General features: G+C 48.8%; 3 protein-coding genes and 1 long non-coding RNA gene across 5 annotated transcripts in view; 3 read left to right on the top strand and 1 right to left on the bottom strand.

Annotated features, from left to right (window-relative positions):
• The first annotated feature begins 40,428 nt into the window (after positions 1–40,428).
• On the top strand, positions 40,429–43,635 carry Slamf9 (SLAM family member 9). The gene is made up of 4 exons (XM_059280825.1): positions 40,429–40,554; positions 41,114–41,455; positions 42,220–42,492; positions 43,077–43,635. Exons 1-4 carry the CDS (start codon positions 40,512–40,514, stop codon positions 43,274–43,276), a joined length of 858 nt encoding a protein of 285 aa, XP_059136808.1. The 5' UTR covers positions 40,429–40,511; the 3' UTR covers positions 43,277–43,635.
• A 3,421-nt stretch (positions 43,636–47,056) lies between these two features.
• Igsf9 (immunoglobulin superfamily member 9) lies at positions 47,057–64,763 on the top strand. Of its 2 annotated transcripts, XM_059280469.1 has the most exons (21): positions 47,057–47,158; positions 49,551–49,819; positions 50,058–50,246; positions 54,955–55,107; positions 55,768–55,922; positions 56,124–56,241; positions 57,626–57,767; positions 57,879–58,024; positions 58,134–58,276; positions 59,393–59,533; positions 60,069–60,185; positions 60,408–60,558; positions 60,765–60,888; positions 61,122–61,297; positions 61,512–61,762; positions 61,979–62,063; positions 62,155–62,331; positions 62,612–62,654; positions 62,892–63,743; positions 63,989–64,116; positions 64,350–64,763. In XM_059280469.1, the coding sequence occupies exons 2-21, from the start codon at positions 49,762–49,764 to the stop codon at positions 64,529–64,531; spliced, it is 3,531 nt and encodes a 1,176-aa protein (XP_059136452.1). In that variant the 5' UTR covers positions 47,057–47,158; positions 49,551–49,761; the 3' UTR covers positions 64,532–64,763. The 2 variants fall into 2 exon arrangements, with proteins under 2 accessions (XP_059136452.1, XP_059136453.1); XM_059280470.1 differs by lacking the exons at positions 47,057–47,158; positions 49,551–49,819; positions 50,058–50,246; ... (1 more) ...; positions 55,768–55,922; positions 56,124–56,241 and adding an exon at positions 56,309–57,028.
• On the bottom strand, positions 55,457–56,892 carry LOC131925186 (uncharacterized). Its single transcript, XR_009383170.1, has 3 exons — positions 56,510–56,892; positions 56,120–56,297; positions 55,457–55,802 (listed from the first exon to the last, which is right to left on the bottom strand). It is a non-coding gene; the product is annotated as an uncharacterized LOC131925186 (long non-coding RNA).
• Positions 64,764–66,207: 1,444 nt separating the features above from the next.
• Positions 66,208–69,628, top strand: part of Tagln2 (transgelin 2) — a 7,538-nt gene continuing 4,117 nt past the window's right edge. Inside the window, exon 1 of the mRNA XM_059280966.1 lies at positions 66,208–66,340. The gene's annotated coding sequence lies outside the window, so the exon portion shown is untranslated. The remainder of the gene's footprint in view (positions 66,341–69,628) is intronic.

Raw genomic sequence — 69,628 nt, 5'->3', positions numbered from 1 at the left:
TGCTAACATATCTAAAACTTTTCTCTCTTTTTGTAAACTTAAAAACATTTATGTAAGCTTCAGGGAGTCAACTTTGATCCACCTCTCGCAGGTCAAATGGACTCCAGATAAGTACTCCTAAGTTTCCCCACCAGCCTATTCCTGAGGATGGGATCTCTCTCTCTCCCCTGGTCTTGTGACTCCCTCCCCCAAAGACCAGGACTGTGGGCCTGGAAGTTTCAAGTGTACACCCAAGATAAAAAATTTACCCTAAATTCCTTAACTTTACCTTTTGTCCCTAGTCTATTTGTCCCAGTAGATTTCAGATTAACTGCAGACTGCTCCAGGAATTCACCAGGCCCAGGTGTTCCCTTGGAATCTGCATCCCAGACAGCTCTGGAGTGGCTAGCACCGATAGCGCAGCCTCACAAACTGTTCCAACTTGGCCTGCACTTCCCTAGCCCCAGGTCATCCCATAGAGCCTGGACAGCTATGGAGACAGCCTTTTCTTCTCTCTCTCTTCCTGGCCCTGGCCAGCATTCCAGCTTTCTTGAGTCTCCAATGATGATGCCTTAATGTCAACAAGAAGTAGTCATAGAAAAGATTATGTTGTCCCTTATCATATTATTATCAACAAAAAGGTTAGAATGTTAGGTATCAAACCCGGGACAAACTGCCAGCTGATGTGCTATTAACACATCAAAGCAGACCTGGTAGCCAGGTTCTGCCAGCATCCCTCAGTGCCTACCTGTTACAGGGTTCTCCTGGCTGGCATACCTCTCACCCTTACCTTTAACTTCTTCAGACCAGAAACTGGGCTGCCCTTCCCCCAGCTGCCCTTCCCTATATAACCCAGACATTTTGGCTGTGCTGGTTCTTTCTTTGGCCCCCCCTGGCCTCTTGGTCTCCTGGTCTCCTGACTTTCCCCTCCCTCCTCTTCTCACCATGGCCCAGCTCAGGGTCTTGTTCACTCTGGACTCTTCCAGATGTCTCTGCCTCTGGATAAGCTCTCCCTCATATCTACAATAAACCTTCTCCACCATACCTAGGAGCAGCCATGTCCTTCCTTTTTTCTTTTTTCTTATTCATTATGGATATTCATGGACGGACCTTTTTGGTCAAGAATGGTGAGGCCTCATATTTGGCCTGACAAGACCTGAAGAGGGCTGGATGACTGTTAGAAAGTGAAAGTGAACACTACTTTTAAGTGTCTGAAGGCAGGAGTGGAGTGAGGGACCAAGAATGGGTAGGTAAGAGGAATGTCATGGGGCCAGGGAGATGGCTCAGTGGGTAAACACGTTTGCTCCCAAGCCTAATGAGCTGAATTTGATCTCCAGAACCCACACAGTAGGAGGAGAGAACCAGTTCTCTGAGTTGTCCTCTAGTTTCCACATATGTGCTGTTGTGTGTGCATTCAAATAAATAAATGTAGTAACACTTCCATTAAAAAGAGGAGTGTCAAGAATATGTCCAGAAGAAGAAAGACAGAGGGAGAGGCAGAGATACCAGGGTACCCTGACATTTAAGAAGGGTGGGGAGAGTGAGAAAGTCCCTGTGCTGAGAAACGGAAAATACATTTTATGACTGGGGTGTCTTATCCTCGGTGTTGCTGCCTGTTTCTGCAATAAATGTATTTCTTTATTTTCCCAGGTGTCCTGAGGACAGCAGTCCTCCCTATCAGTGGTTCTTTCCCCCATGGTTTCAGTTATTTGAGATCAACTGTAATTTTTAAATGTTCAATGGGAAAAATCCCAGAAATAAATAATTCCTACATTTTAAATCACGCCCTTTGCAGAGCACGAAGTCACATGCAGCCCTGCTTCATCCTATCCAGACAGACTCATGTCTTTGTCCAAGGTATCCATGCAGTACGCACAGCTTGCCCATCAGCCACTTATCCATCGTGGTTATAAGGTCAAGTGGAGGTGTCACAGTGCCCTGTTGAAGTGACCTTGGTCTTACTTAACAGTGGCCCCAAAGCACAAGAGTAGTGATGTGACAGAGCAGCAGCACAGGGCTTCCTCTGTGAGACAGGGTACATGCACAGTAAGATGTTTTCAAGGGACCCCATTCACATAATTTGTATGGCAGTATATTAATTGTTCTATTTCAGTATTAATTGCCAATCTCTTACTGTGCCTAATTTAGAAATTAAATCTAATCATAGGCATAGGACAAAACATGGAGTATACAGTGCAATCTATGGCTTCAGACTTCTATCTCCTGGGAGTAGTTTTGGAACACGGTCTACCAATGAAATGACTAGGGGGAGACCGCTGCATAACACTCTTGGCTATTGGCGCTTTGGTAAGTGAAGTTACAGGCCCAGCATCCACTGCATAGAGAGGATAAAGGTGTTATGAGAGGCTGTTGAAACACTGGGAATTCAGTGACAGAAGTTACAGCAAGAAGTAAGCAGAGGAAATACAAAGTCCCCAGAGAAACATGCATAATGGGAAGGGTGCCAAGTGTGCTGCGCAGGCTGGGGGAGCTAGGCATTCTCTGAGTTTAAGAGATCAGTAATCAAAGAAGGCTGAAGGAGCTGGGCATGATGTGGAAGGCATGCCTGTAACTCATCAGTCAGGAGGCTGAGGGGGAACAGCTGGGAGTTCAAAGCCAGCCTGAGCTATATAGTGACACCCTGTCTCAAAAAACAAAAACAAAAACAAAAAACAAAAACAAAAACAAAAACCAAGAAAACAAAACAGAAGGCTGAATAACTCAAAGTACAAAAAAATCTAGGTTGTAACTGCATGCTTTATTTTCTGATTGCTATTAAGGAACAGAGCATGCAAACAGGCCAGGGCTGGACCATGTATGATGACAGAACGGTGACCTACGACCTTTGCTGCAAGAGTAGGAGAGCCAAACCTGCTTTGCTGCATTAACGGGCACAGGAAAACCAGGACTCAGCTAAAAATAGCTTTCCTCCAAGGTTTTAACTCTATTTCCAAGTCAGGACCAACCAGGGAAAGTGAAATATGTTCCCCGAGACAATCTCATAGATGCTGCTTCCAGTTAGCCCGCCTCCAGGTTCCCAGACCGGCAATTTATCAGCCTTGGTTCACGTTACTCTGACCAGCCCCACTCTGTGTGGTTTAAAAGTGATAGACAATTATTTTCCACAGTTCTAGAAGTAGGAAGCCTGGGGTCAGAGTGACCTCACTGGGCTCCGGTGAGGACCTTCTTCTGGGCTGCAGACATGGGCATGCTCAGAACCTCACTTGGGAGAATGGAAGGGGAAGAGCTTGCCCTCTCTCCCACCACCCCCCTCCGCTGTCACCCCCAGCTTGTTGAAAAGTTTCTAATTCCATTTATGAGGGCTCTGTTATCAAGATGACTGCCTCCTACAGGCTCCACCTTTAATAAACACCACCACATCAGGATTAGGGCTTCAACATACGAGGTTGGGGGCAGCTGGCTGAGGGAGATGGAAGGACAAACATTTAGTATCTGTCAGGGAATGCAGAAACACTCCCCCCAACTGTAAAGCTCCCCTCTTTTCCACCTGCCTCAGAATCTTCCAAATGCAAGTGATAACAGCTCACCTTCCTGCTAATAGCAAGCTCAGACTAGATGGTTTCTGTTTTTATTTGGATGACCTTTGTTTATTTTTACAGCATCTTTGGCTTTTAAGGTAGACAGCTATGTTAACTATAGTTAAGACCTTTCTTTCAGAAAGCTGTGCACTGTCATGTTTCTGATATGATGGCTGTACACATCTTTTTTTTTTTTGGTAGTAAGACATTCTGTCTTATGGTTGTGCACTGAAATGCTCACAGCCATGTGACATGTCAGTGGCAATAACAACCATTTGGATCTTATTACTAACTTTACTGAGAAGTTCCCCAAGATTGAGGTAGATATTCCTGTCCTATTAAATAAATGTATTTCCATCTCCAGATTATTTAGTTTTTCTTCTTTTTCTAATAGCAAAAAAAAAAAAAGCTTTTAATGTCTATTGAGTTAATCTTTTTATTCATATGGGTAATATCATATTAATAGAAATTCTAATTTTGGTCCTTACTTGTATTCTTATAAAAATAAACTTTCTTGATCATGATACATTATTCTTTTATGATGCTGCCGCATTTAATTGGCTAATATTTTATTCAGGATTTTTGCATCTATATTCATAAGTCAGGTTGGTCTGTAATTTTCTCTTTCTGGTGCTATTTTAGTCACATTTATGACTGGGAAATCTATTCTGTCTGCTATTAGTACTACAGACTCTCCTTTTTGTTAGTATTAACCACGGGCTGTGTGTTTGAAATATACACGCATTTGGGTCATGTTAGGAACTCTCTATCCAGACCGGTCGGTCGTCTTCCGAGGATACAACTGTCTGCCCACATTTTTCCAGTTTGTCCCGTGTGGATTCGTTTTTCAGACCTTTTGCATTCTCCTAACGCAATTTTGATGACTGATATTTCCCCACTCCTCTACCATTTTATCAAGGTTTTTCAAGTAAGCGGACATAAAATTTTACATGGACGCATTGGAAAAGATTAGCCTGTGTGTGCGTGCGTGTGTGCCGATGACCTCTCATTTCAGTCTGTGGTTAAGCGGTGTCGTGGCTGACTTGGTTCATCCTGTTTTCATTTCTCCCTCTCTATAGGTGTAGACCGTTTCCATTATTTATTCTGTGTATGTGAGCGCGGGAGCCCACGCCCGTGTGGAGGTCAGAGGACACTTTGGGGGTGTTGATTTTCTCTTTCCACCAGCGGGTCCTAAGGATAGAGCATAGGTCATCAGGCTTGGCAGCAAATAGCTTTCCTCGCGGAGATATCTTGCAGTTTTGGTACAGACTTTTAAAAAATTCAATGTACAGCTTGGGTTTTCCTATGAGATAAGAATTTGATTTTGATGCTGTAGTTGGTTTGTGCTTGAAGACACTGAAGGGGAACAAGGAGGTGCTATGGGTGTGGGAAGGCAGCCACCACTATGGGCCCTGGGACCAGATCCTGGGATTAGCTGAGGAGCAGATGCCTGCCTTAGGGGCTTCTCCCACAGGGAACGACAGTGAAGTTATTTCTACACACTCCCTAGGGTTACTGGTTGAGGGTAGCTCAGTGTGAAGGTGGAGTGGGTGGCGTGTGAGGGAGTTCATTCCTACCTTAGGTGCAGGCAGAGGGGCCTCCCACAGCCTCAGCAAAGCTGTTGGCACAAGATTGCAGCTCCTGACAAGAAACTAGAGAGAGAGGGGAGAGAGAGAGAGGGGAAAGAGAGAGAGGGGAGAGAGAGGGAGAGACAGAGAGAGAGAGAGAGAGGGAGGAGAGGGAGAGAGGGAAGAGGCAGAGAGAGAGGAGAGAGAGAGAGAGAGAGAGAGAGAGAGAGAGAGAGAGAGAGAGAGAGAGAGAGAGAGAGAGAGGGAGGAGAGGGAGAGAGGGAAGAGACAGAGAGAGAGAGAGAGAGAGAGAGAGAGAGAGAGAGAGAGAGAGAGAGAGAGAGAGAGGAGAGGAGAGGGAGAGAGGAGAGAGAGGAGAGGAATTCTATGGAAGGAGGAGCCTGGCAGAGCTCTGATTTCTAAGCATTTCTGGCTGCTGTGGATGCTCCAGTTGTTGACATGAGGACCATTCCTTCTGAGAGCACTGATGTATATTTTGGACAGAGACCAGCCTCCCGGTAGAATGACCAGAACAGCCAGCCCACAGGAAGGGCAGTTCTTCTCCCTCCTGCCTTCTCGTCTCTAGCATCTACCCCTCTTGGTAGAAACTAACCGTGAAGAAGCTACAGTGGAGGGACGCACATAGCTGAGTCCTGGACCCAGCACTATGAAACCATCGGAAGCTAGGGAGCTATGACCAGCATTTCATAGTTGCCTTAGATAAGGCTCTGAAACATGGCTCCCTCGAAAGCCCTGGTGTGGTCATCTAGTCTGATAATAGAGCTGGGATCGAACCAACTTCCTTTCCGGTTTCAGTTCTGAACTACCAACTGAGAATTTCTGTAGTTAGAAACTGGTAGTCAAAATATCAGTTTATAAAGTCAGGTGTGACGGCACATGCTTTTAATCCCAGCACTCAGGAGGCAGAGACAGGTGAATCTCTGAGTTAGAGGCCATCCTGTTCTAAAGACTGCATTCCAAGGTTGGGGATTTAGCTCAGTGGTAGAGCACTTGCCTAGCAAGCACAAGGCCCTGGGTTCGATCCTCAGCTCCCAAAACCCCCCCCCCCAAAACAAAAAGACTGCATTCCAAGACAGCCATGGCTACACAGAGAAGCCCTATCTCAAAAACAAAACAAAACAAAACAAACAAACAAAAAGCCAAAACAAACAAACAAAAACAAGCAACGACAACAAAATCAGCTTGTTTACAAAGTCTCTGATGTCAAGTGTGTAGCTGATCACCCTTGCTGACCTGCCCTGATTGAAACTTCTTGTGACAAGGCCTACAGACTCATGGAGAATCCATTTCTCAGGTGGCCACCAGGCTCCAAGGAGAGACAAAGAAACCATCTAAATGAAGCCAACCATGAAGGAACCTGGTCCAGAGGAGCTGGGAGAGGCCTGGAGGGTTTCCCCAGCGGAGGTGAGCAGTGAGAAATATGGTTTTTTCAAACTGGGAACACATTTGGCCACACACTGGCTCTGCTTATAGGTGCTGCAAAGGTACAGAGTTTATGCCGGAGCTGAGCTTAGTTGGCAAACTGCTTGTGTGGGATGCACAAAACCCAGGTTCAATCAGTGCACCCCATAAACAGGGTGTGGCCGTGCACACCTGTAATTCCAGAACTTGGGGAGTGGAGGCAGGAGGATCTGAAGTTCAAGGCCATCCCTGGATACAAGTTTGGGGTCATCCAGGGATACATGAGAACCTGTTTCAAAAAAGAAAGAAAGAAATTAAAACGTTCCAGGAGCATATTATTAATGGTAAAAGGGAATGGATGAAATCAATAATATATTTTATTTAATCTGTTCTGCCCAAATATCATTTTAGCATATAATACATATTAAAACTATAGAGCTATTTAACATACTTCTCTAGTTTTCAATAAGTACACTAGTTGGGGTCCCCAGAAGAACAGAATCAATAAGATATGTATGAAATTATGAGGACATTTATAAATTAGCTTTAATTTTAAAAAAAAAATAATTACATAATTTTCTGCTTATCTTTCCTCCCTCCAATCCTTCCTGTGCATTGCTTTGCTCTTTCTCAGATTTGTGGCCTCTATTTCTATAATTGTTGTTACATACATATTGTTATAATATACATATGGACATAACAACAATTAAAGAATATGCTCCTAGTATATATTCCTAAATATATAAATACAACCTTTTCAGTTCTTATAATGTATTTCAGTGCTGACCATTGGAGAACCAACAGGGGGCTCTTCCCTGGGAAGGACTATTTCTTGTCCTCTCCTTAGTTGTCTGTCCATCTTTGTCTAGGGTTTGAGGCCTTGTGAGATTTTCCCTTTTCATCTTAGTACGTCTGTCATTGTCCTTGTTTAGGTAGCCATGTTGTTGAGATTTCATGGGTATAGCTTCTCTGACAGTTCCATGAAATGAACTCTAGGAGGAAGCTTCCTGTTCCTCTGGCTCCTCCAATCCCCAATTAGCTCTCCTGGTCAGAGACTAAATGGCCCCACAAAATCTATCTGTTGGTTGGAAAGCTTGGATAAACCAATAACTGCTCAGCCCAAGAACCTGGAATCCTCAGAACAAAGGGACATACGCGACAGCTCCAGTCTGAGGCTGAAGGCCTGGGAACCGTCTGCTGAGTTACTGACCAAGCATACCTTCAGTAGCTGAAAAGCCCAAGTCAGTGCTTCATGGGCAGTGCAAGAGCAAAAAGGCACCCTGCCCAACACAAGTTGAGCATTTGGGGATGCGGTTGTCAGTCTTGTTAACTTGGCAGGATTTAGAATAACCATGAACACAAACCTCTAGGAGTGTCTGTGAAGAATTTTCTAGATTTGGTTAACTGAGGTGGGATGACTCACCCAAATGATGGATGGCACCAGTGCATGGGTCCTGGGCTACATCAAAAAAAGGAGGGAGCTAGCTGAGCAAGACTTCTTCTCTCTATTTCTATGTGACTAGCAGCTTCCAGATTCTGCTGCTATACTTTCTCCTCTGTGATAGACTGTATCCCTTAAAACCGCAAGCCAAAATAAACTCTCCCTTCCTTTGGATGCCTCTGCCTGTTATTTACTACAACAGTGAGAAGAACAGCTAATACAGTGAGCATGCTCGTGCTAGGGTTTGACTGTGATGTGCCCCCTACAGGGTCACACGTCTGAATACTTGGTTCCCAGCTGTTGGTCCTGTTTTGTGAGGTTGTGGGACCTTTGGGAGCTGGAAGAAGCCGATGGCTTGGAGATGGACCTTCAGAGGTGTAGCTGGGCCCCACTTCCAATTGACTCCTCTTTTTCCTGGTATGCAGAGATGTGAGCAGATACCCTCAGGTTTTTACCTCTGCCACTGACGGGAGCTGCCTCTGCCATCATGCCTTCCCCTGCCATGATGGACTGTACCCTTTCAAACTGTGGGCCAATGGGAACCCTTCCTCTTATAAGTTGCTTTTTGCAGACATTTTATCCATGATGAGAAAAGAGAAAGATCCTCCCTTCCTCCACTTTTTGATCTTCCCATCTCTCGGCCTATTGGATGGTACCACTCACATTTAAAGAGAGTGTTAATCTCTTGTATCTCTCTCTGACCCTAAGGTCAATCTTCTCTGGAAACACTCTCATAGATGCATCCAGAATTATATCAAATTGCTGACTAAGATTAACCACTATAAAAAAAAAATCTGAAACTTTGTGTTTATTTTATATTTACAGCACACTTTAATTCAGGAAAAAAACACATTTCAGGGATTTAATAGTCATCAATGGCTTGTAGTCACCACATTGGAGAATCAACTTTAAGAGATCCAGAAATAGGTCTGGGGATGTAGCTCATTAGTAGAGTGCTTGTCTAGCACATACCATGCCCTGAGTTCAGTCTTCAGAATTTAAGGAGCTGGGGGTAGGGATAACTATAATAGTGAACATTTATTTTTCCCACTGTATTTAATCATTCATTTATTTGTGTGTGTGTGTGTATGCATGTATGCATGATGTGGAGGGAGGCCACACACACCACAGCATGCATGTGGAGGTCAGAGGACAGCTTCATGGAGTCAGTTTTCTTCTTCCATCTTTATCAATAGTGAATGATTATTGACTATATCAAGTAGTTCTATTTTCACAGGAACACTGAAGGCAGATGCTATCTACCAAAGAGTATGAGGGTATTTCATGATCTGTCACGCCTTCCTTTCCCTCATGTTCGGGAAGCATCTTTCATCTCTGGGTGCTTCCTCCTACTCCAGCCTCTCCTGGTTATCAGTTCTTTCCCTCTCCCAGCACTCTTACAAGTACATCAGCCTTGTGTGGGTGTCCAGGATAATCTCCCTGTTTCAAGGTCTTTGGTTTAGTTACATATGCAATGTCTTCCTTACCCTTTAATGTAACATTTACATGTTCTGGGAATTAGGATGTGGACGTCTTTGGGGACCATTATTCAACTTCTGTAGAAGTGACTTTTTCACAACTATATAAGGAAAGCTGTGAGCTGAGCCTGCAGTTTTTGTGCTTCCTCATCCAAATTTGGTGAACTCAACTCACCTTGCTCCTCTGGGAAAGGCTTTCCTTCATCCCAGCTTGTCTGTAACTGCTGGTTGTTGCAGAGGCACAGACTTCCTTCTCCTTGGCCCACTCATCCTTCCATCCTAGGTCCCTTATTGCCAGGTGTGTTTGTTCTGGGAACCAAATGCCACCTTTCCCCCTCAGACCTAGAGATTCTCAAGAAGCATTTTGTCTTGCTCTCTGCATTTCACTTTGGGTAAGAAGATGGAGGTGAACGGCCAGAGCCACTGACCAGAAGAGGTATCTATGTTCTTGTAGAGGGACCTAAGAGTTATCTAGACTCAACAATCTGTCTTTGCCTGGCTTTCCATATTAACTATGTTCTACAGTGTCCTGGCCAATGTTGACCTTCAACCCAAGCTTTCTTTCTCAATGAAGTCAGTTCGTTCTTTATAATGATCTTTCAAGTTAGCTCATTAAAGTCTTCTGATTGTTAATAATAGAAATTAACTTGGATTAACTTAACAACAAAAAATACTGGACAGAGAACCTTTCCTTAGGAGACCCAATTTCTTGCTTTCCAGGATTCCTTTTCTAAGCTCTAGGATCTCTTCTTTAGGAAAGGAGAACTCTCCTTGTTCCCTTCAGACTACTGGAACATGTTGATTATGAAGCTCAAGGCCAGGCTTCCTAAGACACTCACAAGTCCTTTGTGTCTTTCTCCACCACAGGGATGAAGAATCATAGATCCTGATGGGACCAGGGAAAAGGAGGCTGGGCATGGGCTGATGTACTACAAAAGGAGGTAGGCAGGGCACTAATGGCTGAGCAGAGTATTGTGATATAAGCTAGGAACTTGAATGTTTCACAAAGACATGTGTGTGCACAAAAGAACACATATAGGTACACCTACTCTCCCTCAGAGTTTGAACATCTACTATGTATGTGTATTGTACTAAAGTTAAGAATACAGAAATGATTTTATTTCTACCCTAAAAGTTTTCCTAAGAGAAAAAGAATTGCTGGGAAGTTTGATGAATGTCTTAGGTGTTAGTGTTGAGTACAAAAATAACACAACATGGACATGGCTTTGTTTGGGTGGGTGAGTTCTTTGGGTGCGAGTGTCTGCCTGGGACTCAGAATGTGAACACATTTATATATCAGGTCTCTTAAGGGCACTGAAGGTAGATCATTAATCTAATATTATATGTCTTTGTGAGAAGAGGAAATTGGGAGACTTTAGGGATACACAGGGACAGAGGAAAAATCAGCTGAACTCATGGGAAGAAGACAGCCAAATACAAGCCAAGAAGCAAGGACTCAGAAGGAACCAACCCTGAAACCCCTTCGTCTCAGCCTTCCAGCCTTCAGAACCATGAGGGGGAAACGTCGTCCAGGCTCCTAGTCTCCGTTATCTTTTGGGAGGCTGTGATGTGGTCAAGGATGAAGGCCTTTTGCTCTTGGGAACTTTTTTTTTTTTTTTTGGTTTTTCGAGACAGGGTTTCTCTGTGAAGCTTTGCAACTTTCCTGGAACTCGCTTTGGAGACCAGGCTGGCCTCGAACTCACAGAGATCCACCTGCCTCTGCCTCCCGAGTGCTGGGATTAAAGGCGTGCGCCGTTGCTCTTGGGAACCTTTTATGGAGGAGACATTTGAAGTGGGTCATAGTGAGAATCCAAAGATCGATAGAAGTGTGTGTGTGTGTGTGTGTGTGTGTGTGTGTGTGTGTGTGTGTGTGTAGAAAGGTTGGGAAGTAGGAAAAGATGTTCCATAAAGGAATTTTCAGCCAAATGCCTTGATATAAAATAGCACTCGGGTTTATAAGAGTACAGAACATTCCATCTGGCTGACAGAATGGGGTAGGGATGGGAGATAGATGGGAGAGCAGACAGTTGAACACAGGCAGAATCCAAAGAGACTTATGTCTTTCAATTTTGTCTTGTAAATGTCCAGGTATCTTGAAAGCAGAATGCAACAAGACCAGATTTGAATTTTAGCATGACTTTAGTGGTGTGGAAAGGGATTAAGGAGGCAGACTGGGGCAGCCCGATCAGTCAAAAGGAACGTGAGTAAAACAAAACTAGCCCGTGGAGTGTTTCTCTGGGGGAAAACACTGCCCTCTATGAAGCCTAGAGGCTGGTATAGGGCTGGGCAATGAGAGGCTTTGGGTATCAGTGTAGATAAGACACCTATAGAGAGATTGGGTAGGGATAGAGGGTTGTTGGGAGGAGCAGGTCTAAGAAAGTCTAAGCTGGCTCAGGGTGGGGGTGTCCCAGAACAGGAACTGTGTCCTAGCAAAGTTCCTGGTCAGACGGAAAATAGTCTTTCTCTAGTACCTAGCTGTACTCAGTCATTGACTAGAAACAGCTGGGGGCACCGTAGATTCTGGGTTAGCATTAGATATATCCAAAGGTGCAGTGGCTGGAGGCTGTCACTCAACTGAGCTCTTCAGATCAGAGTTTCCGGCAGGAGACCTGAGCGCGCCAGTGTAGCACAGATGACCACAATAGCCCAGTCTGAGTTATGGCAGTATTGATGAGTAGAGCAGAATGAAAGGGGGTTTCCTTGATCTGCTGTCCTGGGGCACCCTGTTCAGACACCGAAGCTGCTTTCTGCTAGCCTCTCCTAGGGACTTCAGCTGTTTCTCTGGTTCGTGTGATTGCTGCCCCCTTCCCCTTTTCAGTTGGATCAGGATGCCCCTTCCATTTTGGAATACCACAGGTTCAGCAGATTCACAAACAGTTCAGGCTTCCATATCAAATAGCTCAGACTGGAGCTTGAATAACAGACTTATCTCCTCATAGTTCTGGAGAGTTGAGGGGTCAGTAGGATTGGCGTCTTCTGAGTTCTCTCCCCTTGGCTTGCAGATGGCCACCTTCCCCCTGTGTGCTCACCTGGCCTTTGCATGCATATCCCTGGGGTCTCTCTGTGTGGCCAGATTTCCTTTACTTATAAGGACATCCATCCGAATGGATTATGTCCTGTGTAGTGACCTTATATCTAATTAATTACTTCTTTACAGGCCCTGTATGTAAACACAGTTACTTTTTGGGATTCTGAGGGTCAGGATATCAGCATATAGACTTGTAGGGGTGTACAGGGCAGCCCCTGTGATCTATTCATTTGTGTTGAGACTAGTGTTATTCTATCAGCGTCTTTTATCTCAGCTTCTTATTACCCAGGACTTTCCTGCTGTCCAGATTCTGGGTTTTGTTTTGTTTTGTTTGATGATGATGATGAGTGTGTGTGTGTGTGTGTGTGTGTGTGTGTGTGTGTCTGCATGTGTGTGAACATCAGAGGACAACTTTGAGGAGTCAACTCTCTCTCAACTTTACATGGTTGAGAGCAATCAAATTTACTCTTTTCTCCTTCCCGAGGGCCAATTATTGGTCACCTTCCATTCCCCTACTTAGTTCCAGGACTCATTTGTAAGAAACTTTATTTCAAATTTACTATTTTCAACTTTCTCCTTCATTACCTTATATGAAATGCTTAGTCTTTTTTTTTTTTTGACAGGTTGTCACTATGTATATGTACCCCAGGATAGTTTCATTGTGATCCCTCTCCCTCTGCCTCCCAAATGCTGGCATTACGGGTGTGCACCACAACATTCAGCTTATCCACTTCTTGGAGTCCAAACTCAGGGCTTCATGCATACTGGACAAGTACTCTGAGCTACATTGAGCTATACCCCAACCCTCTCCTCTGTTTTCTTATCATCTGTATGTGTATTTTATTTTATATACATACGCAAAATATGTAGATTTGTTCTTAATCATAAATATTTTCATGTTGAATGGATAGATATATACCTTGCTCCCTTTGAGACAAGTTCTTTCGATATTGGTGTACACAGACCTGTTGTGCTGATTAGCTCCTGATAGGTTGCAGATAGATGGAGATATCAGTATCATTCTCTGGAAGATTATTAAATACTACTCCTGAAGGGCAGCCTGGCTGGTGTGGCAGGATGACAACACAGAAGGGCAGCTTATTGTTTTAGTTCAGTTCTTTCAGATTGCTAAAAGAGATGTAGGCTCAGGCTTAGGAGAGCTCAAGCAAACACTAACAAGGAAATTCTCCTATGTTAACAGCTTCCTGGTCTGGCCTCATGAAAGAGTGGGGACCCCTCCACGACCACTGGAAAATGGCAGCCACTAGGGCTGTCCAGGCAGCCTGCTGTCACTGCAGAAGGGGCTTTAGTTATAGTGTGTCTCCATCCTCAACTTTGCTCTCTGGCTTCCTAGCTGGTGTTCAAAGTTCTCTAAGAGAACTTGGCTCTGTACTAAACAGAGCTCTCCTCTGCAACGACTGGGTTAGCCAGGCCTTTGACCTTTGGTCTAATCAGTGATATTCAAGGTAGTCTGATCATAAAACGTTGAGTCTGGCCAGTTTTGCAGGTATCAGCACAAAACAGGTTTCTTCAGAGGAGGCCCATGGATTTGGCAGGCACTGAGAATATTACAAATGTCTCTGCAGTCTGTCTACTCCAGCGTGGTTTTAGGAGGCTGAGTCAGTTTGCTGAGATCACTGTAACAAAATGTCACAGACACAGGTGCTTAAGAACCACACACTGGAGGACTGGGGATGTAGCTCAATTGATAGAGTGTTTGCTGTCTCATATGAAAGCCTGAATTTGATCCTTAACAATCTCTGGCTGTACAGGAAGTTTGAGGCCAGCTTGGACTATAGGAGACAAGGAAGAAGAAGGAGGAGGAAGAGGAGGGGGAGGAAGAAAAGAACAAAAAGAACCAGGATTTTATTTTTCAATTGTTCTAGAGTCTAAAAGTCCAAAATCAAGACAACAGCAAGGCTGTTTCTCTGAGGCCAGCTAGAGGACCATCTTCTCCACGGGTGTCACATGGTCTTCCTGTGTGTCTGTATCCAAGTGTCCTGTATGTGTCAGATTGATTAGGACCTGTCAGGCTTATCATTGTTGTGATGAAACACCATGACCAAAAGCAAGTTGGGGAGGAAAAGGTTTATTTGTCCTACACTTTCACATTGTAGCCCATCACTGAAGGAATTCAGGGCAGGGACTCAAACAGGATAGGAATTTGGAGGCGGTTGCTGATGCAGAGGCCATAGAGGGGTGCTGCTTACTGGCTTGCTCCTTATGGCTTGCTCAGCCTGCTTTCTTTCTTTCTTTCTTTCTTTCTTTTTTTCTTTCTTTCTTTCTTCCTTCCTTCCTTTCTTTCTTTCTTTCTTTCTTTCTTTCTTTCTTTCTTTCTTTCTTTCTTTCTTTCTTTCTTTCTTTGGTTTTTCGAGACAGGGTTTCTCTGTGTAGCTTTGCGCCTTTCCTGGAACTCACTTGGTAGCCCAGGCTGGCCTCGAACTCACAGTGATCCGCCTGGCTCTGCCTCCCGAGTGATGGGATTAAAGGCGTGTGCCACCACTGCCCGGCTATTACAGCCCCATCTTATGGAGACATTTTCTTGATTGAGGTCCCCTTTTCTCTGATGACTCTAGTTTGTTTCAAATTGACATAAAACTAGCCAGCATAGGGCCCATCCTAATCTCTTTTTAACTCAGTTACCTCTTTAAAGATTTCACATACGGTCACATTATGAGGTACTAGGAGCCAGAGCTTCAACAATATGTATTTCTGGAACCCATGAAAGAAGGTCATCAACATGTTACCTCTTCAGCTCCCTCACACATACAAGGCCTGGGCTTGTGGTGGATGTGGTGGCCTGGGCCTGTATTTTCTGCTTTTGACACTGGACATGGGTAAAGGGAATCAGAAGGGCCCTTGGTGGTAGCCCATAAATGTTGCCTATGAGTGGAGAAGACGGGGAGGCACTTGGGCAGCAATGCTGGATGTCTATCACTGTCACCTTTGAGAGACGACAGAGGGAGCTGTGAGGTGAAGGGACAAGGGGATAGGATGTGCTGAGGCTGGTGGAGGGAGCTAGGAGTATGTGGAAAAGGGAAAGGACCTGGGGAAAGTGGTGAGAGCAGAAGGCAGGAAGGCTGAGCCAATGCTCAGTCCTGATCTGAGGGGGATTATGGATTCAGTCCATTGCAGAGAAGTGTGTGTGGCCCATACGTCCATCCTAAGAGTGTCCCTGGGAATCACTCAGGTGGTGAAGGTTGTCCTCCAACCAGTGAAAGGAATTGAGAAGAGTGGAAGACACAGGTTTCTGACTGCCCTTAAACTTCCCCTGCCTTGTCTTGGTTCCAGGGACCAAGACAATCTTGTCTCCCACTCTTACCTTCTACTCACCCCCTACACCACGTGATTCCCCATCCCTGTGCCTTGTCCATGCCAGTTCCTTCACGTAAAACTTAACATCACTTACAGCAGCCTTCTAATCCTTCATGAGCCATTCTAGAAACTTCCAGTTGGATGGGACACATGCCTTGGATGCCGGGACTTTGCTCTGTGTTTCCGTATCAGTTTATTCTTTCACGGCTTGCAACTGTTTCATGCAATCTTGTGTAGCATTACAGACATCACTGTTGAGCAGAATTAAAAGGAACTGTTTTATGCTATTTTCTCTAGGTCACTTATGGCGAAGAGTCCAGAAGGTTTCTTTCAGTAAAAACAAAACAAAACAAAAACCCCTTTCCACCCACTAGGCCTTGACCCCTAACTTCTGCCTTTTGAAGCTCAGCTTGATTTAGGAACTTCCCTCCCAATGCTTAAGCGTGCACTTTTACGAAGATGAGCTCATAGTTTCTTCTGGGCCTGCTTATCTGAGGAGATTTGCATTTTTTCTCCCGAACATTTATAAACCTCTAGAACAGTTTCTAAACAGAGAGATGGCGTGGTTTCTTCTGATATTCCTAGAAACATTTGCATATTAAAGGAGAACTGGGAGGAAGGAAGTGGCAACCAAGAAAACAGTCGGAGAGACTTCGTGCAGGGGGAAGAGTGGCTCTTGGAAAAACACTGTTAGGAGGGAGGGGCCTTGCTTCTCTCTCCCGGTGCTGGAGCTTGAACCCAGAGCCTGTGCTTGAGCCCAGGTGCGCAGCGACTCCCGGTTTGTACCCAGGGTTGTATTTTCCCTCTGCGCGCCCCGATTTTGCAAAGTAAGTGAATCACAAAGTTGGAAGAATGAACCTGGAAAGACAGAAAATAAAAATGCAACCGGACAGAAAGCAGAATGAGGCTTGTTTAGTAAACACAAGACTGATGTCATGCCTCATGAAAAGTAAGCAGAGGTGTCCCTATTCCTCCAAAACAAAACCTGTGTTTTCACACAGTCAGATTAATAGTCCTGAGGTCAGCTCCAGGTGTGTGTGTGTGTGGGGGGGGTGGTTAATAGGGACTGGAGAAACCCTTCTTCAAGACGAGAGTCACTGCTCAGTTTATGTCAGCTTGTGTTGCTGCAAGGAAGAACTATGCATTTATTATTGTTATTATTATTATTATTACTACTACTGATTTTTTTTTTTGAGACAGTGTTTCTCTGTGTAACAGCCCTGGCTGTCCTAGAACTTGCTCTGTAGACCAGGCTGATCTTGAACTCACAGAGATCTGCTTGCCTCTGCCTCCCTAGGGCTGGGATTAAAGGAGTGTGCCACCACCACCACCTGAGAACTGTACATTTATATCTCAGATGCTCAAGTTCCTTACATAAGTTATTTGCATATAACCCATACACCCCACACACACTTTAAGTACTCTCTAGATTAGTTATACTAACCAATAACAACGATGGATGTAGTTGTTACACTGTGTTTAGGAAATGACAAGAACAACTTTGTGCATGCTCTATTCTGTCAAAAAAAAAAAAAGCTTTTGAATGTTTTGGTGGGAATTTTTTGAGACAGGCTCTGTTTTCACTAGGGTTTCTGTTGCTGTGATAAAACACCACAACCAAAAGCAACTTTGGGAGGGAAGGTTTTATTTAGCTTACACTTCCACACCAGTTCCTCACTGAGGGAAGTCAGGGCAGGAACTCAAACAGAGCAGGAACCTGGAGGCAGGAGCTGAAGCAGAGGCCGTGGAGGAGTGCTGCTTACTGGCTTGCTCCTCATGGCTTGCTCAGCCTGTTTTCTTGTAAGATCCAGGAGCAGGGGCCCAGGTGTGGCACGGACCACAATGGGTTGGGCCCTCACACATCAATCACTAATTAAGAAAATGCTTTACAGGCTTGTCTAACAGATCAAAATGGGGGCATTTTCTCAGTTGAGGTTCTTGCACCCCGAATGAGTCTAGCCTGTGTCAAGTTGTTATAAAACTAGCCAGCACAGGGTCTTACTATACAGCCCTGGCAGTCCTAGAACTCTCTGTGTAAACCAGGCTTTGAGCTCATAGAGATCTGCCTGGTCCACCATGCCTGGCCTGGGAAAAATATTTTTGATGAAGGTTAGTTGGATCTGCAGTTACAGAACGTGAACATTGCCTCTGTGTGTATGTGTGTGTTTCCGTCAGAGGTAGACTGTGGGTATCTTCATCTATTGCAGGTATTCAGCAAGAGTAGCTGGCCAGCAAGTTTCAGGGATCCTGTTGTTTTTGCTTCCCCAGTGCTGGGATTATAGGCACATGCCACAAAGCCTGGCTTTTTATATTGGTACTGGGTGTCCAAACTCAGGTCATCATATGCTCATGGCAAATACTTTATCAACTTAGCTTCTTACCTAACTCCAGCACTGTCCTTTTTTTTTTTTTTTTAAACTAGTAACGAAACCCAGAAGATCTGAAGTTAGATCTTGTATGAGTTACTTTTCTGTTGCTATAATATGGTCCTGGAGGGAGAAGAGTCCATCATGGCAGGAAGACATGACAGCAAGCGGTAGGCATGGTGGCTGAGCAGAAAGCTGAGGGCTTACATCTTGAACCACAGGGACTAAACAGAGAGCGTGCACTGGAAACTGTGTGAGGCTCCTTTAAAGTCTCAGAGCCCACCTCCAGTGACATACTTCTTTCAATAAGCCATACCTCCTAACCCTCTCCAAACAGTATCATCAACTGGGAACCACTATAGGGGACATTCAAACCACCACAGACCCAAACAAGAAGCTCCTGGGGAAGTGGGGTGGCTAGAGACGTAGACCTGAGGTTCTCTGTGCTTTTGAGGTTTACCTTTCCTGGGACTCTCTCTTTAATCACCCTGCTAATGTATATAGAGCAGGCCTGTGAGGCCCCTTTGCTTCTTTCTATCCATTTAACATATAGCTGAGAGAAGCTGAGAACTTGAGACCTGTTCATAATAGACTAGGGAAAAGCAAAAAGGGAGGTGGGTAGGAACCACAAATCTGTCTCATAAGATGTGGGCTGTGTATCTTTATCTGCATTGCCTCAGTTGCTGGCCTGTCTGGGTGTCATCCCATCCTATTCATCTGTTTCCTTCAAGCTAGAGCAGGCCCCCAAGAAAGAAGGATTTTTTTTTTCCAGTTGCCTGAGACCCACCGCATTAGATCCGGTGTCCTATCTACAAATTTACATCTCCCCCAATAATTAGCACAAGAATCTAGTTCTCTCTTACGAAGTTCCCCACCTATCTTCATGTCCATGTCTTTCCCTGCTTCATAGAGGATGTGGTAATGTTGCTTAAGTACCATCTGGCCTCTGCTTATTCTTCCTCTTGAGCAGTAGTGGGGGAAAATGGGAAAGACATTTGGGGGTGGAGATCCTGCAGCTGGGGTGGTCAGAGGTTGTGCAGAAATGCTCCTGGGGAACATATTAGGAACCGAGACTGGGTAGGGCAGGGGGACCATGGGGACTGGCACTCGCCACATCCGCACAGAAACTATAAAGAAGGGAGCCCACAAATCTCCTGTGTGCACCATTACAATCCTTAACTATTCCTCCTGCCAGGAAGCTCCTATTATTTAATCTAATCCCCCCACTTTTCTCCATTATAGGTTCCTGTGATGGAGCGTTTGGTGAGCCTTTAATTTCATGTTCCTGCATGTCTCTGTGTATTGTTCCTGTTTTTATGTCCCGTTCCGACCACCCATGCTGTTTGTGAAAGTCAGAGAGGAGGACTGTCTGGCAAAGGTCTCATCAGTCAGGGAGACTGGTTCCATTCTGTAAGCTCAGAGTTTTGTGCATACCTGTACAATCTGTCCTGATGTTATGAAATTTCTGAACATGTATGTGCACTTTTTAAAATAATTTACAAGTACAAGTACATTATATACATAACTTCATGTGCTGATTCCTCCCCACACACAATAATCCTTTATCTTAGGACTCATTCTGTGTATGTATTTAAGGATTTATCTCCTTTTTTCTCTTGTGGCTCTATCATATCTTATTATATAGTTAGATCATAATTTAATTAACCCTTTATAGTAAACTTTTTTTTTGTTTTTAACTTTTTGCTATTATAAACTACACACATTATATTATATATAGATAGTCCTGATTAGTTTTTGTCAACTTGTTACATGCTACAATTATCTGGAAAATTGACCTGTAGGCAAGCCTGAAGGGAGTTTTCTTAACTAATGATTGGTGTAGGAGGGCCCAGCTCATGGTGGGTGGTGCCACTCGTGGACCTCTGGTCCTGGGCTGTATAAGAAAGCAGGCAGAGCAAGCCATGAGGAGCAAGCCAGTAAGCAGCACTCCTCCATGGCCTCTGCATCAGCTCCTGCCTCAGGGTTCCTGTGCTGAATTCCTGCTTTTACTTCCCTGGATGATGGACTACAAGCTATTAAGATAAAATAAACCCTTTCCTTCCCAAGTTGCTTTTGACATTTATCATAGCAATAGAAACCTGAGATGTACATATTCACACATACGAACAAAGGAGTAAATGTAACTTAAGCACATATATTCCCCACTCTGCCCCCCATGCTTAAGTACCAAAGCACTCTCCCCACACAACTGTTACCATAGACCACCAAATGTTAATGATTCTTGAATCTGTCTTCCAGCCCAGAACAGACATTTAATTTACATAGACTCTAAATTGATGGATATCCCCACCAGGTAATGCCAAAAGTACCTCACCTGATTTAGTGTATCACTTCCCCATGCATCAGCTCTTTCTCAGTTTTCTATCATCTCCAGCTCCACCGTCTCCATACCCTCTTCCTCTACCATCAAGTGCTGGGTATCCACCTCTTTAGCACCACTCACACCCATTCTCTTATTTCCACCTCATTGCCAGTCGCTCAGCGGATGCCCCCTCTTTTGCCTAAGCAATTGCAGTAGCCTCGCTGTCTCTTTTTTATTCACTTCCCTCTTCACACTGAAGCTATAAGATCTCAAGTATAAATCTAATTGTATTATTCCAGACCCTTAATTTTTTCCATCATTCTGGCATGGTGTGAACGTCACTGGTCACTACCTCTCCAGACTCACGTCTCCAGGGCCATTCTCCCCATGGCCTGTCTCTCCAGCCTTGCCACATTTCCCAGATTCCAAGAATTCTCCTGGCTCCCACCCTCTCCTTACGTGCCTCCATCTTGAAATGGAACTTCCTGATTTCTCCATCATACTGAACTATGTTTCAAGGTGAGGTCAAGATAACCTTTCCTATCTGAATCTCCTCTCCAGGTAGAATGGAACAATTACTTTATATATTTACACTTATAATACTTTGTCTCTTTTCTTGTCTGTCAGACTTGAAGCAGCACATTTCCTCAGTGTATGGCCTGTAGAATGTATTTAATAAATGTTTGATGGATGAATAAGTCAATGAATTAATAATAAATAAACCTTGTTTCTCTGCTTTCCAGTGAATTAGTCAAGAAGGAGAAACTGTGACAGACATATGAGTACTCAGACTTCCAGTGAGTTATGAACGTCATTTCTTGTCGGAGAGAGTGCAGAACTTGGAAACTCAAGAGCTCTGTGGCTAGTACTGATTGAGAGACCAGGCTTGGGAAATGGGGAGTATACTCATAGCCTTACAGGCCTCTGTGTCTTAGGAGTGATGCAAGATACCCTATGATCCAGAAAGGAGGCTGAGTACACCTATTTATCTTCCTCATCACAGGGATGACATAAGAACCCCTCTGTGCATCTTATTTCTACAGTTCTTCATCATGATTTTCAGACCTGAATACCAGCTGTGGTGTTGACTCTTAAGGATGCCTTGGATATGTGGGATTTGATTTGTGAGAGATTCAAAGCCCATTGAATCTTCTTCTTCTCATTGCATCAGGATGATGTTTGGGATGAGAACCAGCAAAACAGCTGCATGTCTGGGTGGAGAGTGCGGGTCCTGAAGGGAATATGTACTGGCATGTGCCATCGATGGTGTCTGAACCTGAGAAAGCCTCTGAGAAGGAACTGGGGGTTGAGAAGCCACATTAGGCTTGCTTATCTTGGGATTCTTAGAGTCTAGACCTGAGTCTAACACTAAAAGTGGGGATATTGGGTCTGTCCCTTGAAATAGGGACAGGTGTAAACTGTGGGCAAATGGGAATGTCTTCAGGAGGAATAAGGCAACTATCTAGTTGGAATTAACCTGTTAGAACCAAACTTGTTAATGAGGAGAAACCTCCAGTGTATAGTAAGGTCATCAAGGGAAGAGAAAGGGAAAGAAACACAGAAGGTAAGAGAAGAACAGGAAGGAGAGGGGAAGAAAAAAGAAAGGGCTGAAGGGAAGCAGAGTTCTTCCTCCATCCTGGTCCAGGACTAGAGACCCAGATAGCTACAAAGACACTGTCCAGGGCATTCACCTTAGAGTAGAGAGAACAGTAAACCAATGGGATCTGTGGCTCCATGGTGGGTCCTCTCTCCATGTCTCACAGCTGTGATACCACCTAACTTCTGCTGAACTCCATGTTGGAAGGAGACACACTGTCTCTGCAATGTCAGGGATAGAGTGCACACTGTCTCAAATGAAGTTCTATGAAGATGGAGAACACCTTAATTTCTCTACGGCAACAATCCTTCTGTTCATAGAAATTGCAACAATTGAAAACAGTGGCCAGTACAGATGCCATGGGCAGGTGATGCACTCCATACAAACCTTAACACTAACCATGGTGAATCAAGTCCATGGTAAATTACTAGCTGGGGGTACTGGTGTGACAGAAGAGTGACAGTCGGGGTCCTAAGCCTCCAGGGAGATCCAAGCTGCCCAGGGATCCAGCCTCTAGAGGTCAGTAGCTCTCTGGGCAGGACTTTTCTTTCTAGCTAATGTTGGCCAGTGTATCAGGTATGGAGGTTTCTGCAATGATGTCTGTGGTGGTTTGGAAAAAAAAATGGCCTTGAAAGGGAGTGGCATTAATGGAAGGTGTGGCCTTATTGAAGTAGGTGTGTTATTAGAGTAAGTGTGTCACTGTGGAGGCAGGCTTTGAGGTCTCATATATGCTCAAGCCATGCCCAGTGAGACAGACCACTTCCTGTTGCCTGTGAGTCAAGATGTAAGAACTCTCAGCACCTTCTCAAGCACCATGTCTGCCTGCAGGACACCATGTCCCGCCATGATGATAATGTGCTAAACCTCTGAAAGTGTAAGCTGCCCCAATTAAACGTTTTCCCTTATAAGTGTTGCTGTGGTCATACTGTCTCTTCACAGCAATAGAAACCCTAACCAAAACAATGTCCAGTGTTCTTTCACCCCTGTGGGGTGTGTCAGGAGCTAGGAGCAGCAAGAGATTAGGAGGATTCCTGGATAAGCTCAACCACTTACCCTTCCTCTTTGAGGACCAGATGACCACTAAGGCTTTCTGGCTGTGACTCAGGGATGCCAGATGGGTTTGACTGTGGAGAAGTTGTTTTAGAGTCCCTGGATAAGGACAAGACAGGCTCTGGGCATGAGCTCATCCGGGTTTCATAACTGAAATCTGTGAGCTATGCTGAAGCTTGTGGGCTTGTGGGCTTCACTTTCCAGGACTCCTTTCCAGAGCCCTGGGCTTGTGTCTCCTCAGGGATGTTCCAGACTCTTGTGCTGAGCCCCATCCAATCTTCAGAACCTCAAGAGGGCAACCAGCTGACTCTGAGGTATCAGATGAAGCTGAATCCCTAGAAGTCAGCTTCATGGCTACTCTTCCCCACCTGCAGGATGGACATGCCTTGAAAAATGTGGTCACCAACCGGAACTCGGCATCCCAGGAATCAGTGAAGGGGACTCTGGGCTTTACTGATGTGAGGTGGCCCCCGAGGATGGCTGAGTTCATGAACAGAACCCCTGTCTATAGAAAACTATAGGCTAAGTGGGAAAGGGAGGAGAGGCACTCTCGAGAGATCTAGGCATCAGGGGTCAGGAGTCCCTTGGGGTGGAGGAGGGTTGTTCACGGAGGAGGAAGCCTATAGTCTGAAAGGCAAGCTGCTCTTCTCACCTCGCGTGTCATTCAGTGCCTGAGTCTTGTTTTCTGCTCATTCTGTGACAAGGGACCACTCGCCCTGCTGTAAGAAACGTAGTAGAGCTCTTTTTCCTACCATGCTCTCCCTCAACTGGGTGGTCGTGGGGAACTGCCTGGCTCCCCCTGGCACAGTTGGCTTCCTTCTTCTTCCCAATGATGTCAGAATAGGGTACCCGGAGCTCCTTCCAGGAGGTAAGTTCGTTGTCCCCAGAAAGAGGCTCTCCTTGGTGGTGTATCTTGCTTTCCATGTAGAACCTCAGCTTTGGGCCTGGGATTGCCACTTATCTTCCAACCTCAACGGCCTGGTTGAATGTGGAGAGCTTGGAGTGGGCAGAGAGGTGAAGGGAGAGGAATCACAATTTCATGTAACCACAGAAGTTGTGATCCCCCCCCCCCCGCAAAACACACACACACACACACACACACACACACACACACACACACACACACAAAGAACTGATTTCCTGAGATCTCACCAATACTAAGTCCTGCATATCTTGACATGTGACATAGGCATCTGCCTGACCGGGTCAGAGAGACAGGCATACAGCATAGGAATAGGGAGGCATAGAGGTGCAGGAATCCTGTGTGCCGTTGAGCCTAGGAGGCCTACAAATGCCCATCACTCTCCGAGGTTAGTAAATGTCTTTCAGAGCTGACAGCATTTCTCGTTTTTTCCTGATTGGATGAGCCACTGACGTGAGTCTATATGCCATGCTACATAGAGAGTTCACAGCCTCTCAGTCAGGTAGGTATGTGGTGTGTGTGTGTGTGTGTGTGTGTGTGTGTGTGTGTGTGTGTCCGTGCATACATGGACACGCACATGTTGGGAAACACAAGACTCTCAGAGTGTCAGAGGAAGAACAGCAGCTGTTTTATCCAGGTGCTACTGAAGGTTTCTTCAGAGAATCTCTTGAGCTCTGGAGTCTGAGGGTCAACTACATCCTCAAGTCTTTCTCAAATAGTCCTGAACATCTGCCAGTAGTCCCACATTCTACCACACATGAGTCCATCCTAATCCAAATAAATGAGGCAATAAAATAAGCATGAGACAGTCTGAACCTTTCTTTGGTCCCAGAGATCATTGAAGGATAACCTTTCTCTCCTGGTTCCTGTCTCCACCTTAGGGTACCACAAGCAGTAAAATCAGTTTACAAGATGGTCATTGGCTTTGGTCATAGAGTCCCTTCTGGAGTTCCTTATCATTGATTTCTCTTAGGGGACTTGATCTCACTATTAATGAAGATCAGTACTTGGTCATACCTCTATTGATTTGACTTGATTAATTATTTGCAATCTTTATCTTACCCTGAAGATGAATTTTATATGTGATAAAGTAAGAAATTAATCTTCTCTAAAGATTGTTCTAGCTTTTGTCCTGAGCTACTGGGATTTAATTCTAGAACCTTCCATGCCAGGTATGATAAGAATGTCTATTTGCCTAGGGGTGTTGGTCACCAGACAATCCAACAATGCAATTTGCCGTGGAGGCGAAGCGCCAAGTATACTTCCTCCAGAGAACTGCAGATTCAAGGTGTCGGCCCAACCTTTGGACGGGCTAAGAGCTCAAGGTTAGCCATGAGGGTGGCGGCATGTGATCTAGCTCCAATAAAAATTCCAAGGCCTGGGTGCATGTTCACAATGCGCAGGGAAATGCTGTCCTAACTCTTGAGAGACGTCATGCCTGCTTCGCTGAGCTCCTAGGTGCTGCTTCTCCAGGATGATTTTAATCTGTACCTTTTCCCTATACTAAATCACAGCTAGGAGCGTAGCAGTTTCAAGTATGTTCAGTGAGTCCTTCTAGCAAATTACTGCCACCGTGGGTGGATCTCAAAGTCCCTCAGACTTGGCGACTGTGTCAGAGTGAGGGCAGTCATTTTGTGGACTGAATTCCCTCTAACTGTACACTTGGTTAAAAGCTCACACGCTGTTCCAAGTCTACATAACGTGACAAGCTAAAATACAAGCTGGTTAGGAGTGTGAAGGAAGAGCAGGAAAATCAGTTGCAGTTAAGGAAGGAAGTCAGTGTCTCAGCTGCATCCATTAGTGCTCTGTCCGCGCCTGAGGTGGTCGAGCTCCCTAGCAGTGACTGAGAGAGCGGCGAACTACATGAGAGCCCAGGAATGCCCAGAGAAAGGCTCTTCCTTCCAGTGGGAGACATTTTTTCCCCTCAAGAGGACATTTAAAGGTAACAAACAGCATCTTGGTCATATCTTTTTTACGACTCCAAAGAATAGTCCCACTTTATCACACTCTTTTACACAGGCTGTGAGTTTTGTAGCAAAACCCCTTAGTGGGCAAGTCTGCACAGTTCCCCTGATATGGCTTAGGTTTCATCATTCTTATCATTCAGCTCTCCCAGGTTGATGATTCACAGGGGGGGCCTCCTTCCTTCCTCCAGCTCCAAAGAGCCTCGCTGCCAAAGCAGGCCCAGTTACTGTGGGCGCGTATAGCATTTTTGTGGGGCTAAGTCATAGCGAGGGTGATAAACACAGTTTTAAAGGATTTTCAGTGGAGTTAGGGAGGGCTTCATAAAAGGCAATCCATTATTCTCTGTAGAAATCTGGGAGTCCCACCTGCCAACTCCTGAGCAAAGGGTGTCCATAGGACCCTTAGGGCTGAGTAATTGCCATGGGGTTTAATTGAACTGCTGAAAGGGCTAGACCAGTCCAATTTTCACTGTATTGGGGTTCTTGTGATATTTCCATTGAAGGGAGCTTGCATTTTTTTGTTTGCCGTTTTTATTTACTTTAAAATTATTTATATTACTTTTTATGTGTATGGGTGCTTTGCCTACCTGTAGGTGATCTTTTGAAAAATGAAGTGGTTGGAATCAGGTGCTTGCCCCTCCCCCATCCCCAATGTAGTTATTCACAAGGACTTCAGGGGTCACTAGTCTTAAGAAAGTTCTCTTCCCCACTCCTTCTTGCCCTGCTTACTGAATGCCCCTAAATCTTCCACTTTTCCTTTTGTCTCTTCATTTTCTCCTCTAGTAGGAATTTTTTTTGTTTGTTTGTTTGTGGAGTGGGGAATCCCCAAGGCTTTCCCAACTTCCTAAATATTTCCATAGAGTGAGAGAAACGAGGGGGGACCTCCGAGATCCAGGTTCTCTGAGAGCCTGTCTCAGTCTCACAAGGGTTGGTCTAGACTCCAAGTCACCTCAGTAAGCCAAGGCCAGGCTCGCACACAGCTTCTCTCTCAGAACGATGCACAGAGAACGGACTGTCCTGGAGCGTTAGGAAGCCATCGGAAGTGACAAGCTCTTTGGGGAACTTGACAGGGAAGATAGAGCATTTTGTGTGTAGTAACAGAAGGGCTGTGGGCTGCAGGGATGGGAGAGGGTTGCCTTCTCAGACCAAAGTCTGAAATCCAGACTGAGGTCATCCAAGATGAGACACAGAAATTATATGTGAATAAATGAATAATCAAGTGAAGGTTGATACCTTATTAAGAAATTAAGACCAGAGGCTGTAGACATATGGCAGCATGAGAATCACAGGACACATCCTGACCACACCAGCTGAGTTGTGTTTGGGTCCTCTGACAGCCAAACCATGGTATTCAAGAGCCTCGAACATGATGGACTATTGCTGGGCTGTTGAATCTTAGCTTGTTTCCTTGTAACACCGCCCCAACCATAAAGTTATTTTTGTTTCTATTTCATAACTGTAGTTTTGCTACTGTTATGAACCGTAATGTAAATATTTCATATGTGGCCCCCAAAGGGGTCATGCCCCACAGGTTGAGAACCACTGCTTTAGCATCCTGCTCCCAGGCAGCCCTCTGTGTTAACTCCCCACATTGACGGTGTATAGGGAGAAAATGTCAGGCTAGGGCAGCTGCAGCTGGCATATCTGACCCGAACACCATAACCAAAGGGCATTTCTTGCCTCTTGTCTCTACTCCTTAATTTTGCTTGGTTTTCCCTCACAGTACTTTATTGCTCAATGATAGGTGTTTACTGAGTGTTGCTCATCTTTCACTAACCTCTACCTCAGTGATAATGAGAGGCCCATGTTTTCCTCTTCACCCCTATATCCTACACCTGGAATGGTGTCTTGCTTTTAAATGCAGCTTAATAAATATTTGCAGGATGAATAGCTGATTTCATGTCAGTTGATGACAGTTCTGATAAAATGAAGAATGATTACAGATTCTGATCACTTCTAGGATAGTGACAGTTTACTGCAAACACTTGGAGCCTGAACAGTACTGAGTTAACTAAGAAAACTGTCAGCATGTGCAAAGCTGTCTGGGTGGCCAGCCAGCTCTCCTCATCCCTCTCTGTTTCCTAACGCTTGCTGTGTGCATCTCCAGTCTCGAATACAACTCAATAGTAACAAATGACTGCAGACAGTAATTAATAATGACACCAGTACAGTAATGACAGTTACTAAGTACTTTCTATGTTCCAGAACATCTCTAGATTTGGCCCTATTATACTACAAGACCATTTAATCAAGTAAGATCACACCAGCAAGATACCAGAAGACTTTTCATCTCACCCAAATCAGAATGGCGATCATCAAAACAAATGACATCAGATGCTGGTGAGGTTGTAGGAGAAGAAGAGGAACCCTTTCCCCTGCTGACAAGAATGTAAACTGTTGCAATCATGATGGAAATCAGTATGATGATTCCTCAAAAAACCAAAAATAGAACCACCATACTAGCATTCTTGGGTGTCTGCTCAAAGGAACTGGAGTCTACAAATCATAGAAATACTTGCACATACAAGTTTGTTGGCACACTCTTCACAGTGGCCAGCCAGAAAGTAGAAACTTGCGTAGCTGTTCATCAACAGATGGATGCATAAAGAGAATGTGGTACATATATGCAATGGAATTTTATATAACTGTGAACAAAGAGGAAATCGTGACGTTTGCAAAAAAGTGGACAAAAGTTGGAGATTGTTAAGCAAAAGAAGCCAGACTCAGGATGATAAAAACACTTCATGTTTTCTCTCATATGGAGAGCCTAAATTCAAAATTTCTGTGTGTGTGTGTGTGTGTGTGTGTGTGTGTATGTGTGTGTGTGTGTGTGTGTGTGCATGTGTGCCTGTGTGTGCGTGTGTGTGCGTGTGTGCCACAAAACTTGAAAGGGTGTCATGAGAGAGGAGCGAGGGATTTTAAGTGAGGTGGGAATTAGAGTAATGGATTTATGTAGTTGGAAAGCAAAGTGGGAGATTGTTTAGGGGAGAAACCAGTGGGAGAAGGAAGTTAGGAAGGAGAAACCACTGAGAACAAAGTATAATGGTTTATATGTAGTGAGATGCTATGAAGAAAGCCGTTACTTTGTATGCTAACCAAAACAATTTTTTAAAAAGAAAAAAATAATAAAACAAATATTACTAAAAAAAAAAAAACCCTAAAAAAAAAAAAAAACCCTGATTTTAGTCCCAACTTTGCATTAAATTTTGTGGATTTGAAGTTGTCTACATCCTGAACTTGTGGATTTGGTTTTAATTTGTAAGATTAGAGGTTGGGCAGGCTAAGTAGATTTTTTTTTTAATTTTTATTTTTATGTTCTCTGAAGCAACCTACTTGCCAACAAACCCTGCCTCTGAGCCCCCATGTGTGAAGAGATCAAAGAAGAGTTCTCAGGACTGGGACCCACGGCCCGCGGCAGTCTGTGAGGCCGTTCTATGGAAAGCCCAGGAGAACAGGTTAGAAGCTGACAGAGCCCTCTCCTGCTCCCCAGAGCCCAGTCCAAGAAGAAAACAGACAGTGTCATTTCATGGCTTTGCTCAGGGGAAACAAACCTTTTGTGACTGGAGACAAAAGACATCCCTTGGCTAGGGAGCTTCCTCTCTGCTCTCACAGAACTGAAGAGCAGGCTGCAGCTTTCTTTCCAGTTTACAGCAGACTCACTTGGTGGCCTTGCGTGATGAGCAGGGGGGCGGTTCCTAAGCTCCATCCTCCATACCTTCATCCTGATTCAGTGGGTATGAATTTTAACCATCTCTTTCTGACTCCAAAGCAGGTGGGACAAAGTTTGCACTTTATTAATAAGAGCAATTAACATAAGGGGATCAGAGGACATAGATAAGTCGAGCCACTTTGGGATTCTGGGATATGTGATGTGGATGAGACAAGGACTTAGTTGATCATGGGCGTAGCTAGGGGAACAGCCTCAGGCATGACATGACTGTTTGCTTAAAGGTCAGTCTGGTGAACAGGAAGTTGCTGGCACAGGAAACATGGCACCAAGCTGTGCATCCCAGTGTCTGTGCGCCATAAGCGGGCTGATGGGTGCTTTGGCTTGTCTTCCTTATCTTAGAGATTCCGGCATCTTCTTTTCAATAATCGCAGACACTTGCTGATTAATGAGGGCCCCTGGTCTTCATAATGCCAGCCTTATGTAGTAACCACCACAGCTCACATCCATTGAGACCTCATCATAGGCCAAGCTCGATGCTAAGTGATTTTCAGGCATTATATCAACTTTAGAGTGCATGTGTGAGAATCTTGTTCTGCAAAGGAAGAAGCCGAGCAGTTTAGTTCCAGCTGTATGGCTTTCCCCATTGTCTGGTGCACTGCCCACTCAATAAAGCCGAGGTTGGCCCCTTCCTTTCTTGACACATGCAAACCTTTCCACATCTCTGCCGTTCTTTCTGATTTTAAGGGAGGGCTGTCTTGTGATCTGAGATGGGTTCCTTTTTCCTGGGCTCTGGTTGTCATCTCCCTGCAACCTTCCGGGTGAGGAGTGGGTGGAGGAGAAGCCTTACTCCATTCCTTAGCTGCGCTTAGTCTCTATCTTCATATCTCTCCCTCCTGGCTGCTCCCTCAACATTTGTAAACAGTTATCTTTCTCCCATCGCCACCTGATAAGCGTTCCTGGTACACCATGCTTTCTCTTTTCTCTTCACTTAGTTCCTTTCCTCGTCAAAGGTAAGCTTGAGAGAGGATGACTCATAAGCTCTCGGTCAGGTCTGTACAAGGCCTCTTGGAGAAGCCCATACCCACACGTGCATAAACTTTCTGCCACTGCATTAGGAAGCATGTGCCCATAAACTTGCTCTCAGTGTGTCATCCTTTTTGAGCCCCTCTCTTCCTCTTAACCTTTGTGACTAAGCCTACATCACTATATCACAGTATCTTTGATAGCATTTCCAGCCTTGCCATGCTGCCTAGTCCTGAAATTCTTTTCAGTGTCAATGGGACCCATCCAGTCTCTGAAAACTTAAGAGAATCCCTCAGGCTCCCGTGTAGAGCTGTTTCTCCACTCTTAGCCTTAGCTTAACCTCTTTTCTGTCTGCCTTTTTTGGTTTCCTTGTTCTAGATGGTCTTTGTGTCTCAGTGTGCTCTGACCTCTCCCGCACCTCCATGATGGCTCATCCTAGTTCCTCTGCAGGAAAGTTCTCTTCTCCTCTGGTTCACAAAGACCCCTTCGGGTACACTTCAGCAACTTGAAGATCATTTTGTTTGGCTCCAGCCACCTTCATGGTTCAATTAGATAATCGCCCTTTTAACATGGACACTTAAAAAGGAGCAAGAAAAAGGACACAGCATCTATCAAGTGCACAAGCCAGCCTCACAATGGAGGATGCATGGGGGCCAACATGTCTCATCTTCAGAGGAGGATGAGTTACTCGGAACTTACTAATAGTTCCTCTGGGACCATGGCTCTGCCATGTGGCTCCCATCTTTCTGATTCAAAAAGAACTTTCTAGATCGAAAGATCAACGTTTCACTGCTCCTTCCTCCCAAGGCTTTATATAAGAATTAGAATGGGGAAATTTATTCTTCATGGACTTATTTGCTTATAAAGAACCAGATAGAAGAGAGAGGCTATCTAAATTTTAAAGGGCTGAGTCCACTATCATGTACAATAATATCTTAGTGTGTTGTGGTGGCAGATTTTGATCGTCAGCTTGGCAACAGTAAGGGACACCTTTGCACATGTCTGTTTTGAGCATTTTTTAAAAGATTAACTGAGGAGGTAAAAGCCGTCCTACATATGGACAATATCATCCCCTTGAGTTGGGGTCCTGGTCTGAATGAAAAAGAGAAAGCTATCTCTTTCTGCTTCCTGGTCTACCATGGAGCTACTCACTGTCATGTGTTTCCTCGCCATGATGAACTATATCTCCTTGAATTGTAAAGCAAGATAAAGTCTTCCTCCCAAGGTTGCTTCTTGTCCAGTATTTGGCCATACTGATGAGAAAATTACAAAAGTACTGTTTCCCCCTTAAAATACAACCTTCAAAGATAACCTGGGTGAAAGAAATATTTCTGGGAGTGGTGATCCAAGAAGGAATGAGGAAAATGAGATAAAGAAAAGCCAGTCAAGGGTGTGTCAAAGATGCCTGCTGGTGTGGACAATGAGGGCTCCATCACTTTTAAGAATCTTTGGGGCTGGGCGGTGGTGGTGCACACCTTTAATCCCAGCACTTGGGAGGCAGAGGCAGGTGGATCTCTGTGAGTTCGAGGCCAGCCTGGGCTACCAAGTGAGTTCCAGGAAAGGCGCAAAGCTACACAGAGAAACCCTGTCTAGAAAAACCAAAAAAAAAAAAAAAAAAAAAAAAAAAAAAAAAAAAAGAAAGAAAGAAAAAGAAAAAAAGAATCATTGGGAACAAGCCTCAGAATTGTCTCATGGAAGGTCAAGGAGGCTGAGACATTCACCCAGTATTCCATTAACTGGTTTACACCCACCCTCTGCTTCTAAGATGCTCCCGTGCTTAGGCTGAGTTAACCTCTCTTTGCTGCAGTAAAACAAAAGCAACAGAAAAGCAGAACATACCCAGGATGAAAACTTCAGCAAGTAAGGTAGGGAGGATGGCTTAATCATAAAACCTGTCTGGGATAGAAATCCGGCGCCAAAGAGACTCAGTGCTGAAAACCTTAAGTGCATGGTATAAACAAGATGTTGGAGTGGATCTCTTCCTGCTTGGCTACCCTGAGCTGACAGTGTGATAGATGCCAGGAGGTCAAAGGCAGTGTGAGGGAGACCAGGTCTCCCCTTGCAGAATAACAGTGGAAGTTAAGAAGAACCTGCATCACCGCTCTTAGAACCCCTCATCCATGGAGAGAGCGCAACTGAAAACGCAACATCTCTGGATATAATCGTTAGTTTGGAAAGTGTCCCCTGTAGAAGACAGTCTGAGGGGACAGTAGCCTAAGATAGGCCCAGGAAAGTTAAAATTGATTATGGACTAGGGTCTGACTCCAACTAGGGAGCTAGAAGCATGATACTACACTGTAGATCCTGGGATCTATCACGGAAGTAATATTTACCGTAGTCAACCAATGAGACATAGCCTGCTTGGTTACCCAGGGAGCAGTATAATACGGGCACTTGAAGGTGTGTGTGTGTGTGGGGGGGTGTTGTGCAGGGAGGTATGTTCCAGATGTCTAGGGATGAAGGAAGGAATTATGAAGGACCATTCAGAAGAGAGATGCCTTAACCATCAGAACGCTTTAGCAGAAAATAGTCCCTTTTAACCATCTCCCAGGACACAGAGTACAAAGTCACTCAGTCAGAGAAGAACATTTTGTCACCCCACTCCCTCATCTGTCTGGAGAGGGACTCATGAGCTGTGGGAGACGTTGCTGGGAGCACCAAGGAGGAAAGGAGGGTGAGTGGTATGGGAATCTCCCTCCCCCATTGTGTACCCATGCTAATGGGTAGAGATTATTTCACTGTTAGGTTTGGAGTCTTGATTTATCACGTGGGGTAGGAACTTCTCATTTCTGAGCTGAGACCGGAGATCAAGGGCAAAGTTCTCACCCAGGGCAGAAGTAGACTGCAGATGTGAATAAGATTAAAAGGGGAGTGAGAGAAAGCAAGGAAGCTTCATTTGGATCACAATCCATGAGCTGAAGCAATAGTTCTTTGAAAATCGTGCAGAGGAGTGACTCTTTCCACAGTGGACTGGAAGAGCTCAGTGAGGAATGTAGATAGCAATCATTTTTCTCTTTCCGAAGATGTAATGGACTGTTTATATTTATGAGGGCATGTTCAACAAATATGAGGACAGCCCTCTCTGGCTATCAGCACGCTCACTGTAGCAGCAATGGAGATAGCCTTTTGCTCTCCCTTCAAGAGAAAACTTTTCTTCATCTGCCAGGAGCGTTATGAGCTGACAGCCTCCAGCTTCCACCCTCCAAGCTCCACCATTTCTAGGGCAGCCCCTGCGAAGGACTGCACCCATGGTGGGCGTTGGTACCTGACACTCTCGCACAAGACCTAGCTCTTGGGACATCCTGCCCAACAGGGGCATCCTCTACTGGGCAACACTGAGCCAACACTCCTGTTGAGTTAGCAGATTGAGATACCTACATCATGATACCGCACTCTCCCAACTTGGTCTGGCTTTCTCCTCCGCTGCATTTCACAGGCATTTTCTCCCCAGGAAGCCTCCTTTATTCTTGACTCCAACACTTGCACTCTTTAAACCCTGAACATTGTACACATGACCTTGTTTTCTTTTGTTTTTTATCTTGCTTTAATTTTATTTTTAATTTTACGTAGTTCATTTCAAAAAATCTGGTTAAATTTTTGTATACCTTTATAATGTATGACATGTTGCTCTGAAGCATGTATATGTGTGTCTGTGGAATGACTAAATCAAATTAATTAACACAGTATTAATTGCCTCAAATAATTTTTTGTGCTATGAACACAAAATCTATTATCAGCTATTTCTGAGAATACTATATGTTAACTGTATATATACAGTAGATCACGTTGTACAGTAGATCTATTGAATTTATCCCTTCTATCCATCTGAAACTTTGTGTCCTATGACCACTGTCTCCCAAGCTGACCTTATCACCAACCCCTAGAAACAACCACTCTACTCTCTACTTCTATGGGTTCAATGTTTAAAGATCCTACATGTGAGATCATGTGGCATTTGACTTTCTGTAGCTGCCTTGCTCCACTTAGCAAGACGGATTTTTTATTTTTAAGGTCAAATAGTACCCCATCATGTGTATGTACCACGTTTGCCTTATCCATCCATCCACTGATGGATACTTGGCTTGTTTCCTTCTCTTGGCTGTTGTGACTAATACTCCAGTACACATGGGACTGCAGATAGATCATCAGCATAACTGATTTAATTTCCTTTGGATACAGATCAAGTAGTTGGGATTGCTGGATCTAGTTTTTTTTTTTTAAATAGATGGGAAGTCTGGTTTTAAAAAACTTCCAGGCTCAAGTTAAAGCCTGACCTGTATTTATAGAAAATCCAGATCAAAGAGGCTTGGCCCTCATGATCTGAAGCACAAGGACTAGTACTTTCTCTCCTTCACTTAGCAGACCTTCCTCATCCTTGAGGTCTTATCCTTGGTATCTTTTCTCTTTGAGAGTTTTTCCTCAATCCTCCTGACTTCAGCCTGGCTTGTTAGAGGCTTTCGTTTTCCTCCTTTCTTTCTTTCTTTCTTTCTTTCTTTCTTTCTTTCTTTCTTTCTTTCTTTCTTTCTTTCTTTCTTTCTTTCTTGGACATTGTGATAATTTGACTCTAATTGCCCCCCCCCCCAATCTCATAGGGAGTGACACTATTAGGGGGTATGGCCTTGTTGGAGGAGGTGTGTCACTGTGGGGGATGGCTTTGAGGTTTCCTGTGCTTAGGATACTGCCCAGTGTATCAGCCGACTTCTTGTTGCCTTCTGATCAAGATGTAGCCAGCACCACATCTGCACACTACCATGCTTCCTGTCATGATGATAAAGGACTGAACTACTGAAACTGTAAGCAAGCCAACCGAATTAAGTATTTCCTTTATTAGAGTTGCCATGGACATGGTGTCTCTTCACAGCAATAAAAACCCAAACTAAGACAGTCATGAAATACATTTTTGCTTCCTTGTCATGGCTTATTGAATTGAGCACTGGTAGAAACTTAAAGGTTATCCAGTTTGAGGATCCATCTGGTGTCAGAGATGCTGTAGACCATCTGAACCAGTGACTGTCCAGTCTTAGCTTGAATACAGGGATTTATATGACATAATCCATTGCCTCCTTACAGCCAAAGCGCATCTCTGTTTTTCTTTTCTTCATTCTTTTAAACTATTTTTAAAATTTCAATTATAGTGTGTGTATGTGCATGTGTATATGTATATGTGCTTGTGTGTGTATATGTGCATGTGCGTGTGTGTGTGTGTGTGTGTGTGTGTGTGTGTGTGTGTGTGCAGAAGGAGGAGGTCAGAGGGGTATCAGATCACTTGAGGCTGGAGTTATAGGCAGTTGTGAGCTGCCCGATATGAGTGCTGAAAATCAAACTCAGGTCCTCCGCAAGAACAGTATGTGCTCTTAACCACTGAGCCATCTCTCCAGCCCCAGATCTTTTCTTTTTTAACTTCTTAATCAGTATATATTCTACAGCATAGCGGGTTTCCCTGTAATGCTTTCATATGCGCATCTAACACACTTTGTACTCACTCTCTGTTATTGTTTCTTGTGTCTCCTCACCCCCACTCAGGTCTCTCTTTCCTATTCTTAAGTAGTCTTCCTTTCACTTTCATGTTTTCAGAAATCTAGATTCTGCGTATGAGAGGAAAAAAAAAACAACCCATGGATTATTTTGTTCAGCGTGATTACTTCTGGTTCCGTTTCCTTTCCTACAAATGACATAACTTCATTGCTTATAGATGAATAAAACTTGTGGTGTATACGTATCACATCAGCTTTATCCATTCATACCTGTTGATGGGCACTTAGGTGGATTCCGTCACAGCTACTGTGACTGCTGTCGAAGTAAACTTGAATGTGCAGGATCACTGCAGTATGCTGACTTAGATTCTTTTGAGTATACTACCCAGCAATGGTATATCATGTGATAGCTATATCATATGATAGCTCTGTTTTTAGTATTTTAAAAGAACCTTCATACTGATTTCCATAGTAACCCAATAAGTTTACATTTCTACTTATAGTTTCATTTCTATTATTGTGATAAAATACCCTAAAAGCAGCTTAGAGGAAAACTGTTTATTTTGACTCATGATTCCAGGTTACAGTCTATCAAAGCAGGGAAAACAGTATTAGGATCCTGAGACAGTCAGTCGCTTCAGATTAACAAGAACAGAGAGAAACGAATACATGCATGCTTGCTTCTTTGCTTATGCCTACCTCTTATGCAGCTCAGGACCCCTGCATAGGGAATAGTGCTGCCTACAGTGGGCTGGATCTTCCCACATCAATCAACTCCAGAGACACACCCACAGGCCAACTCAGTGTAGACCATCCCTCATGGAGACTCTTTTCCCAAGTGATTCTAAGTTGTGTCAAGTAGACATGTAAAGCTAATCAATCCATCACACTATGAAGAGTGCATGTAGGGGTTCCTTTTCCAGCGTATGTTTTTCTTTTAATTAATTAATTAATTTATTTATTCTATGTGTCTTTTACATCATGTATCTTGATCATATTCATTTCCCTGTCCCTTTGCATCCACCCTCTGCCCCTGCACACACCTCAAATAAAACAAAATTTAAGAGAAAACAAGGAAGAAAGATTTAAAAGGGGGAAAAATAGGTCTTATCATGGAAGCTGCAGTGCGACACTGTGAGTCATGCTGTAAACCCCTTTGTCCACACAGCTTTACTTGCAAGTGTTCACTGCAAAGAGTCACTGGTCTGGTTTGAGGCCTCTGGTTTCTACTACGCTATCATAGAGCTCCTCCTGGATATCCTGTTGTTGCCCTGTGTTGTGGAGATCCTGCAGCTTTGGCTCTGCAGGTCAGATCCCTTCACGTACTCCAGCAGTTCATAGATGGGGTAGACCATGGGGCGGGGCCAGGTCATAACCTTGAGTCTGGGCCTAGGCAGCTGTAGGGTTGGTCCGCCAGATGTGGAATGGGGACCGCTCTCCCATGCTTACAACTTTGGGGCTGGCTCATCCACACCTGCACTAACTGGGTTGGGCTCTCCCACACTTATGACCACAGAGCCAGCTCTCCCCCGCTGCCCCAGATGTTGATGGGCAGGGTGGAGGAGGGCAAATTTCCTCTGCTCATGCCACCACCAGACAGCTCTCCCATGCTCACAATTTCGGGGCTGGCTCACCCACACTTGCTCTGACAAGGTTGGGTCTATTGTGCTGCCTTGGCAAGGTGCAGGGCCTGCTCTCCGGAGTGTTGCAGCTGGTGGGGTCAGGGATGGGTCTCCCACACTTATGACCACAGGGGCAGGGCATCATTCCCCTGCCCATGTCACCACAAGACAGATGAGAAGTGGAGAGAGCTCTCCCATGCTCACAACTTCGGGGCTGGCTCACTCACAACCGGGTTAACGGAGTTGGCTCAATTGTGGTGCCCTGGCGAAGTGCAGGGCCTACTCTCCTGAGTGTTGCAGCTTGTGGGGGTAGGGACAGCCCTCCCACTCTCAGAGTCAACTCTCCCTCCTGCCTTAGATGTTGATGGGTGGGGACGGGGCTCAGCTCACTCCCTTCCTCTCTCACCTTTTCAGATTTGCCTCTGTCCACAGGACCTGAACCATTCTGTCTCTTTCTCTCTCATATAAACCACCATACCATACCTCTGCTCACACTAATGTGTCCATCTGGCCGGTGCAGCGAGGTACCAAGTGGGCCCGAGTTTTCTTCTTGTAGCCTGGAGTGGACAGCCCCAGGCCTGTGTATAGGTCTTCCTGTCCCACTCTGGTCGCCCTAGTGCTGTGCTGGGCCGTGCTTTCTCATCAGAAAGAGATCATTATAGTGCCAACTACCCAGTGCCATCGGCCGCATGATGTGAGGTGGGGGTTTCTCTGGAGTCTGGTGGGGGAACCAGGGGTCAGACTGCCCCTGACCCGTGGTTGGCTGGGTTCTGCCCACTCCCACCGTGTGGTGTGGTGTGGGGGGTTTTCCAGAGTATGTTTTTTTTTTTTTTTAACCTTGATTCTCTACAATCTCTTCTCAAATCTGATTTTCTCTATATCTTTGATAAACATTGATTTTAAATCTTTCTATGACATTAACAATTCTAACCGAAACTCTTTTTAAAATTATTGTTGCTGTTATTGTTATTTTCTTTTTGAGACGGGGTCTCAGTATGTCACTCTGGCTGGCCTGGAACTCACTATGTAGACCAGGGTGGCCTGGAACTCAGAGCAATCCACCTGCCTCTGCCTTCTGAGTGTTGGTGTTAAAAGGTGTGTTCCATTATGCCTGGCCTGAAACAGTATTTTGAAAGAGAATCAGCCTTTCCCTGCTGCCTAGGGAGGGGTCTATGTGATGTTTCTCTCAATTCACATTACAATTCAAAGGGGAACTCACACAGTCTCTGGAGCCCTCGAGATCCTGCAAGTGGAGAGGGAGGATGTCCTGGAATTCCTTGCAGTAGGAGCCCACTCAGGTGGCACCAACCTTGACTTCCAGATGGAACAGTAAGTACATCTGCAAAAGGCACCGTGATGGCGTTTACATCAGAAGTGTGAGGAGGACCCGGGAGAAGCTGCTGTTGGCAGCTCCAGCCATCACGGCCATGGAGAACCTGCAGATGTCATCTCCTCCAGGAACCCCTGGGCCAGCCAGCTGTGCTGAAGTTGCTGCCGCCTCTGGAGTCACTCCAGAGGCTGGCACCTCACTCCTAGGACTTCCGCTAGCCAGGTCTAAGAGGACTCCAGGATGCCTTCTGGTGGTGACTAATCCCAGAGCGGACCACCAGCCCCTCACAAGGGTGTCTTGTGTCAGCCTGCCTACCACTGCTCCGTGTAACCCAGAATCTCCTCTGTAGTGTTGACATTGTCATTCCAAGCCACAAACAAACAAAGGTGCTCACTCAGTGAATCCTATTTGGTGGATGCTGACTTGGGAAGTTCTGCACGTGTGTGGTACCACTTCTGGTGAGCACCAACAGTGCTCGTCTGGTCATGCCTGATCCCTGTTTCTATCGAGATCCTAAGGCTGAGAAGGAAGAGCAAGTGGGCTAAAAAGGCTGTGACCAAGAAGGACTGTCAGGGTGAATGGGCTGTACCTGCCCCTGAGTCCACTGCTCTCAGATGGGAGGTGGCAGACTGCAGGTGTGCATGGGACCTCTGGGCCCACCCAGCTGTTCCTTAGTGAAGACTGGAATGTCCAGACGGCCACTGGGGACTTGTCTGCAGCCCTCACTGCCAAATCGGATGGAATCACCACTGAGTGGCCATAAACTGTTTTACGGACACTTGAGCAGAAGAGAAAGGTGGATGGAAGACAGTTTCTTAAAAAAAAAAGAGAGAGATCAACCCCTGACCCCTAAAGAGCATCACAAATGGGAATACAAATAGCTTTAAACAGAAAGACTTCCCCCACTCATGTATTTTAATGCCACGAATGTGCATTTAACAGGGGCCAGGAACAGTGAAACATACAGAGGAAATAAAATATAGACTCTCAGGGGAGATAAAGATCATAGCAACACAGGAAATTCTAAGGTGGTGGGGAGAGCTTGCTGAGGGCCGAGAGCAGGCTGGTACGTGTATATTTGATTTCTATGGGATCTGGACATACAGAGAGTTGGAGATAGAAAGTCTTTATTAGGAAGTGAGATTTGAACTGAGTTTGGGGGATGGGCAATCTGAGTCAGTGGATAAATCATCTGACTGTTAGGCTGGGGAGAAATTTCTTTCCATGAGGGCCAGGGAGGAGCTTAATGTGGACAGAGGAAGTTGAAGTGAGAAGTATTTCCCTCTCAGCTTCCTATCAATATCAGTCAGTCATTCCTCTTATAAGAGCCCCTGACCAGCTTGTGTTTCCACGACCTGGGGAGCTGACCACGTCACTCTTCCCAGGCAGGAGCTGCTGATATGGGGGCCCTTCTCTGGTCACTCCTTCTGCTGCTTCAGGAAGGTGAGTGGTTGCCTAGTGCTGCATGAGACTATCTTGGTATGCCTCTGTTCTACCTGGTCTTGGGCTAGCAAGACCCTTTCTTTAGAGAGAATGTGTCAACCCTCCTGTGGATGGGCACCGAGGCTGACTCTATAGCTTGGCTATTGTAACTCGCTCTGCAATAAACGTGGATGCTCCCATATCACTGCAGTATGTTGACTTGGATTGTGCCAAGTATGTGCCCAGGAGTATATAGCTGGATCCCAGGCTAGTTTTGAGGAACTTCCATTCTGCTCTCCAAGGGATGGAGGACGGCCTCAGAGCAGGATAAGAGAGAAGGATCTGGATGGGGTTGCAGTTCCAGAAGGACAAAGAAGAAGGAAAATGTTGGATGGTGAAGCGATAAATGGGGACCCTCCCTGACCGACTCGGGGTACAATGGAAATCTAGAACTACAAGAGGTAGCTAAAAAGTCACACTGAGCAGAGAAGGTGCTTTGAGGAGGAGGAGCCGTAGCTACCATGCTAACTAGCCTTGGGCTCCCAGAGATATCAGCTGGGCTACATACATCTCTTTTCAGCCAAAGGGTTTTCTGGAGATGATGAGGACCCTGAGGAAGTGATTGCAGTTCTTCAAGAGTCTATCATCCTCTCTCTGGAAATACCATCCAACGAAGAGGTTAAGGACATCATCTGGTTCTCTCAAAAAAACCTCGCCGTAGTGGCACCAGGGGAAGAGGGACAGCCAGCCAACATCACTGTGATGGATCTTCGCTACCGGGGTCGAGTGGGCATCCCAGAGTCCAGCTACTCTCTGTATATCAGCAATCTGACCTGGGAGGACTCTGGCCTTTACCAAGCCAAAGTCAACTTGAAGACATCCCAGCTCTCTATCACGAAGTCTTATGATCTCCGTGTCTACCGTGAGTTTAGACTCCTATTATTCTGGTTTTCCTGAGCTTGGCATGGATGCTCGGGAGCTGAGGTAAGCTTTAAGAGGCTGGAACTGGAAGGCAGACTGCCTCTAGTGTGCTCTGTTCCAGTGTCTGAGCTTCAGCCACAGGGAGAGGGGCCTAGAACAAGGAGGCATTAGGACTGAGGCTGTTTCCACAGAGGTTCCCAAAGCAGTGAGAGAGATGAGGACTGTGAGTAGGGCATCTAAGGGCCCTTTTCTCACCCAAGAGACTGCATCCTCTAGGTAAATAGCTCTTGAGCCCTTTATCCCCCTGTGTGATTTGAGGGTTACTAATCATTTCCTCCCCCACCTGAACCAACATTTCTTCTCTCTACCTGCCACATTGAATCTACTTAGGATCTTGGAGAGATGATTAAAATGTAAATGTCTTTGGGAGGGTGGTAATATTTTGTACAATCAGTGAGACCGAAGAGGATCTAGGGGAAGGAGGTGTATAAACTAAGAGTGAAATAACAAGGAACCGCTGGTGTATATCTGTCTAAGCAGATACTCTGCGGCCCTACAACCACAAATTATATTGTTGTTTTATCTGGTTTTGCTTATTTATTTATTTATTTATTTATTTATTTATTTATTTATTTATTTATTTATTTATTTTGAGTAAAGGGCCTCTCAAGATGGCAAGAATACCTACCCAAGGCTTGAGAGACTTAGGAAAACAGACCCAACTTCAGACTGTTCAGTGGGTCTTTGTGTTTTCTTCTCTTTTAGGGCGGCTGTCAAGGCCCCAGATCACTGTGAACTTTAAGATTTCTGAGGAAGGTGCCTGTAACATATCCCTGATGTGCTCCGTAGAGAGAGCAGACATGGATGTGACCTACAGCTGGCTTTCATCTCAGGACAGCACTGACACTCCTCATGAAGGCTCTGTCATCAGGACATCTTGGAGGCCTGGTGACGAAGCCCTTTCCTACACTTGTAGGGTCAGCAACCCCGTCAGCTACTCCAGTTCCCGTCTCATCCCTGTTGGGTCCTTCTGTGCAGGTACCAGAACCCAAGAAACAATTCCCGAGCTTGTGAAAGTCCTGTGCCTCAGGACACCACCTCCCCTCATGCCTGAGGCTCTTAAGGAGACTACCAGGGACCCTAGAACATAACACTATTCTGTAGAGGCTTGCCACTGGATCAGGGAGGGACCCTGCCTTTGTCAATTGCTCCGGATTTCCACAGGATTCTTCTGCACTTGGCTTGAGACTGAGGGCCAGATACCAGTTCTGTGCACAGAATAGGTATTTCTAGAGACATTTGGTATAAGAGATAAGCTGATTGGGCTGGAGAGATGGCTCAGAGGTTAAGAGCACTGGCTGCTCTTCCAGAGGTCCTGAGTTCAATTCCCAGCATCCACATGGTGGCTCACAACCATCTGTAATGAGATCTGGTGCCCTCTTCTGGCTGGCAGTCATATATGCTGTATACATAATAAATAAATAAACCTTAAAAAAAAAAAAAAGAGATGAGCTGATTATTAGAGAGCCTTTCTATGAAACTAGATAGATGACTGCCCTCTAAACCTACCGTTCTTTTAATGTTCTTTTAATGAGAACTCTTTTCCTTTCTTCCTATCCCAGATCCTGGCTATTCTGAGAAGTCTTCAGTGGTCTGCCTCCTGGCCAAGGGCTTGCTCCTTCTCTTACTCTTGGTAATTCTGGCTGTGGGACTCTGCGTCTTCCGAGCCCAGAAAAACTATGAGATTGCGAGGGTGAGGAAACTCAAGAGAAACCGAATCAAACTGAGGAAGAAGGGGAAGCCTGGCCCTAGTCCAGTCTGACCGGCCCCTGGAGACCCCTGTTCTGAGCTTTGTCTCCTCTTAGCCTCCAGGGAAATCATCTGGGGGACAGGTGGGAGGATCACTGTTGAACACCTCACAGGACCATATTCCCCGAGAGACACCATCTGGCAATAAAGTCAGTCCCCACCTTCTGGAAGAGCTGTGCTTGAAGGGCACTTCTGTTGGTGCTGGGCAGCCTGGGGAAAACCTGTTGTCCACTTTCACTACCTGTCCAGGTGTCTTCACTGAAGCCCACGTCCCTTCTCAGGCTTGCCTTTGGGCGGGAAAATGAGTCTGAAGACCCCATTAGAGTGAAGTGTTTGTTTTTACTACATGCATCCCATTCTTCACCAACCTAAGTCTTAATAAACTACACGAAAGGCTTTCTCACCTAACTAAGTGTGTGACGGCAGTTCATTTAGTTCATAACTCTTATGCCTAAGACTCCTTGCTCTCCTACTCCTATCCTTATTCTGACAGATAACTTTACATAACTCTTCTACCCAGTGTACCAAGTCTACATAGAAGCTGTCCCACAAGGAGGTGGCAGAGACCCCTGCTCAGTCTTTCTCTGGGTTGTAGTTGAGATTGGTGACCTCTGTTGTCTCCCTGATACCCAGCTCTGAGCCCTGCTGCTCACCTCGTAGGAGTGACCACTCACTGGATCCATTACTAAGATCTTGTACCCTTGACTTTTGTTTAAGGTTGACATTGTTTAGTTAGGTGTTGTGGCACATGCCTTTAATACCAGCACTTGGGAGGTAGAGGCAGGTGGATCTCTGAGTTCGAGGCTAGCCTGGTCTACAAATCAAGTTCCAGGACAGTCAGGGGTTACACAAAGAAACCCTATCTAAGTTGATTTTTAGGCCTTCCTGGGGTTTTTTGTTTGTTTGTTTGTTTTCTTTTTCTCCCCCCCCCCCCCCCAGACAGGGTTTCTCTGTGTAGCTTTGTGCCTTTCCTGGAACTCACTCTGTAGTCCAGGCTGGCCTTGAACTCACAGAGATCCCTCTGCCTCTGCCTCCCGAGTGTTGGGATTAAAAGTGTGCACCACCACCACCTGGGCTGTTTGTTTTTTTCTTATAGGTTTCTGCTTTAGGCATTTTGATTGGAATATTTGGTCAGTGTAGGGCTCCTTACTCTTGCTCTTTCCATAGCCCAAAGTCTGATGTGCCTATCATACCATTTTCCCCAAATTCGATCTTGGGTGTTTTACTTAGGTAACTGCCAGGGTTCAGGGGAGGAGGGGGTGCAAGAGAAGCCACTTAATCAGTAGGACAGGTGTAAGTAATAAATGACTTGGTGGAGGTGACATAGGATGTGCCAAAGAGGGAACTGGGTGAGATCTTGGGAGACCTAGGTTTTACTCCGGCACTTTCCCCTGGCCTGGGATCCTGTGTTTACCCAACATCCATTGATCCTCAGTTCAGTTCCACAAAAAACACATACTTGAAAGGAAGTCATAGGTGTAGCTTCCTGGAGCTCTTACAGAGACTGGGCCTCCTTTAGGTACCAGATAGTCCTGTCTTCTAAAAAGGTCTGTAGCCCCAACTCCTGACACTTTCCAGGCCTGTCATAGGAGGTGCCACCATAAGGTGAGGGCCTGCCTGGGCGAACCACCTGGAGTCCATTTTTTTCACAGAGAGGGATAGCCCATTTCTCTTGTCTTTTGGAGCTGGCGTACAGAAAGCAAACAGAAGTGAATAGTCCCTGTGTGGCGGGTCCAGGGATCTCCCTGGAGATGGCAGAGTCCCTTCTTCTCAGAGCCAATCTCTGAACAGAGAAAAGTCCAAAACAGCCTGGAGAAGGAAGGCTTAAACTTCGCAGAGAGTGTACCCTCAGAAGCCAGGCGAGTGACCTGGCGGCACGTTAAGATAATCTTATTCATTATTTGGAATAGGCTCATGCAATCTGGGGAACGGACATTCAAGCCAGACAGAAAATACACACCAAGATGCTCATATGTGAAAGATCATAGTAACTAGGGACTGCCATGCCACACACTGTGACAAAAGGGTATGTGAGAAAACAGGCTGGAGAGGCACGTTCTAAAAGGTGAGAGGACCAGGACTCATAGACACGCTGTCAACAGGCTCCCCAGGTTCACCATTTTCTGATATTCTCACCCAGAAATGGAAATAAACAAGCTAGCTGATATATTAGATGCAGTCCTGGTTGGCTGAATAAATTTTTCCAGAGGAGCGATTACTATGGCCCAAGGACAAGTGGGGGTAAAATCTTTAGTTTTGACCTTTAGGGATTGCTTAAAAAAAAAAAAAATCAACTTCACTTCTGGAGTAAGGAGGGAACAAGTCACAGGCCTAGGTTCCCTTTCTTACAAAAACAAAACAAAACAAACACGTAAGATACATCAATCAGACAAAAATGACAATAATAATTAAAAAAAAACCAAGCTTTCGGGAAAAGCATGAACATATAAACTTAAAATTTGAAAACGGTGTAAAAATCTCCTTTTTACGAAAAAATTATTTTAACATCCACATGAAAGTGAGTAGCTTATCTTACCATAGACTGCAGAAATGAAACTCTTAGACCAGAGGTGGGGCCAGTGCCTTACAATTAATTGGTAAGGAACCAGGAAATCAAAGACTTCCTCTTTTGATCCTATAGTCTCCCGTTATGTTCATGCTCTTTTCACTGGCATGGTGTCACCTGGTCAACTGTTAGGGCAGCCTACTACGCAAACGAGGGGCAAAGACACTAGTTCTGGGTCCTTGTTAAGGGGTGGTGGGAAAAACCACGTTTCTGCTTGCAGCCTCCTTCCCTGGCCCGCTCTCCGCCCCCCACCCCCCACCCCCCACCCCGCTCCCCGCTCTCCCTCCAGTGGCTCAAAACACTCAGGTACTTACACCTGGAAGAATGTTCCAGCTCTCAGGACTTACTAAAGATGGAAGGCCAACCACAGCAACGGGATCAGATCTGGATGACCACTATAGGGGGTGGTGTGACAGTGACTCAGGTGTGCTTACAATCTTTCCCCAGGGTCTGTCCTGACCTGGATTCCACTAACTTCATGCGGGATACACTGAGTGGGAGTTCAACCCCAGTCAGAGTGTGGTGAGAACAGTATGTTGCCTTCAGGGAGGGCTTCCAGAGGAGCTCACTGGGAAGTAAGTACCTGGACCGTGTTGCCTGGGCCTGCTGGGAGAGCAAATAGCAAGCCTGCACCCCCACAGCAGCGCCAAGCCAAGAGGTACCATTTTCTGAGGGCAGGTATATTTCTGCCTGCGGGTGAAATGTCCAAGGCAACCAGGCTGGACCCTGAATGTGCCTAGGTGGGAACTCTTGGGCAAGTTCCTCCCTCTGGTCCAGCCGCTGTTTTCCCACTAGTCAAAAGGAGCTGCACTCGCTTCGCGGGGGTTTCAGGGCAGATTACAGGAGCAATGAACTAAACGTGCATCTACCCCAGGGCTTGGCACCCTGCAAGGGCTTCAGTGAAGGATCAGATATTCCATTCTTTCTCTTTCAATCTCCGTTGTCAGGGCGCCCGTCATTTCTTCCCCCGGGCCAGAAGCTGCCCCGGCAGCCCCAAACTAGCAGCTTAGCCTTCTGCAAGACACACACACACACACACACACACACACACACACACACACACACACACACACACACACACACCACGGGAGGCGCCTGGGCAAAAGCTGGGAGCTAGCCAACGCAGACAGGTATTTCCAGTCCAGCAAGAGGAAATGGGTGGGGGTGGGGATAAAGATAGGAGATCAGATGGGTCCGGGACTTGGGTGGATCCCCAGGGAGGGGGCGGGGAATCGTGCTCTCCACCAGGTGCTCCTGCCCCTGGCTCAGATTTCAACCTTCGATGCCTCCTTTGTGGCACGCTTGTTCGGAAAGAGGAGAAGGCCACAGGTAAGTTATAAAGGAAGGAGGGCATGCAAGCATCCTGCAAAGGGGGTAGGCTCCTGCGGCTCTTGGTCCACCGGTCTGTCCGACCCAGTAGCCCATCTGACTCGAGGCGGGAAGCGGCGATCAGCCTTCCCACGCTTAGTTGTACAGAGCTCCACGAGGGGGCGACGGGAGCCCACGTGCGACCGCGTCCTTCTGTCTCTAAACTACAACTCCCAGGAGGCGCGGGGGTCCCGCCCGCCTTGCCCGGCCTCTGTTGGCTCCAATTGGACGCCGCGGGAGGGGGGATTGGCGGTCTCCAGGGCGACGGGAGGCGCTCGGGGCATCTGAGGCGGGGAGGCGGGTCCGCCCCCTATTGTGTGGCTGCGAGAGCAGAGCTGTGCGGTGCAGAGCAGGTGAGGGTGGGGGTGTCCTGGGGCGTAGAAATGGGGTGCTGGCGGGGACATGGGGAGCAGTGAGGAGTTCTGGGGGACAGGGGGAAGCGGGAGAGCTTCAGAGAGAAGTGAAATTATCTGGGGAAGCAGAACCAGGGTAGTTCTGGGAGCGAAGTGGAATTATTGATGGGTGAGTGGGGGTTCCCAGAGATCTGGAAGAGTGTAGGAGGTAGTACAGGCGAGTTCTTGGCGGGTTCCAAAAGGAAGGCGCTCCAGGAGCCAGAGAATGCGAGGGAAAAGAGAATTGTTGTTGTGGTAGACCATGAGAAGTGTATTGTGGGCTGCGTCCTGGAGGATTGGGGGGTGGGGGATTCCCGGGAGAGCAGGGTGGGGAAAAGGAAGGAGGGCAAGTGGGAATTCTGGAGGAGGCCAGCCAGGGGTGCTTCGAAGCGAGGACCTGCTGTAATTGGAGATCAGGTGTGAGAAATTGGAATCTTGTAGACACTGTGAAAAGTGTATGGCTGGGATGGGAGTCCTGGAAGAAATGAGGGAGTGCTGGATGGGGAGATGAAAAGAACAGGAGGATGGATGGGGAGTAGGAGTTGGAAAGGTTCCCGGAAAAGTAGGATAAATTCTGAGGATGCCTTGGTCACAAGATTCCTGGTAGAGCCAGAAGAGAATGGCTTCTATATGGTACAGTTCGAAGGTTTTCCAGGGAAGTCCAGGAGAGCTGGCTGGGTGCAGCAGGAGGCAAGGGAATTACCAGGAGTCAGGCAAACCCGTGATACGCAGAGGCAGGAATGATGCGGCCCTGTGGAGGGTATTTTACAGACAGTGCTGAATTGTGTGAGGCCAAGAAGAGGGTGGAGGCTTCAGAGCAGAGTCCACTTGGGTTTGCCAGGCCCAGGTCAGGGCCCTTTGATCCCTTGTGACTTCCTCAGACACTGAGGAGTTGGTACTGTTAAGAGTACCTGCCTTCCATGCTCCAGGGTTCGTTTTGTGTATGGTAGGGACTCAAACGCGTTGTTGGTTTCTCTCAGATCATGCCTCTAGGGTTTGGGAATGGTGGGCCTGGCAAATCCTGGCACCCCCAGGGTACTAGAGAGGAGTGTGTGGGAGTAATTAGGGCGAGGCACCAAGTCGGTGTCTGACAGAGGGAGGGTTCTCTGGCAGCGTTTTGAAAGTGGCTACAGCTGCCAGGCCTGGATCTGCCCAGACCTGGAGGATGCTGCCTCCCTCTCCCACCTCCTATTCTTCAGCAGGTGGGGATGGCAAGCGGTGTTGACTGAGCAGGGAATGTCTCCAGGCTCCGGGGCTTAGCACAGAGGATGGGAAGTGGGGTGAGGAATTGGATGTGGGCGCTCTGTGGGGCACTCTCTACAGGGTAAGGGGTTAGATTCTGTCTGAGATTTACTCTAGACTAGCTGTCTGCTTCTGCGCAAGATCCTTAGGATCCTTATTGGTCATGTGGGGTGGTGGTGGTGGTGGTGGGGGTGGTGGTGAATAATGGTCTTATCATGTTGTCGGTGACCTTGTTGGCATCGGGAGAAAGGAAAGAAGGATGAGGGGGCTAGGCACGATGGTCCTCATCTCCAGGACTTCCCTGGTAAATCCTCTTCCTCCTGTGTGAGTTCTCTTCTGCTCACTTTGCTAAGAACCTTGTATCCCCCTTCCAGGCATTCCCAGAATTCCTTTGCTTTTCCTGGGATCCATTCCCTTACCTGTGTAGTCTCAGCCCAACAGCACTCTCTTGTTCTCTAGTGTTTATACCCTAGCTTAATCTCAGGGCTTCAGGATCTCTGGTATGGGAGCTAGGAGCGCAGCTGTGGTAGAGTTTGGCAGGAATGAGGCCCCGGAGTTGATCCCTAGCGGAACTACCCAAAAGATCTCTGGTCTCTGTGCCGGTCCCTTCCTTTCCTCTACACCCTCTTCTTTCTTCCCCGCACCTTGCTCAATCAGGGCTTTCTGCTGGTCTCCTCCACTGACCAACTCTGTATGTTGCCTTATATTTTTGCATTTAGATCTGGTGGCTCTCCAGACTGGAACAGCTCCCTCGGGTGTTGCATGAGCTAGGCAGCATTAACTGGAAGAGTGAGAGCTGAAACCCGTTGCCTGAGGCGGATCAGAACACGACTGATGCTCTCTGGGATTGCCGGGCAGTGGACATCCTTCCGGCCCCTCCATCTGGGCTCCTGTGGATAGGAGGGGCCGGGTGAGCAGGCCAGCTGGGCTATGATTTGGTGTCTCAGTCTGACCATCCTCAGCCTGGTCATCAGCCAGGGGGCTGACGGTGAGCCAGACCCCCGGGGATCGTCACCTCTGTTACCCTGGGATGTGACTGTTCACTAAGGGGTTATCTGTGAGAATGTGAGAGTAGGAGATTGGCTCGCTAGGGCTGGCTCGGAGAGGTCGGGGGTCCCGCCTGTCACGCGAGGTCTTAAGGAAGCTGTAGAGAGACATTGATGGAGCCTCCCCTCCCAAATCTCATTTTGATCCCTTGCTGTTCCCTCGTCCTGCCCACCACGTAGGTCGAAAGAAGCCTGAGGTGGTCTCTGTGGTGGGCCGGGCTGGGGAGAGTGCAGTTCTGGGCTGTGACTTGCTGCCTCCAGCTGGCCGCCCCCCTCTGCATGTCATCGAGTGGCTGCGCTTTGGATTCCTGCTTCCCATCTTCATCCAGTTCGGCCTCTACTCTCCCCGAATTGACCCTGATTACGTGGGTAAGAGTTGTCCTTAAGTGGGAGGGGGAAGTGTCACCAACACAGGTGGGCTGAGTAGGCTGCTCCTCTCCAGTCACATCTCCCGCTCTGCTGCCCCAACTGCTTATAGCAAGCATGGCCCTGCTCCCCGGTAGTGCTAATTCATTGAAGGATTCATTTATGTAGACATGATGCATGCACACGTTAGAGCTTTGCTCCTTCAGCTATGTGTGGCGTCTTGCACGGGAGATCCCGCAGCCCTGTTCCAGGTTTCCATCCTGACTTGCTAATTGTTCGATCCTCATTTCATGCAACCTTCCAGACTCCATCTTGATCTTCTGTAGTTTCCCCCACTTAACCCTGTGCTGGTCTCTGGGTCTACTACCTGCTGCTCCATGTCTTCCCCTTCCCTACTGTCCAAAATGCCAGTGTGGAGGCTCCAGGCTTTTAGGGAGTGGGCTGAAGGGTCCGCAGAGTGGGTAGGGATGCGAGCTCTTTGGGTATGAGGAGCGTCGTCGTCTGATTCTGAGTAGCAGAGAACATGAACACAGCCGGGGGGGGGGGGGGGGGGGTTGCTGGGGGAGGATCCAGTTCAGTTCCCCCGAAAGTCTAGGCATAGATGGGATTGGCTGGGTCGCTGCTTCTGGAGGCTCCTGTGGAGGTGTACTGTGTAGACCTCCCAGTAGAAGAAGACCTCTTTCCTGCACCCCAGCGTGTTCCTGGTCCTGGATGGAGCCTCAATCTGAGTAAGGTCTCAGAGAACCTGTAGGAGGCCCTAAGGATGGATCTGGGCTGCTGGGCAAGAAAGAGCCTTGGCGCTTCCTTTGCCTGGAGTGAAACCCAGAAAAGGCCACCTGGAGAGATGCTGATGGGGTACCTTTTCTGTCTTTGGTTTGAATCCTGAGGGAAATCCTGGGATTGGCTGGGCTCTTGTCACTGGCTGGCTGAGCGGAGGGGGGGAGGCGCCGGCAGGTGCCTGCTGGAGAGAGTTTATTTTCAAACTGGGGGCAGTTATTGGCAAACAGCCTAGTTGGGAGTGCGAGTGTGTGTGTCTACACAAGCCTTGGGGACTTGGTGAAAGTGGGCCTCAATTAGCACAAGTAGAGAGAAACAGCAGGCGGAAACAGGCGGTCTCCCTGTCTGTGCCTGTCTGTGCCCAGGGGGGCTTTGGCTGCAGGGCTGAGGCTGGACAAATTCAAATTATTGCCAGGCAGAGGCGAGGCAGGGGGGAGTGGAGGCGAGGTGGGCAGGGCTTTCCCTGGGATTCCGCTTGCCTTTGCTGCAGCATTAGTCTTGTATTGTCTTTGGGCCCCTAGGCAGAGAAGCCAGGAGATGGCTAGCTCCCCTGTCTACCTGTGGGTTTTCTCCAGCTCTAAGGACTGGGAGTTTCAAGCCTTTGGGTTTCCCTCTTCCCTTTGTTCCCACTCTTGCCCCTGAGTAGCCTGGAGCTCCTGACCAGCCACATGGGTCCTGCTCTGGTGAAGACCCCAGAGGGAGGCCTCTGAGCCCATTAACCCTTTATTGCTTCACAGTTCAGAAGGGGGGCCTCTCCGCCTTTATGCTGGGGGACTCACAATTGCGGTTGCTAAGCAACGGGAGGTGGAGGTTGCTGAGGACAATGCTGTTCTGTCATAAACCCTGTGGGCAAGTGGAGAGGAGATGGCCTGGGACTGCACGAGGCTGGTGGCCTAGGGTGTGGGAGCAATGACGAGAAAGATAGTAGCTCTGGGAACCACACTGAAGGGAAAGCTGGTTTTGGAGGGCTCTAGAAGCTGTGGAGTAGAGGAACCTAGATGTATAAACTAGTACAGAAGTAGTAAAAGGCAGCATAAAATGATCTAGGACTAATTAAGTTAGCTACTGTTTTTAAAGTATTTAGCATAGCACCTGGGTGGTGTGAAACTGACCAGGAATTGGGGAAAGGCGGTCTGGACTTAGGCTTCCTGGGATGGATGTTAGACTAAGTCTGAATCAGTGAGCCTGGCCCTTGTCCGTTGACTTTTGGGCTGGGTTTCAGGGATGCCCGGCAGAGCAGAAGGGACTTGTGTTTTATGACTATACTGGATTGCTCGATAAATCAACTCTGACTGTCCATCTAGAAGGTCCAAGCTCACTCAAATAATCCGCCCTTCCTGCCTTTGATCCTTCCAAGCTGTCTGCCTCGATGCATCTTCCCAGAATGCTTCCTTATGCTTCTGGCTTCATAGTGCAGTATGTGGGCACGGTCACTGCTGTGCTCCAAACTTCGGTGTGAACATACACTTGTCCATGTTCATGGTTAAATTTAGTGTGGGTTTCCTGCCTTTGCAGAGCCCAAGGGAGCAGACTCTGTCCTTCTCAGACTCTGTATGTAGGCAGATCTGAAGTCCATTAGGTTTGGCCATGCAGGTGGAGGGCAGGCCTATCTATAGGAGGAAGTGGGCCCAGGGGACAGGAGGTTATAGGACTGCCACTCTGGTCACCTTATTGTTCTGAAACACTGCAGCCCAGCAGTGTGGACCTTCTAGAGAGGTTAGTTTGTACAACATGCTGCACTGAATATTCTGGTTAACTGGCATCAGGACTGTTAGCCATTAGCTGATAACATTTCTTAAGTGAAGTCAGAGATTATGCTCAGTGTCCTGAACATTATTTGATTCTGATGTCGGTGTTCACTGGAAAGTGCACTGACTTTGGGAGACCTGGCTTGATCTCCTAATAGCTATGCAATTTTGGAAAGAAGTTTAACATTAGTTCCTTCATCAATAATGGATTTTTTTGGGAGGATTAAATATGGTGACTGTCTAATATTACACGACTTATATTCAATGCCTAGTCTTTCTTCCTTTGCTCAGGAGCTCAGCGATTACCATAATGAGAAGTTCTATGATGCGGGGGTATGGAGGAAGCTGCAGTCTGGGGTCTGCTGGGCTCAGTGGCCTGTCACATTAGAGTGACAGGGACTTTGCAGGTATGAGGAAGGGTACTGTATTCTTATGTTAAATATTTACCTGCTAGGCCCATTTTTATCTTCTGGGTGGGGATTATACACCTAGACCTATATGAAGGTCCACCCTGTCTAAAGAATCCACACACCCAGGGGCCAACTGTTAGAAGAAAAAAAGGTCCACTAGCCACCCTCGATCCTATGGCTGTCATCTCTCCAGTGGCAACCAAGGGCAAGCAGGCTGAGTTTCTACTTCAGAGAGGCTGCCCTAGGAGCAGAGTGGAAGCAGCTTGGAGGGCGTGGGTACCCCAGCAGCTTCAGGATTGCTTCTGTCGGGGAGGGTTGGGCTAGGCAAGACTCTGAAAGCACCACCTGGGAGCTACATTTGCCCATCCTGTGAATTTTAGACAATTCCATCTGTTCACAGCAAAGGTCAAGTGAGCATGGGCAACTGGTAAGTGTAGGCGGGATGGAGCAGCTGGACAACCCAGGTGAGAGACACATTGCAGACTTCAAGGTGGAAGGTGGCAGAGAGGGAAATACTAATGCTTAGGAGGTGGGGTTTGGAAGATGTAATGAATAACTACATGGCAGGGGGTGATGGAGCAATCCAGGTGGTGCCAGGCTTCCCCAGAGGGCAACCTGGTGCATGGTGGTACAGTTCACTGATGTGGAAGAGGAAAGGGAGGTGATAGGTTATCTGATGAGGGACGGGCCCAGGATTGAGTGTAGACTTCTGATTTCAAATGTGTGTCGTATTCATTTGTTTAATAGCCTTTATTTGAGCATCCAGTGGCCAGGTGCTCTGCACCTCCCCTGCTTCATCTCTGGCCTTCCACCTCATCCCAGTTTTTCCCTTTCTCATTTTTTTTTTTTTTTTAAACTGATGAGGAAACTGAAATGGACAGGTCGCGGCGTAACTTGCCCAAAGGAGCATCCAGCTGAGCTGGACTTGTGCCTGGCTGTTTTGGGCTGCCAAGCATGTGCCTTTCTCACATGCTAGGGGACTTGTAATGCTGTCAGGGTGCAGGGTTCCCTCAGAGGAGGGTGCTGAGGGATGGGGTGGGCATCTCAGTCGGCCGGGTGGTGTGCTGTGGATGCTGACCTGGCGGGAATGAGGTGTCCTTTTGTGCTGGGGTGTGGGGCTTTGTGGGGCTGCATGTGGTCAGTCAGCTGGGGCACAGAGGGGATGGGATGTGTGGAGGAGGCTGCTGACACTGCAGCCTGGCTGGGCTGGACTCTGGCCACTCTAAGGCGCTTAGGCCGCTGATAATAGTTCTGAGGGATTACGGGCTTTGGCAGGCGAGGTCTGGGTCCCTGGGAGGGCCCCAAAGACTGCTGGGGATCCCGGGGACAGAGTCCTCTAAAAGCAGGAGTGCCCCTAGAGGACTTATATCTCGGTCTTATAAAGGACGCCAGGGATGGTGAATCTTGTAAAAGTCCAGAGGAGACCACCAAACGCTGGCTCTTCACTCCTTCCCCTAACAGTCTGGGAAGTCTGGCGTATGTGAGGGGAACATTCTGTCCACTTACCAGAATGCCTTGACTTTTTCTGCTCTGGATCTCAGCTATCTATTGAAAGGCAGGAGCAGTCGGAAGGATTGAACATAGCAATCTGCCCTCAGTGACCTCAATCCTATCGGTTCCTCTGCAGACAGACCCTCACTCTTGGATAACAGGCTTAGGCTATTCTCCACCTCTGGGAATGGCCTGTGTGACCAGGCCTGGCGGGTGTGTGTGTGTGTGTGCTCCTGCAGAGTTCCTTCATTCAGCCCCCTTGATTCAGGACTTCCCTCCTCACAGGGCGAGTCCGACTGCAGACAGGAGCATCTCTCCAGATTGAGGGGCTCCGGGTGGAAGACCAGGGTTGGTACGAGTGCCGTGTGCTCTTCCTGGACCAACACAGCCCTGAACAGGATTTTGCCAACGGCTCCTGGGTGCACCTGACAGTCAATTGTATGAAGCAGGGGGGCAGGTGGTGTGGTGCGGGGGTGGGGGTGGGGAGGGGAGGGGAATGACGGGAGCCCTGGTAGTGAAGGAGAGAAGGGAGCTGCTTGTATCCCAGTGCAGGGCTGATGCTCTACCCATTCCGGCGTCTGCTCACTGGATTTGCTCATCTGGTGCTTGCCTCTTACCCCTGCCCTCCCTCCCACCCTCTGAGTTCTTCAAATAAAATCCAGTCGGCCTCTAGGCTCTGAGTCAGGAACTTCCCACTCCTGGTGTATTGGGTCCCGAGTGATGCAGCGCATACATAGCACTTTCCATCTGGGACCTTGTTTCTTCCTCGTCACTAGAAGGGAGACAGTTGTAACCATTCCCCACTTCATAGGTGAGATTGAGGCGGATCAGGTAGAGAGGCATTTGTGCCACCAATGGGTGGCGGAGATGAGTCTAAGATCCACACCTCCTGATTCCCAGATTTCCCTGGGCGCTTGCTCTGGACATGCAGCCAGTGTTGGGATGGTCCCGTGTACAGCAGGCAGGTGACCCTGGGCTAGTATTCCCATATACCTGGGCGGGCAGCAGCTCGGAGATGAGGTCTCCCTGGCTCTTGAACACTGCTTTGTGGGCTGATAGCCTTTCTGGCAGCCCCTGAGGCCTCTTTTCCCCTCACAGCGCCCCCTCAGCTCCTGGAGACGCCTCCCTTAGTCCTGGAAGTGAAGGAACTGGAGGCTGTTACCTTGCGCTGTGTGGCCCGGGGCAGCCCCCAGCCTTATGTGACTTGGAAATTCCGAGGACAGGACCTTGGCAAAGGCCAGGGTCAGGTGCAAGTGAGTGGGCCCCCTGGAGTGGGCGGGCAGAATTGACAGGGCAGGAGGGGGCGGGGCAGAAGCTCCGCTGGTCGGGGGAGGGGCTTTCCCTTGGCTTCCCTGAGCCTGGGGTGCTGCCTCCCTCTGCTGGCCAGCCCTGGAAGTGCAGGGTCTGAGGCTGCCCAAACAGGAAGGGCCTTTTCTTAAAGACTCCTTACTTAGGTGCAGAACGGGACGCTCTGGATCCGCCGGGTGGAGCGAGGCAGCGCCGGAGACTACACCTGCCGAGCCTCCAGCACCGAGGGCAGCGTCACCCATACCACACAACTGCTGGTGCTAGGTGCTCTTGGGTGGGAGGGCTGGGGACCCCGGGCCACCCATGTGAGAAGACAGGACCTGTGTTGGGGAAGCACGCAGAAGATGGGGAGGAGGCTCCTATCAGAGGAAGAGGCCCCCGGAAGGATGAGAGAAGGGATGAAGACATGGGCGGTTTAGTGCCCGGCAGTGTACGTCCAGCGGAAAGGACATGGGCGCTAGTGTTAGGCCACGAACCCTGGGACTCTCCCGAGTCCTGGTTGTGCCATCTCAAAAAAGAGGTTCATGCCTACCTCTCGGGACTTGGACGAGCACAGAAAGTGGCATGTAGTCACTCGTGCTTAGCTCTTGCCCTGGGGAGGAGAGGCTAAGGAGCTGTGTGAGGCTGGACTCTGACTTCCTAGCACCCGGTGTCCTGGAGGGGAAACAGATTAATCTGTGAACCACTGGAGTATCATTGTCCTTGGTACTTGACAAGAGCGGCGCTGGATCACAGTTAAAGGACAGAGACCCTGGCATCAGGAAGGCCCAAGTAGAAGTCTTGCCTCCCTGTTTGACCTCGGGCGAGTTACCTCATAATGTGTCTGCCTCCGAAACGTCACTGCCAAAGCAGAGAGAGAATTCTAACCACACTGGTTCTTACGAGAGATAAGCAAGCAGAGTGCTAGGCGCTCAGTGTAGCCTGTGGCAGGTGCTCCGTGGGTGTACTTAGGTCACTTCCCACTTGTTACTGACCCTAACTGGCTGTGCATTGGGGTCCAAGGATGGAGAAGGCAATGGGGGTATGGTAGCTAGAGACAGGTTTGCAGAAGGTGTGTGGCTGGGTTAGACCCTTGGAAATGGTACTTGGGACCTGGGATTCACTAGGGACAAGGAAGCAGCCTGGCATGGGGACATATGATGAAGTTGATCAGGGACTTTCTGATAAAGTTGACATATAGAAAAATGGGTGGCCAGGTGGGGTTATGGGCAGGCACTGGGGTGAAAGTTTTCTGTGAGCCAGTGAGGTCCTTTCTGCATAAATAGCCATTAGTGTTGAGATGTCAGGGGAATCTAGATCCTGGCATTGTTACAGCATCTTTGGTGACATATGGGACCTGTGTGGGGGACAGGGATGTGTCAGGGACAGAAAGAGTAAACGAACAGAGTCCTTCACATACGGTTTCCAAGCAGAAGGAAGTAGAGTAAATAGGGCTACTTGTCACTTCTTGTGAAACAAGGAAGACTTGGAAAAGAGAGCAGCCTCTGGTATTAGGATGGTTTTTTTTTTTTATCACATCTTCCGCCTCAGGCCCTCAAGGCCCTGTAGTAATGTGCTGCAGGTTACAAAGGGCAGAGCCAGCAGAGCCCCGAGGGTTCTGGGAAGACCATGGGCTGAGGACATCTTTCTGCCTTTGTACTTCCCACAGGACCTCCTGTCATTGTGGTGCCCCCCATCAACAGTACGGTCAATGCCTCCCAGGATGTCTCTTTGGCCTGCCAGGCTGAGGCATACCCCGCTAACCTCACCTACAGCTGGTTCCAGGATGGCATTAATGTCTTCCACATTAGGTAGGGTAACCTACCTCTTGGGTAGCCGAGTCAGGGAACGGATGAGTAGTATCTGAGGGACTCCTCGTCTGGGCGAGGCCTGAGTTCCTCCTCACACATGCCACATTGCAGCCGCCTACAGTCTCGCGTGCGGATCCTGGTAGATGGAAGCCTGTGGCTACAGGCCACTCAGCCTGACGACGCTGGCCACTATACCTGTGTGCCCAGCAATGGCTTTCCGAATCCACCCTCCGCTTCTGCCTATCTCACTGTGCTCTGTAAGTCTGAGCTCCCATTTCCGCCCTCCCCCACCCCACCCCTGCAGCCTGCTACCCCCAGAGACAGACCCAAAACCTTGTCCTCCAACTTGTCTCTGCATTCTTCCAGACCCTGCACAGGTGACAGTCATGCCTCCCGAGACACCTCTGCCCATTGGCATGCGGGGGGTGATCCAGTGTCCAGTTCGTGCTAACCCCCCACTGCTCTTTGTCACCTGGACCAAAGACGGGCAGGCCTTGCAGCTGGACAAGGTACAGACTCAGGACACGGGAAGGAAGGTCTTGGCTAGGTGTTGTTATAGTCAGACGGCCAGCTGCAGTGGGTGGCTGAGTGTAATTCAGTGCCGTGGTTAGGAAACGTGCTTCTTACCAGATACTGTGTTAGGTGGTGGATGTGGGGGTGTAACGAAGAAGTATCCATCCTTAGAGCGTGGCCTGGAGGATGGAACTGGAACAGAGACTCTGCTGGCAGGCCAGAGAAGGAGCAAGGCTTTGCTTCTAGGTCTGGTTGAGGAGAGATCAGTAACAAATCCTGGGACTTTGGGGTTAGATCTTGCAGAGTGGGCAGTCATTCGACGCAGAAACCACTTCACAGAGGCAGGGTACGGTATCGTGGGCCGGTGAAATGATGAGTCGTGCGGTGAGGTGGGAGCTGCTGTGAGCACCTGTAGGGACTTGAGTGGTGTAGAAAAGGCTGGAAAGACAGGTTGGGTCCTAAAGGGAAGACTGTGTGCCAACTTCATATGACCTCATTCCAAGCTGATTGAGATCTTTTGTTTGTCTGAGGAGACTATAAATTCCTCCAGGCCTTGCGTCTTTTCATCATAGCGTCCTCGGGGCTTTTCCAGTTGTGGCATTCGGTAATTTTTTGTTGAAAGTTTACAAAAATCTTAAGGCAACAGCAGCGGTGGGCTTTGGCAGTGGTATCAGGACTCTTGAGTCGGAGTTAGGAGGGCAGCCGGAAGGCTGTGAAGCAGCTGAGGTAGTCCAGGTGAGGGGTTATGAAGTCTGAGCTAGAGAGGACTGGAAGACGGATAGGCCGTTGTACTCAGACCGGAATGACGGACAAGCAGGGAACCCCACATGACTCAACTCTAGGGATGCCCATTCACACCGTTCTCGTGAGTGGCACCCTGAGGCTGTGCTCTCTCTCAGTCTCACACCCATTGATAATAGCCCCTTGACAGGAGAGAGAGAGAGGTGGAGGTCTACAGTCCGGAGAGAGGGTCAGTCCAAGACCCAGAGTTGATGGGTTGACTTTCTACAAGAGAATTTCCTGTATCTCCTCCTTACTTGGGTTGCCTCTCTTCACCCCGGCTTCACCTCTGTTGACTTCTCTCTCTACTTGTCATTTCCTCTGCCCTCTAGTTCCCGGGCTGGTCACAGGGCCCAGAGGGCTCACTCATCATTGCTCTTGGGAATGAGGATGCCTTGGGGGAATACTCCTGTACTCCCTACAACAGTCTTGGTACTGCTGGACCCTCTTCTGTGACCCGAGTGCTGCTCAAGGTGAGGCCCACAGCAGACCTGCTGTGGCGTGGCTAGGTGGCTGGATATGCGTTCTAAACCATGTTAAGAGGGTGGAGTCAGGCAGACAGGTATGGGAGGGACTCCTAAGTCTGTTTCTTGTGGTGGTCATAGCAACAGCCAGCACAACACGCAGAGATGAAACTGGGCAGTGGGACATCAGTCACGTACACATTCAGAAAATGAGACATATCTGTCTGACCTCAATCCTTCTGCCTCCCTTGCCGGAGTTCCACAGGAAATGGAGGAAAGGGGAGAGAGAGGGGGAAGGAGGGAGAGAAGAGAGAAGACGAGGAGGATGATCTGTAGAGACTCATCTGTCTCAGAGAGTCCTGCCCCAGCCCACCATTGCCCTGCAGACCTACGTGCTGGGAGCAAAGACACAGGACTGAGAGAGGGAGAATGCGTTAGAGACTGAGACAGTGTGACAAGGGTCTGGGAATGGGGGACACCCAAGCCTAGAGATGAAAGAGGGGCTGTGAAAGAGGCCCCCTCCAAATCCAGATCTGGCCTGCAGGCTCCCCCGGCTTTTATAGACCAACCCAAGGAAGAGTATTTCCAAGAAGTCGGGCGAGAGTTACTCATCCCCTGCTCTGCTCGAGGAGACCCTCCTCCTGTTATCTCTTGGGCCAAGGTAAGGCTCCTGAATCCTGACTCGGCTCTACCTGGGTCCATATGCCCACCGTTCCCCGCATTGTTTTTTTTTTTTTTTTTTTGGGAGGGGGAAGGAGGGATGTGTGAAGGTACAGGCTGTCAGAGGCAATGTGGGGAGGGAACAAGTTACCTGGAGAGATGAGTGGCCCCCTTGGTGAGGGGTGGCTGCATGTATCCTCAGGGCTGACCAGTGGTTCTGTAGGTGGGCCGGGGGCTGCAGGGCCAGGCCCAGGTGGACAGCAACCACAGCCTCATCCTTCGACCCCTGACCAAGGAGGCCCATGGACGATGGGAATGCAGTGCCAGCAACGCTGTAGCCCAAGTGGTCACCTCTACCAATGTCTATGTGCTAGGTTAGTGGTCTGGGAGCAGGCTGGGGCTGGGGGAGCCATGTGAAACAGGAGATGGGGGTATTGCTGTTGGGAGGTGTAGGTGGGGATCTGTGGGTACGGGATCCCCTCCCAGGATAATGGGCGGAGGACAGAACCTGCGATGTACTCTTTATTTACCCTACTTCAGGGTCCTGATCATCATCCCTCCCTCCATTCCCCCTACCCAGGCACGAGTCCCCATGTCGTCACCAATGTGTCTGTGGTACCTTTACCCAAGGGTGCCAATGTCTCTTGGGAGCCTGGCTTTGATGGTGGCTATCTGCAGAGATTCAGTGTCTGGTATACCCCACTGTGAGTGACCTGTCCCTGACTTCACCCTGGATCTACCCGGCCCTCTGCCCCTCCTTCCATCCCTCTGTGTCTAGCCATGGGCTGGCTCTGCCGCCCTATTGTCATAGATTCTTGACCTTCCGGGCCGAGGTCCTGAGACTTTGGTGGTTGAGCCAGAGGGGTGAGGTCAGCTCTCTGGACCCCTACACCATCCCGATCATCCTTGCTGATGTGATTTCCCTGTATTCCTCCAGGGCCAAGCGTCCTGACCGAGCCCACCATGACTGGGTATCGCTGGCTGTGCCTATGGGGGCAACGTGCCTTCTAGTGCCAGGGCTGCAACCCCATACTCAGTACCAGTTCAGTGTCCTTGCTCAGAACAAGCTGGGCAGTGGGCCTTTCAGCGAGATTGTCCTGTCTATACCAGAAGGTAAGAGGTCCCCAAACCCTGCACGGCACAGAAATGGATGGGAAGACCTGGAGTGGGGATAGGGCAGAGATGCTGGGCAGCTTGGGGCCCAGAGAGGGTACAGAAAGGCTCTGGCAGAATATGTGGGTACTTATGAGTTGGGGAAGGCCAGGGGAGGGACAGGATGAAGGACTCTGAGACTCTTACCCCTCATTTGTCTGTCTGTCCCATCCAGGGCTTCCTACCACACCAGCTGCCACTAGGCTTCCTCCAACAGAGATGCCACCTCCCCTGTCCCCTCCTAGAGGTTTGGTGGCAGTACGGACACCCCGAGGGGTACTCCTGCACTGGGATCCCCCAGAACTCATCCCTAAGAGACTGGATGGCTATGTCCTGGAAGGACGGCAAGGCTCCCAAGGCTGGGAGATACTGGACCAAGCCGTGGCCGGCACAGAAATCCAGCTGCTGGTGCCTGGCCTCATCAAGGTGTGTGCCGGAGGCAGTAAAGAGGGAAGGTCCCCCCTAGGGACTTTGACGGTGTCACACTCTTCTTTCCTAACCCCGTCTTCTCATCCTGACTTGGCCATTTTCACCCCCTGCCCTACCTCATTCTTACCTCCCGACTGCAGTCTTCACAAAAGGGACTGTGGTGGGCAGTACTGGCCCTGATCCGCTCCATGGCCCTCCACCTCTAATCCTCAGGACGTGCTCTATGAGTTCCGCCTCGTGGCCTTTGCTGATAACTATGTCAGTGATCCCAGCAACACAGCCAACATCTCCACTTCTGGTGAGAACCCAGTGGGAGGGAAAGTCGCTGGAGGTTACACGGGGATTCACAGTCCACTGACCGGCCCTCTTTCCTGTCCCCCCTTGCCCAGGCCTGGAGGTGTACCCCTCCCGAACACAGCTACCAGGTCTCCTGCCCCAGCCCGTATTGGCTGGTGTTGTGGGCGGGGTCTGCTTCTTGGGCGTGGCAGTCCTCGTGAGCATCCTGGCTGCCTGCCTCATGAATCGGCGCAGGGCTGCCCGTCGCCACAGAAAACGTCTGCGCCAGGGTAGGTGCCATCACTCTCTTCCCTAGGCTGCCCTCACCCCTCATCACTAGGGTCCTAAGTACTGCTTGGCCACTTGAAGGGGTTGCCCATCCACCGGCTGCTTCTTCCCGGGAGAACAGCCTCTCCCTTTTCACATGGTCCTGGTGCGGCATCCTTCCAATCTAGTACCTGGCCCTTACCTACCCTTTTCCCAGTAGGATGGGAATGTGGTTGAGGGTTGTACCCCCGGAGCTTGGGCACAAATTTACCTGGATCACTTCCTGCTTTCATGTCCTTACAGATCCACCTCTGATCTTCTCCTCACCTAGGAAGTCAGGCCCACAGTAAGTCCTTACCTCTCTGGCTTCCTATTGCTTCCCATTGTACCTTCAGAAGGAGTTAAAATTAGAGGGAAGTGAGACCAGGCGTGTGCTGTCCCTGGCTTGGGGACTAGTCCCACGCTGTTTCTCTTCCTTCTGCCCCTACCACCTGGCCCTGCCCTTGCTTGCTCTCCCTAGATCTTTCTCGGTTGTGCAACAGACCTTGCAAGGCCAGACCCTGATCTTCTGTCCTTCCCCCAGCTCTGCTCCTGGCTCAGACAGCCCTGACAGCGTGACCAAGTTGAAGCTCCAGGGCTCCCCCGTCCCCAGCCTACGCCAGAGTCTGCTCTGGGGGGAGCCTGCCCGACCTCCTAGCCCCCACCCGGATTCTCCAATTGGTCGGGGACACTTGCCATTGGAGCCCATTTGCCGGGGTCCAGATGGCCGCTTTGTGATGGGACCCACTGTGGCCCCTCCACAGGAAAGGTTATGTCTGGAGCGGGCAGAACCTCAGCACTCATCCAAACGCCTGGCCCAGTCCTTCGACTGTAGCAGTAGCAGCCCCAGTGGGGTCCCACAGCCCCTCTGCATTGCAGACATCAGCCCTGTGGGACCGCCTCCTGCAGCCCCTCTATCAGGTCCAGGACCCCTGCTCCAGTACCTGAGCCTACCCTTCTTCCGGGAGATGAATGTAGATGGGGACTGGCCACCTCTCGAGGAACCCACACCTGCTCCACCTCCAGATTTCATGGATACTCAGCCCTGTGCCCCCTCATCTTTCCTCCCACCACCAGACTCTCCTCCTGCAAACCTCAGGGCAGTGCTTCCTAGGACACTGATGGGGGTCGGGGCCCCCTCAGAGCCCCCTTACACAGCTTTGACTGACTGGACCCTGAGGGAGCGGGTGCTGCCGGGGCTTCTCCCCGCTGCCCCTCGTGGCAGCCTCACCAGCCAGAGCAGTGGGAGAGGAAGTGCTTCCTTCCTGCGCCCCCCCTCCACAGCCCCCTCTGCAGGGGGAAGCTACCTCAGCCCAGCTCCAGGAGACACCAGCAGCTGGGCCAGTGGGCCTGAGAGGTGGCCCCGAAGGGAGCATGTAGTGACCGTCAGCAAAAGGTAAAGGCAATACCTACCCATTCTTGCCCTGGCCCTCCACCCTGCCCTATCATTCCAGATGCCCTCTTACCCCCCCCCCCCTCACCTTCCATGTTCTACTCCCACTCTGAGACCAGAAGACTCCTTCTCTCAGAAGCTCTGCCGAGGTCCAGGAAGCTCAGTCTGGTTTAGAGGACCCCAAGTTCATACTTCGCTGGATGCCCTCTGTTCCTCTGCTCACGCTTTCTACCTGTCCTTTCTCACAGGAGGGACACTTCTGTGGATGAGAACTATGAATGGGACTCAGAATTCCCCGGGGACATGGAGCTGCAGGAGACTTGGCACCCGGGCTTGGCCAGCGCTCGGTCCCGACCCGAACTTGAGCCAGAGTTAGGTATGTGAACTTCCTAGCTGGCCGCACGGCCCCACACTCGCCCTCCCATGTTCTGAGGTGAGTCCATCTGTTTCCCAGTCAAATTCCCGAGACTCAGGCTCCCTGCCCTGGAGTGTCTCTTGCTTCCTAGGCTCACTGCATGCAAAGGCCCTTTGGAGCCTCAGGCCTGAGCCCTTCACCCAATGAGTCACCAACCATGTCTCTCCTCGCATTGTCCTGCTTTTCCTTTGAAGGTGTGAAGACTCCAGAGGAGAGCTGTCTCCTGAGCACAGCCCATGCCCCTGGCCCTGAGGCCCGCTGTGCTGCCCTTCGGGAGGAATTTCTAGCCTTCCGCCGCCGCAGGGATGCTACCAGGGCCCGGCTACCGGCCTATCCACAGTCCATCTCCTACCCTGAACAGGCTACTCTGCTGTGAACACACTTAGTGGGAGGCTAGGAAAGGCATATGGATCTGCCAAGGAGGCCAAGACTCTGGCTCCGAGCTTGGGCGCTGCCCCTACCACTCTGTGCGGGAATAGACCCTGATGGTGGCCTGGTGGTAGGCTTGATTGAGTGAGCTTGATGTAGAACGAATGTACTGACTCTTTAGTTGAGTCTAGGGGTTGAACCGTGTGTGTGTGTGTGTGTGTGTGTGTGTGTGTGTGTGTGTGTGTTTATAGTGTGGGTGCAGGTTTTTGTTTTTTTTTTTAAACTGGTGAATAAAAGTCTGAAAAACATTTCTCTGTTATCTATCTTTGTGTCTAAGAGAGGTGAAGAATTCCCTGGACCTGTATAGAGAAGATTGGGAATGAGACACATTCAACAGCCATTTGAAAAATAGTAGTTGGGTGCCTAACAGGGCCAGCTAGCCAAGAGCTGCTGTTAGACTATGAAGCCATGAGAAAATACAGAACTCACGGAGATTGTGCTTTGTCCTTGGGGAGTTCTTTCTGGTCAGTGAGGCAGACAAACATTTACAGCATACTAAGTTCTGTGATAAAGCCGTAAGCGGGTTATCACGCTGGCACAAAGAGTTCAGTTTGCGTCAACCTTTAGTTAAGTACTTACAATGTGTGGGTGGGACTTCCTGGGACCCTCGCAGAAGGCTGACATCATTCCCCGTGTGCCGAGCGAGCAAGCACTGCTCTACGCTCTTTCCGGGTGCGGTTTAAGTCTCCGCAGCTTTGAGTTTATTTTGTAGACTGGGCAACTAAAGCATAAGGCGCCTTTTATAACTGAGCGAAAGCCACACAGCAGGTAACAGGCAGAACAGGTGAGGTGCCAGGTGAAGAACCGGGAAAAGCTTCCAGGCGGAGGAGCACCCGAAACGGCACAGGGGCCCGAAACGGCTTTGTATAGGTCTGAGTGGGGACTCTGTGGAATAGAAAACGCAAAGGGCGGTGTGGAACTGGCTGCTGTTGTTTTTTAAATATCAGGCTCAACAGGGGACTCCCCCATAATGTGAAGAAAGAAAGAACACTGGTGGGTTTTTTAAGTGGGGACTTCATTAATTGAAGCCTGAAAAAAAGTGGTAGGTGTTCTGGACACCCCTAAACTATTGCTCTCCACCCAAAGAGGCAGGAAAATGCCTGCCAGCTTCCTCCACGAAGCCCTCCCCCTTCTGATCTCTCCAAGATGTAAGGAGAAATGTCAGGTAATTAAACAGGAGATGGAAGGCAGGGAGAGAGAAGCCAGCTCTGAACTCCAGGTCCCAAGCCCGACCACACCCCTTGGGCCCTGGGCAAGGAGTGACCTCACTGTTAGTTTTTGCCCAGGCTTGAAGTTAAATGGCGAGCAGAGAACCACGTGGGGGTGCTGTCCTAGCCTGCAGGCCCCCGTACTGTCACACCCTACTCAATCCTGGGGGAAGGCTCTTCCTGTACCTCCATTTACCTCGCCAGTTTTTAAGCCTGCAACCTAGGTAGAAAGTTTCCTACTGGATTAAGAGTCTATGGCTGTTGAGTGGAGGCTGAGTTCTCATGGATGGAGACCTTTGCAGCGGCACCCAGGACTGACTCATTAGGTCCTGTAACCCCCATTCCTGCCCACTGACCACCTATCTTAAGCACTCCAGCATTCCACAAGGCTGCGCCTTTAAACCTTCTCGGCCCTTGCCCCGCCCCTGGTCCGCCCCGTCTGAGGCGGGACCCTCCAGAAAACTCTAAGCCCGGCCGGGTCTTGAGCTCCACTCGCCACTGCAGCGCCTGACGTGCGTGCGTGTGCACTTACCCAGCCCGCTTGGACGGTGAGCAGGACTGAAGGACCAGGGAAGAGGGGAAGGGGTGGGGTGGGGGGGTATGTGTGTGGTCTGTAGAGAGCTAGAAGCCAACACTTGAGTGTAGCTCCAGGGAGCGTGGGGGTTGTAGACTGGCCGCCGCCAGGGTCCTAACGGGGTGCTCCGCCCCGTGCTGTCAGGTCCGGTTCCCAAGCCTTGACTCTGCATTGTTGGGCAATTAAGTAAGGCGAGCTTTGCGGGTGCATAGACGGGGCGTCCGTCCCGACCCAAAGTCCCCCCCAAAAAGTCCCAAGCCCCAGCAGTCCGCTCCAGCGTCGAGTTCTCGGGGGAGAAGGAAGGAGGGAGTCCGACGTTCTCAGGCTGGCGTTGAGTGGCGGCGAGAATGGGATTGTGGCGCGCGCCCTGGTGCGCGTCTGCAATCCCTGAATTTACCATGCGACCCTTTCACTTCCTGGTCCAGGAGCACGTGTGGGCACTACCTGCCTTCTGGGCCCTGGAGACCGCCCTTTTGCTCCCTCTCCTGCTAGTTCGCTTTTCTGGGTACTCGGGTTCACTACCTGGGGGTCACGGGTCTCGGTGCGGTACTTGCACAGTGGCCTGGTCTTCTGTGAAACCCTACCCCTCTCCTGGAGTGCCTTTGACCTCGGACATCTCGGGGCTGCAGCCCTGACTGCACTCGGATGTGTCCTGTCTGGAGGGGTTGGCTGCTGTCCAAGCTCTCCTACCCTCGCCTGAGCCCCGCTGCCCCCTCCCGTGCCCCCTGCTGCTGGGAAAGCTGGTGGTGGCCGCGGGCGGGCGGGCGGGCTGCCCAGACCTGCGTCACCCCAGTGGCGGGAGGGCGGTGGGTGACTCATCCGCAGTAACGGCCCAGGGTGTGGCCGTGGGGGTGGGGGCGGCGGCTGGAGGGGCCGGACCTGCAGACCGGAAGTAGACTGCCTCCTTGCTGGGCTCTGCAGACCTCCCTATGTTCATACCAGCGAGGTACTGGGACACTTGGTATCCGCGGCGCAGAAGCAGCGGCGATGGGAAGTGGAGGTGCAGTGTGGGAGACCTGTGGCTGGACGGGCTCCCCTTGTCCTCCAGTTCAGAGCAGTAGTCAGGGACAGCCCCTCATCTCCAAGCTCCTCCCACTTTCTCCTCCCTGCAGTTCAGGGTGCACCTCAGACCTGGGGGCAAGGTTGGGACGGGTGAGCAGGGTGCTGTCGTTCCAGAGCCAGCCAATAGTCTTTGTCCTTGCAATCCCCTTGCGCACCCATGCCTTTACTGTCTATGACAGGCCCCCCCCCCCCCCCCCCCCCCGGGGATTGGCCGCTAGTCTGTCTTCACACCATCGCCTTGCCCTTCAAGATTGCCTGGTGTGGGCTTTCTAGCTCAGAAACCTCTTTCCTACCCAGGATGTGTCTTCTAGACTTTAATTCTGCTTCTCTACTCACAAACTGCACATGCCTTCCAGGTCCTCCACAGCTGCTTCTTCGGGTCTGGCTATACCCGGAGAACTGTTAGGATCCCTCATGCCCCTTTGCCTAGAGCCTCCACCCAAGTCTGTGTGGAGTGGGTGTTCCTGCCTGGGGGGCCCCCACCCTGCCTCCATCCTTATGTTTGGTACACAGAAGTCATGGCAACGGCCTCCACCCTCTCCTCTCCTCCTGAGCAGGCCTTGCGGCTTCCTGTTTGTGGAGCTTTCTCTTCTGCTCGGGACTCTAGGTGGTGAGGGGGCTGCCCCCTGGTGGGGGGAGGAGGGTCTTCTCTAAGGCATCCCCTTAACCGCAGTGCTACCACTGGCCTTCTGCCTACCCATGTGGCATTTCTGTTTCTGAACAGTCTCAACTCACATGTGAGTTGGGAAGTTCCCCATGTTCCATCTGCACGATGAGAGGAGAGTCCCCTCGTCTTCCCAGTAGATACTCAGTCAAGAATTCTAAAGTCCGACCCTTCCCAACTCGGTGTTCCCCTTGCCTTCAGCATTGACGCCGAATGGGGTGAGGTAAGCTGCCCGCGGCGGCGGCGGCGGCGGTTTGGGTGGAGCACGGGGTTGGAAGGCCTTGTGTGGCCTTTCCTCCTCTCCCAGTTATTGTAACCTTGTAGGCCTGCGTGAGGATTGTTCCCAGGGCTGCAGTCGGCTCGGGAGTTCACCACTGCCAGCCCACCCTGTAGGCCTGCCCAGCTGTTGTCGTCCCTTGGGATACCCAGTTCTGGGCATCTCCCACACCTGTGTTCCAGCTGGACAGATGTCTTTAGCCCACCCCAGAAGGAGACTTGCTATTTTCTCTTTCTCTGAGGGAGGGCCGGGGTAGGTCTCCTGGGTGTAACTAGGGTGGGTCTCTCCAGCTGCAGCAGCCACAACCCATCAGCTGCCTGCCTGAGGGGGTAGGGACAGACACAGCTGCCGGCCGGCCAGCCAGCCGGGCCTGGCTGGGAGAGCCTGGTCTGAGAACTCCGCCCCGTGGCTCTGCCACTTTGGGGTTCCGGGGTCGTGGCCTCAGAGTGGCACAGAGACATTGCAGCTGGAGGCTGACAACCTCGCCAGCTGTGTGCGGGCTTCAGAGCCAGGGGAGGAACCCTCAGTATTCACCTGTCCGGAGGAAGGTCTGGGGCAGGGGGACACTGGAAGGGTCTGTCTTTGGACTCCTTCTTAACCCTGGTATATATGGGTTAATCACTCCCTTGCCCTTTCTTTCCTTGTGCCCGGGCTTCAGGCCCATCGGCTCCTTGGGAACAGCCCCAAGTGACAAGCATAAAGCTGTTTCCAGAAGAGAGGTCCAGAAATTGGGCAGGGAGAGGATAGGAGCCATTAGCCCCCTCCTTTTCCCAGCCTGTCTTCTAGTTACAACACTAGGCTTGTATAGACTGGGAGCTGAGTAGCTGCAGCTGGACTAGAGAGGGCGAGGATGCTGCCCCCCTTTCTGCCCAGGCCTCAGCCACTCCACTCCTCTACCTGCCTTCATCAAGCCGATGGGGTGTGTGTGTGTGGCCTGCGATGTGATGTGGGTCAGGACACAGCCTGACATTTATCTGGTCTGGCTGGGGGGAGGTCTCCTAATGAAGTTTAAAAATAGCTGATTTATGGGGGTGGGGGTGGGGGGGGGTGTTCCTGCCGGAAATGTGGCAGCTGGATAACCCAGGGTAGGAAGGGGCAGCCATGTTGAAGGGTGGGGGAGGGGCCTGACCCAGCACACAACCTCTGCCCAGACTTAGGACATTATTGGAGACAGCTTGGCTTCTTGTATTTTGGCAGAGCCCCAGAGCCCATTGTGGGGGTGGTGGGAGTGTTTAACCTGGGGTGCATGAGAGAAGGAA

The sequence above is a fragment of the Peromyscus eremicus genome, chromosome 15 (genome assembly GCF_949786415.1).
Source record: "Peromyscus eremicus chromosome 15, PerEre_H2_v1, whole genome shotgun sequence".
Classification (NCBI taxonomy): domain Eukaryota; kingdom Metazoa; phylum Chordata; class Mammalia; order Rodentia; family Cricetidae; genus Peromyscus; species Peromyscus eremicus.
The sequence above is the reverse complement of the archived record's forward strand: the minus strand, read 5'-3'. Positions and strand labels throughout refer to the sequence as shown.

Bases quoted from the DNA above. Each gene is read 5' to 3' on its own strand.
- Slamf9 (XM_059280825.1), top strand. From the start codon at position 40,512: ATGGGGGCCCTTCTCTGGTCACTCCTTCTGCTGCTTCAGGAAG. The intron at 40,555-41,113 runs GTGAGTGGTTGC...ATCTCTTTTCAG, and splicing joins CCTTCTGCTGCTTCAGGAAG to CCAAAGGGTTTTCTGGAGAT. The intron at 41,456-42,219 runs GTGAGTTTAGAC...CTTCTCTTTTAG, and splicing joins TTATGATCTCCGTGTCTACC to GGCGGCTGTCAAGGCCCCAG.
- Igsf9 (XM_059280469.1), top strand. From the start codon at position 49,762: ATGATTTGGTGTCTCAGTCTGACCATCCTCAGCCTGGTCATCAGCCAG. The intron at 60,559-60,764 runs GTTAGTGGTCTG...CCCCCTACCCAG, and splicing joins TACCAATGTCTATGTGCTAG to GCACGAGTCCCCATGTCGTC. The intron at 63,744-63,988 runs GTAAAGGCAATA...CCTTTCTCACAG, and splicing joins GTAGTGACCGTCAGCAAAAG to GAGGGACACTTCTGTGGATG.